The following is a 66,147-nucleotide window of genomic DNA, read 5'->3' on the forward strand; positions in this document are numbered from 1 at the left end:
GGTTTGATGGCAAACCCTGTTCGGAGTCTCCAAACAGTGCAGTGACCAAACGGGGGACAAAAGCCTGGGTCATGCATTGTATTCTTAGTTCAACCTCTATGTTGTCTAAATATAAGAGATGCTTTCTTGGTAGCATGAAACGGGGCCTGGTGTATATTGCTGTTGTCAACAGCGCACCCAAAAGTGTGCTGGGCTCTCTGTGATCCAATTGGAAAGGCAAGCTTTTTGCCTGGAAGCACCTACCGTTAGTTGCCCAAAAAAAAAAAAAAATCTCTTGAGCGTTGTTAGTTGTTGTATCTCTCTGATGCTCATAGGTCACATCCAGTCCCTGTCTGGTAGACCATGAAGGTCTTCCTTGTACACTGCCACTGTTTTCCACTCCCTCCCCCTTAAGTTCTTCATATCAGAGAAGAGTGAATCACTGACCCTCTGCATCTTTCTTTAACATAGTGCATCTGCTGGGCAGGCCCGGTTAAGCTCAATCATCTCTTTTTATGACTCTGCTAGTGACCTTTGTACTTGGTTGGGTAATGTAAGAGATTTGATTGATACCATTATCTCAAAGGAGCAGAAAGTAGGTAAGAACAGGAGGCTCAATTGAGAGCTGGTGTAACATATCTGCAAACTGGCCCCTTTAAGTTAGGTTCAGTAGAGAGACGTCCAAATACACTGGCCACACCAGCATTCGTTGCTGTCTCTGGAGTTGCCCCTGTTGACATCAGCGCTGAGTCTTGCCAAAACTTTCTCCAGTTCTCTGTAGCTTGCAGGCGGAGGGTTTGTGTCTTCCTGGGCCTTGCTCAGCCTGCTTTGAAGGATAATGTCTGTTTCAGAGGGAATAATGGGACTGTGGGGGTTTATTGGACCTGGAAAGAACTTTGAGATCCTCAGTTGAAAGAATCATAGAATATCAGGGTTGGAAGGGACCTCAGGAGGTCATCTAGTCCAACCCCCTGCTCAAAGCAGGACCAATTCCCAACTAAATCATCCCAGCCAGGGCTTTGTCAAGCGTGACCTTAAAAACCTCTAAGGAAGGAGAGTCCACCACCTCCCTAGGTAACTCATTCCAGTGCTTCACCACCCTCCTAGTGAAAGGGTCTCTGCACCTGTATATTATGTATTTGTGGGACTGCTGCCCCTGTCGGGAGGGTTTAATAGGACCCATGATTCCTGCTGTAGGTGTAGGAGAGAAAGCAGGAGGGAACGCTAGAGGAGATGGCATGAGAGAGATGGGTATTGGGTGGAACCACGGAGAGCTAGGGAAAAGAAGAGAAGTAGTAAAATGCAGTAAAAGAATGGAAGTCAGTGGAGAGGTTAAAGAATGGGGAAGACATGGCTAGAGCAGTAGTCTTAGCAGCTGTACTTTAGCTGGTGTGGCGGGGAAGAGACATGGCATAGGAAGTGCTTGCAACTGAAGTTCCCAGAGGATGGGCTGTCCTCTGGGTAGAGAGGAAGGGATGGATTTTTTGAGCTATTGCAAAGAAAGAGGCTGCAGGATTTGGTGAGGGTTTAGGTGCCAGGGGAGGAGGAAAAAGAGGAACCAGAGCCAGCCAGCACTGATGCAAGCTGGAGTGATGGGAAGAGTGCTGGCATGGCCGATGCTGATGGGACCAGGGTAGAGAAGGAAGGTGTAACAGGAAGTGTGGAGTCAGGCGTTGACTCAGCACCCTGTCACTCAAATCCTCACCAGTATACATTACTTGGGACCTGATTGAAAGACAGGCAGTTGGCAGGCCAATTAACTGTCTGAGGGGGCTAATTGGGTGGAAGTAACCCCAGCAGCTGGGACTATAGAAACAGACAGGAAGGATGTGCCAGGGAAGAGAGTAGGAAACCTGAAGGCAGGTGGGTGGGCTGGTCCTAACACTACTCTTCCTCAGAGGCAGGCAGGGGGAAGCTGGCTACTTATCGTAAATAGCATGTAAATAACACTCCAGGAGGTCGCTTGCTGACGGGCTATAATCAAGCCTGCTGGTGGTTCAGAACACCTGAAGTGGAGGTGGTGGTCTGTTACTGAGGCTGGAAAAGACTTTCAGGGGAGCACTATGTGACAGAAGAGTTGGAAGGAAAGATTGGCACAACCGTGGATGAGAACCAAGAGGTAGGCTGGGTTATGGGCTCTCTAGGAACCTGGCCACACTCTCGCAGACAATTGGATTGTGCCCTTTCTGGCTGGGTGCTGAAATGAAGTCCTGCAGGATACGAGATCCTGCTCAGATCTCCTTTGATGTTGGAGCATTGTTCCTGTGCTAGGCAAGACAGCCCATGAAAGGTATGGAAGCTGGAGTCACTCCAGAATAGTGAGGCTTCATTGACGCACACGTGCATCACTGGGGAAGGTAGGAGCTGTTTGCATCACCTCCTTACCCTGAAGGGCAGGTCCTCCAGGGAGGTCATATGTTAATCCACGTACCCCCACAGCCGCCCTACGTGTGTCCCACACAAAAGAGAGTGTGGCTCACTTTTGGGGCATTGGTGGCTGCCTGGTTGTCCTTCCAAAAGGAGGCGGTTGCAGGCACCTTGCATAGTGGTAACCATCTCCATCTTTGGGTGGCCCTCACCTGTCCACAGTCCCATTGTTTTTCCCTGTAGAAATATCACGACCACCAAGCCCGGCCTCTCCTGCTTTTGCTGGGGGAGCTCTGGGGATATTACTTGGGAGCTCTCACCCCCTAATGATCGGGGAATAGGTCTCTCATGGGGCGCTGCGGCTAAATAAGTATTCACAAAAGCAAGCTAGCAGGAAAGAGTTGGAATCTGCCTGGCTAACTACCTTCCTCTCCTGGGTGCTTGTCTCACTTGGCTCCTGGGCTGATATCTCACTGGCTCTCCAGTCTCCAGGTCTCATCTGCACTAGGAAAACTAGGAGCAGTAAATTGCCATCACAGAACTGCCCCCTGCAGTGAGTGAGTTACGGGCCCTAATTTCCCTTGTGCCGGTGCAGCCAGACAAGCCCTGAATTCCTAATGTAAAAATCCAGCAGGAGATAAAGACCTGGTTTGAGCAAAGCCTCCCAGGCCCCCGCTTTATGCCAGGAAGGAGCAGAAATGGGCACAGGCCCAACAGCACGGCCTGTCTTGGGAGCCGCTCCTGCACCTTGATGCTTTGTGAGATTGCTGGGATGCCCTGAGGAGGTTCTAGGGGGTGGGACTCAGGTTTTTTTGCTCCTGGCTGAGTGCTGCCTGCAATCCCAGCACTTCTGTATCTAATGATCTGACTCCCTTCTGCAGGCATCTGGAGTGACCAGCTCCGTCTCCCCTGGGAAATTGGGAGTGCTTGGCACACAGCCAGCTTGGCGGTGGAACGCCAAATGCCTCAGAAAACATGTGGAACTGGCTGGAGAGGGACAGACAGACGCAGTGCTTTGAGCAGGGTGCCCATATCAGCATTGTGATCTGCATTAAATGCTGGTGTTTGTAGGAGATTTGTGAGTCTGATACCCATGGAAAGAGGCTAACTGTGGCTCAGGGAAAGTTTCCCCCAGTCCTGCAGTGAAATCTACATGGTCAGACCCCTGCATGGAGTTCCTCTATAGCAGGGGTCGGCAACCTTTCAGAAGTGGTGCGCCGAGTCTTCATTTATTCACTCTAATTTAAGGTTTCGCGTGCCAGTAATACATTTTAACCTTTTTAGAAGGTCTCTTTCTATAAGTCTATAATATATAACTAAACTATTGTTGTATGTAAAGTAAATAAGGTTTCAAAATGTTTAAGAAGCTTAATTTAAAATGCAGAGCCCCCCCGGACTGGTGGCCAGGACCCAGGCAGTGTGAGTGCCACTAAAAATCAGCTTGCGTGCCGCCTTCGGCACGTGTGCCATAGGTTGCCTACCCCTGCTCTATAGTCAGTAGGGCCCCTTGTGAGTACAGGGCTTTGCCCACAGATGGAGCAGCTTGCAGGAGTGGGGCTTAGATGAGCTGCAATGAGTAATGCTTTCCCCCCTATGTAAGCACAGATATGTTTGTACAGCACCAAGCGCGATAGGTCCCTGACCCTGACTGGGGCCTCTCAGAACTTCTGTAATACAAATACCCACCTACCTTATTATCGTAGCTATCTGTGATGCTCCCCGTTATACCCATTTTACAGATCAGGGAACCAAAGCACGGAGGTTCAGTGGAAGAACCAGGAACAGAGCCCCGCTCTGCTTCCCCAGCCCTTCCCCCGACAGAACCACTGTATCACAACACAATGTGCCAAACAAAGAGCAGGTCCCTGCCCAGGTGAAAGGCAGGTGTCTCAGGGAATGGGTGTGTTCTTGGGAGCTTTCAGGAGGAGGGGGGTAAGGAGAGAGCTTATGGATGTTAATATGGAGCAGGCAGGGCTGGAAGTTTGGGAGAGTCTGAGATCCTTGAACTGGGGGAGGGATGCACACAACATTCCCAGGAAATCTGAGTCCATGATCATGTACGGGTGTTATAGGAGTTCCTAGGGGATCCAGTCAGCAACCAGGGCCCCCCTGTGCATCCTCATTTTATTGGCTCCTCAGATGTGCATCAGGGCTCACATCCCTGGGTTAGATTCCTGCATTAACAGCCTGTCTGCAATAAGCAGGATATTCTCTGTGGCCCTCAGCACTGCTGTAGCTAACCTCGGAGGAGAGGGAGAAGTGTGTGATGCCAAAGAGATGGGTCCTTCAGTGAGCTCAACAGGAGCCGCGCTCCCACGTTTGTCTGGGGAGAGTGGATCCCAGGGGATGACTGCACAGAGCACCCCATCTCCCCCAGACTTCACCCGGGGACCAGAGAACTGAAAGAATCCTGGCCAGAGCTTGTAATTGTGAGGGGATCCCCTGCTGTCCTGATCGCTGTGGGGCGTTAAATCCGCAAGAATGAATAGGAAATGATGTGTTAATTTCCTTCCCTTACACCCTGTGTCAGGAAGGACCAGCCTTATCTGTGGGGCCTTGAGCTCCCGGCCTGGGAGATTAGCCTGTAGTTGCCTTCCCCGCTTGATGCGCAGCTGCTACGTGGAAGGATCCCTTTATAGGTTGCTGCCCTTCTGCGCCACTGCCAGCGAAAGTGTCAGCCCACAGGGGTGGCCTCCCCATCTGGTCTGGCTGCCGCCATGGGGGCAGGAAGGTAGAAATGCAGGAGGAGAGTCACAGCTGACCTGTGAGTCTGTAGGGGAGAGTGTCTAGCAGCGTGTGCTTGAGGCTGATCACTGGCATTGCCCTGTGCCCCTTGGGAGGAAGGCATGAAGGCTATGCCTACGCAGCCCCCTAGCCCTGGTCATTGCTCTGCTGCCCCCTGGCGGTGCACATCTGGGACACACATCTGATCTGTTCCAGGAGCCCATCTGTGACCACGTTACCTGGGCTCCGCTTTCTAGGTCAGATCTGGCTGCACCTCAGCTAGGCTCAGCTAGGAAGTGGCATGATCATATGAGAACCAGCAAACCCTTACAGAGCTCAAAGGACTTAAATCCTGTTTTCTGTCCTAGTTCCTGTTATGTGCATGTGTGGGTTGAGGTTTTTTTAAGTCCTGTCAAAGGAGCATGCAAAGCCGAAATGCTTAGTAGGCCATGTGGTCTAGCACTTAGAGCCAGAGCGTGGGGTGCAGGAGGAGCTAGCCCCATTGAGTCACCAACTTGCCAGGGCACGGCCGGAGAGTCGAATCCGCTTTGGTCATGGCAGAATTGGAGTAAAGTGAAAGGAGGAGCCTCGGTATAAATTGGAGGCTGATGCTGAGTTTTCCTGGGTTTGTAGGTTTGAAACATACTTGTCACTGATGCATTGCTTTCCAGCCACTGTCTGACAACTGCACAATGGTCCCATGTGTATTATCCCCAATTTACACATGGGGAAACTGAGGCAAGGAGGTGGCGTTACTTGTCCAAGGCCACAGAGAGTCTGTGTCAGAACTGGGATTAGGCCTCTGTTTCCCAGTCTTGTGCTCCAGCTACTGGCACATGCCTCTCCACTATCTCAGTATCTGTCAGATTATGTCCCCATGTGCAGCTCCCCAAATGTGAAGGGCCATATCTCTGGCAGGTGTAAACCAGCAGAGCGCCACTGGCTTGACTGCAGGGTGTCTCTGTGACGTGAACGGCGCTACATTGATTTACACCAACGGGGGTTTGGCCCACTGGGTTTCCCATACGGTGCTGTGGAACAGAAATCTGCCTGGCTCGTTCCCTGCTTCTTATCCTGCCATTTTACCTTCTCCCAGTTCCACCCTGTGTCCCATGCTTCCCCCGGAATTTCATGACGATTCTAGTTCATGCGTGTGGTAGTTTGCTGAGGTTATGGTCTCAGTCCCGGGAGACACCTGCTTTGCGCAGGGCTAGACACTATTGGCTCTTCTCAAACCAGCAGATGGAGCCACGTCTACACCACCCTGGTGAGCTGTGCTCAGGGGTACGTGGCTAAGTGCAGGCCCAGCCAGAGGCCACGAGACACACTGGCAGTTGTCGTTTCAGACGGTGCCTATTGGTAGCATCTGCTGCTACCAGTCAGTTTACAGGGAAGCCCAACAGGGTGCCATGCAGGGGTTCAGTCCTGCTTGCCTTACTGCCATGCATGGCCTGCGTAAGGGGAGCAGAATTTAGCCCATGTTGCCCTCCCCATTCCCACCTTGACACCTCCCAAAGCAGGGAAATTGCAGTTTCTTTGTCACTCCTACTTCAGGTTGGCGTCTGCCTTGGGGATCCCCTGGGAAGCATCAGAGTGAAAACCGGCGACTGATCTCCACCGTCTCTCCCCCACAGGCCAAGATGTTGCGGGTGGCTGCCCTCACCGCGCTCTTTGTGCTCTTCAGGCTGGTCCTGAAGCTCTCCTGGGTCCAGGTGATCCCTGCCCTCTTCATATTCTACTTGGGCTCCGGGGGATGGAAATTCCTGCGCATCGTCTTCAAGACAATAAGGAGGGACGTCACGTAAGTGTCCTTGCTGGAAACTGCCCTCTCTCTGTCCCATTTGCATTAAGGTGACCCCCGGCACGGAACCGGGTAGGGGAAGCATCCTGCTGTGGCTGGGGCAATGCAGGGATGAGAGGGGAGAGCTCTGAATACCAGCATCTTGCCTACACCTCAGCCTCCTGCTGAGGTTACTCAGGCAGCTCAGTGAGGAATACAGCCCCTGCCAGGCGAGGGAGGGAGTTGCTTTTGGGACCTGAGATCTCTCTGAAATCTCTGGCCGAGTCTCTCCGAGATATGATTGCAGCTGAGATCCCGAGGCTGGCGACTGTCTCTGACCTCGGTCCCTAAAAATGCTGACTTGGCAGTCGGCTGTCTGCACTCTGGACCTGGCTCTCTGAGCCGGGGCCAAGGAGAATGTCCCGGGATCAAGGACGAGCTGGCTTCTAGCGAGGAGTCCTGGGGGCGTGGCTCGGAGGGAACAGGTGCCCTGTGGCCTGTTGCACAATATCTGCTGCCCCGAGGTGGCAGGGCTGTTCCTTTAGCTCATCTGGGGGTTGGGGAGGAGCATTTGTAATCCACTGTGAGGGGAAGGGGCTGGGTTCTACCCCCTTCCCTGCTGCTTGGGTGTAATCCATTTCTGGTTATAAAGGGTCTCTCTGGAAAGCTCCACACGCAGATCCCCTGCTCCCCCTGAGTGATGGGAGGGAGACCCACAGTCTAGGCTGGGTCTGGTTGCATGGCCTCCATGTGGATCAGTGCAGAGAATCTTCTGTCCGGTTTGGTTGGCAGCACGGGGCTAGTCCTGCTGAGGGTGAAGTGGCAGGTGTGGCGGCACTTGAGGGGGAAGAACACCATCCCCAAGATCTTCCAGGAGACGGTCCGCAAGCACCCGGAGAAGACGGCGCTGATCTTCCAGGGAACGGGTGAGAGCTGGACCTTCCGCCAGCTGGATGAGTACTCCAACCAGGTGGCCAACTACCTGTATGAGCAGGGCTTCCGCTCTGGCGACGTTGTGGCCTTGTTCATGGAGTCCCGCAACCAGTACGTGGGCCTCTGGCTGGGGATGGCCAAGATTGGGGTGGAGGCGGCGCTCGTGAACTCCCACCTGCGCATGGAGGCCCTGCTGCACTGCATCAACATCTCCAGCTCCAAGGCCGTGGTGTTCGGGGCCGAGATGATGGAAGGTGAGAGGAGTCAGTCGGTCGTGTCCCCAGGTGCGTGCTTGGAGGTGGCAAAGTAGTTGGGCCTCCCAACGCTGTGCTCCTTCCCCTTCTCCCCCCATCTTTGCTGGCTAGTCTGGCTCGGTGGTAAGAGTAGCCGCGGTTGTCTCTCCTAGGGTGGGTCTCTGAGCTGCTGTAGGGGGGTGAGTGGGGTGATTCCAGGAGGGCTGCTGGCATGAGACCCCCCTGGCTCTGTTGCTGGAGGGTGAGACAGAGCTGGCCTTGAGGTGGGGGTGCATTTTGGCTTAGGGGAGTGTGGGTGTCACCAGGGGCCACCCAGTGGGGTAGGTAGGGAGTCAAGAATTGTAATGTGACACTGCTGTAAAATCTGCTGAGCCAGGGTCTCTAATGCCAGGGTATCAATTGGGGGCGGTTTGCCGCCATGAAAACAGGCACCTTTCTGGCAGCCCCCCAACCTGCTGGGGCTTTGCACCGGACGCTAACGCCTTTGTGATGACTCCATGGGATCGGGGAAACACCTGCCGAGATCTGAGCCATGTAAATGCCCAGGAAGGAGAGTCATTGTCTAGAATGAACCAAGGGGCTAGAATATAATAACTAAGGCAGTTGGGAAAACTTAGGCTGAATATCAGTAGCTGGGGGACCACTGTTAGGTTGTGGAGCAGTCTCCAGAAGGAAGCTCCAGCCCTGGGGATATTTAAAACAAATCTCAGAAAATATAGTAGTTGGTTCAGGAGATGAGTCACTGTCACTTCAGGCTGCTGGCTCAAATCCAGCCCTGGCTCATAGTGACTGAGGGCCTCATTCACCTCTGTAATGAAGTTATGCCAGTGTAAAGCAGGCCCTGAGAGCTGTTTGGCCACCTTGTGAAATGAGTTTGCTGGGTCTCAGCCCTGTCCCCAATGGACAAGTGTCACCTAAACCATCACCCCACTGATCCTTATTGGTTTCCCCTTAGCAGAGGGACCCAGTACCAAATAGGCAATAGAGACTGACTTCTCTTGTCCTGACGGTTGGTCCCTCTGGTGTAGGGATGAGGCCCTGCCTATACTGTGGATAAACAGAGGTCCGCTACTTCCACTTGTGAACATTTCCCTGTCACGTGATGGCTTCACCATCACAGCTCTGGTGTCTGTCACATGAGTGAGTCAAATCAGGGCACCAGATGAAAGCAAGCTCCCGTTATGGGGTTAGCTGTGGCTGCTGGGTGACCTCCCCCATCGCATGTCGGTGCGGTCTGTCTCTTCTCCCAGGGGCAGGACTTTATATTTGTTAGGCGTGATTCTCCCCTAGTCGCCTGCAGCCCCCATACCCAGATCTCTCCAGGTCACACTGCAGTTCGGCCCCATCTTCTTGTGCCTTTGTCAGGGCGCTGGAACAATTTGAAGGTGGGGGTGCTGAAAGCCATTGCCCAGAACTGTATGAGGGAAGCCAGCATTCCTCTATTATTGCTCCAAGCCAGGGGGTGTTGCCACACCCCCAGCGTCACTAGGTCCAGCACTCCTGGCCTTTGTCCGCTAACGCCTGCAAACCTCATCGGTGCTGAATTCACACCTGAGAGGCACCTGGCTGGGGGCAGAGAAGGGAATGGGAGTTTCTGATTTTCTTTTTTTAATGGAACCTACAATGGTCCTGGGCTGTGGCCAGCAAGGACTGTCCAGGCTTGGAGACGGACAGGTGCCTTCCTATTGTGCTGGCAGCCGTTTCACGGACTGCCTGCAAGTGCTCGGAAGAGTCCAAGTGTCACTGCTCTAGACCGTAGCCTGAAGCAGCCTGGGTGAAGCAAGTTCCTGAGCCAGTTGCCCTCTTAGGCTGGGGCAGGCTATGGGCGTACCGTCGGCTTGGACAAGCGTGTGGGGGAGTTAGCTTTGTAAACCTTCCCACCCCTCTCTCGGTGCTCCTGGATCTCAATGTCTCGTAGATGTCCTTTCTCTCAGAGCTCCTGTTTCGTTGTCTCCTTCCCTCCCAGCCATGCAGGAGGTACAGCCCTCCCTGGGGAAATCTGTTCGTCTCTTCTGCTCCGGAGATTGGAATCCAGAATCCGCACCCCCAAGCACAGAACACCTGGACCCCTTCCTGGAGATGGCTCCTCGGCACCTGCCAAGCCCCCCAAAGAAGGGTTTCCTAGGTATGTCCCATGTTATGAAGTGTGCAGAGGGAGAGTGGGTTATTGTGCCTCTGAGTCTTTGTGCTGTTCCCATGTGTCATCCAGCAATGGCCATGGATAATCCCGGGGGTGGAAACAGCTGGGGTGAAACAAATCCAGCCACGCCCATGTAAGCGGCAGAGAGATGGAGCGCGTGTAACTCCCCAGTCTGCTGACGTGTGACTCTTCTGCACCAAGCTCTGGGAAGCTGTTGCTCAACCCTGGCTTGCTGTTGTGCAAGCCGGGCTGAGCTGAGCACCCGTGCACTGACCTCTTTGGAGGTCTCCCATCAAAGTATTTCCCAGCCTGAACCTGCTTAGCTTAGCGAAGAGCCCGGCACGCTCTTGGTGCTGTACAAATAACGAGGCCGGCTTGGGCGAGCGGACTCGATGGCAGCCCGAGGTGGGGTGGCCGTAGCCAACGGGCAGGGAGCGAGTGCGTGTTCAGTTGCCTGGCTTGATCCAGCACGCTGGCCCTTCTGGCTCCTCGGGAAAGAGCGGGTTGTGAGATGCTGCTGTGATGCTGAATCCTCTCTCTGCCTCCCCCGCTTGCCCTCCAGATAAACTCTTCTACATCTACACCTCTGGCACGACGGGGATGCCCAAGGCAGCCATCGTGGTCAATTGCAGGTAAGGGGGGGCTGAGCAGGGGCAGGCCGTTGCTGGGTGCAAGGGGAATGGGGGTGGGATCTGGACCCTGCTAGCAGTGGAAGGCTCTGCTGGGCTGTTGCTCTGGCATGGCTACTGATGCACCCACTTCTCCTGCCCCAGGTACTACCGCATGGCATCCCTGGTGTATTACGGATTCCGCATGAGGCCAGATGACGTGATGTACGACTGCCTCCCTCTCTACCATGCGGCAGGTATCTGAGCCCCTGCTCACGCGTCTCCCTGCCCAAGCCTCTGTAGCCCGTCTCCTTGCCCGTGATGTCGGCAGACTCACAGTCCAGGGGCTGCTGCAGTGACTGTCGTTACATAACCGCCAGCTGCTCTGTGCTGAGGAGGGGCTCGCCCGTCTGTCCCCACTGGATCAGTGTGAAGGACTGGGGTCTTCACAAGGTCCATGGTAGCCACTTTGCAGTACTGGGAGCCCAGGACAAGGCAGCTAGTGGTTAGATCAGGAAACTGGTAGTACAGACCCCTGGGATCTGTTTCTGGCTCGTTACTGGCTCCCTGGGTGACCATGGGCAAGTCACTTTTCCTCAGTTTCCCCATATATAAAATGGGGTGACGATGCACACCTTCCTCTGTAAGGTGCTTAGAGACCTAAGTGAGGGTATTGAGGGGGCCCATTAGCACCACTAGTGATGGTGACTTTGGGAAATGGGCACCTCCCACTAAGAACCTACCTGAGTCCCTCCAGCTCCATCAAACAGCCCTGGGATAGAGACACCTTCTGGTGCCTACTGGATCCTGGGCTGGATTCAAACCAGATGCCTCAAGGTGAAAGGCTCCATGTCCCCAAGCCAGCCTGTCCTGTTTTTGGGATCAGCCACCCTCTCCCGAGAGGCGGCAGGTTAATGGTTTCCCCTTCGCTCCCCTCTCACCCAGGTAACATTGTTGGGATTGGCCAGTGCCTCCTCCAGGGGATGACTGTGGTGATCCGCAAGAAGTTCTCAGCCTCTCACTTCTGGGATGACTGTGTGAAGTACAACTGTACGGTGAGGCAGTGGGGGTGCAGGGGCCTCGCGGTGGGACGGGGGGGTGCAGGGGGAAGAGCTGGCCGAGGAACCCCGAGAATCAGCAACTTGCTGAGAATCCTGGGAGTTGGCAGCGGGGCCCTTGGGTGTCTTGAAACCGAGGCTTTGGCTGGCTGTTTCCTGTGGAGATCACTGTCAGTGCCGCTGGGTCTGATGAGGGACAATAGCTTTCGCCCCAGACACCTGCTGTGCTAGGCGCTGTACAAACACAGAACAAAAGCTGGTCCCTGCTGCAAGGAGCTTACAAACCAAGTAGTTCCATGTCCTTTCCTTGCTCCTGTTCTTTGTTGTATCATGCTCCGGAGGGCAGCCAGGGTGTTGCCTCCTGCAAGCAAAACAGGGAATGCCAGACCGGTTATTCCAACTTACGAGGCGGCAGCCCGCTAGGTGGGAGGCACAGAATTAGCAAGCAGGACTCCTGGGTTCCATTCTTGGCTCTGCTACTGACTCACCGGGTGACCTTGGGCAAGTCTCTTCCCCAACTGTCCCTCCCCATCTGTATAACGGGGCTATTAACACCCGGCTGGCTCCTGGGGGCTCGTCAGGGTTGACGCTGCTCAAGTACTCTGCGGTCCCTGGGTGGAGGGTGCTGTGGAAGGGCGCAGTGTGCCATGTCTCCCTTCCCCTCTGCAGATTGTCCAGTACATCGGGGAGATCTGCCGCTACCTCCTGAACCAGCCGTCCCAGGAGGTGGAGCGGCGGCACCACGTGCGCATGGCGCTTGGGAACGGGCTGCGGATGTCTATCTGGAAGGAATTCATCTCCCGCTTCGGGATCCCCCAAATCGCCGAGTTCTACGGTGCCACCGAGTGCAACTGCAGCCTGGGCAACTTCGACAACAACGTACGGCCCCGTCTGCTGTCTGTGTCCTTCCGCCAGCCGCTGCGGCGTCTCCCCACCCCCTGCAGCCCGGTCCTCCCTCCCCCCCCGGCTGCCGAGGGCGACCGTGATGTCTCATGCAGACACATGGCCTCAGTGCTCCTGGTGGGATGGTTCATGCGCTCCATGCCCGGAGAGCTGGCAGAGCAGGCCATGGTGAGGGGCTAGGGATGGAGCAGACTTGGGAGGGGATGTCGGGAGACACCGCTTCTGATCCCGGGAGAGGACTGAGCTGGGTAAGCATCCCTCTGCGGGGCAGGTGTGAGGCCCCTCCGCTGACGTTGGCAGGGAGCCCTGAGTGACCTTGGGAAGGCAGCAGATTGTGTCTGGTCTCTGGGGTGGGGATGGGGTAGCTCCCGCATGCCCTGGGCAATCCCTTTGGCTGGCAGCTGGGGCGATAGGAGGGAAGCGAGGGTGAGGGCAGAGGACTTCCAGCTGCCATTGGGCTATGTCTCTGCGTTCTCTCGATTCCAGGTTGGTTCCTGTGGCTTTAACAGCAGGATCCTGCCTGGGATTTACCCTGTCACCTTGGTGAGGGTGGACGAAGACACCATGGAGCTGATCCGTGGGCCGGATGGACTCTGCATCCCCTGTAAACCAGGTGAAGGGGGATGGGGTGATGCGGGGAACAGCCTCTGTCTATTGGTACTTCCCTCTGTCCCGCGTTGCATGAGCTCTGAACTAGAGATCTGATTTGTGATTAGCTGCGCAGGAGTCTCCGTTCTGACAAGCATCCAGAAGCATCCTCTGCTGTCATTGGAAACTGTTCCCCCTTTTGGTGGCTCTCTGCACCTCCAGGGCTCCAGTTCAGTAGCGACTGGACATAGTTACCAACCCACGGAGGTTGGGTGTCGGGTGTGAAGTGAGTGTGATGGTTCTCAGCCCAGTTCCCATGTTGCTGCTATCACTATCACAGCTGGCACTCCCTGGCCATCCTGGGGGCAGTTTCAGCGGAGAGCCAGGGACTGAATGGGCCATGGAGACAGGGCAGAGAGAGGAGCTCAGTCGGAGGTCCCTTTGGGTCAGGGTTGAGCTCCGTTGAGAGGGCAGCGTGAGGGAAGCTTGCTGAGGTAAACTGGACACTGGTGTGCTAAGAGATGTTTGTACAATAGAGCCCCTGTGTCCTCCCTAAAGCATCTCCTCTTCCCGCAGAGACAGGACGCGTGCACGCCATGCGGGGCTGGCAATCGCTGTGTACTCTTGTCTCTGATACAGCAGAATGGCAGGGACTGAGCATATCCCTCACTCTCTCTGCCCGCAGGGGAGCCGGGACAGCTGGTCGGACGCATCATCCAGAGTGACCCTCTGCTGCACTTCGACGGGTACCTGAACCAGTCAGCCACCAGCAAGAAGATCGCCCATGACGTGTTCGCCAAGGGGGACTTGACGTATCTTACCGGTGAGGGCCCTTATCCCCTAGCTGCAGAGGGTGCACCCCGAGAGGAGGGGGTTGACGCTGACAGGTTCACTTGGTCTCCAGGGTCGCCTTGCTAGTCCCAGAAAGGCCTTTGGTCAATCCTCTGCTTGCTGTCCCTATCCATACCTGGCGGTCTCGCTCAATCACACTTCCAGAGCCTCCCATCTGCCCTCTCTAACCACTTTGCAAACAGGAATTAAGAATCCCAACCGCACTCCCTGACCCAAGAACTGGGGCGGGATACTTTATCCTTTTGAGACCCTGAGGGGAAGTGATTTTGTCCAAGGTCACCTAACGAATCCAGTGGCAGGGTCTTGGTATATTGTTACGCCCAGGTTGTTGCTTTAACTACTTGATCATGCTTCCTTCCACTGCTCCGCACAGCCCAAGAGCCAGGACTCCTGGGTTCTAATCCCAGCTCTGCCCACGACTCCTGGCGGGCAGGTCACTTCCCCTCTCTGTGGCCCCAGTCCCCAGCTGTTGAATGGCGCTAACAATCTGACCTGCCTCAGGCTGGGGGATAGTGAGGCCTGGCTGGAGGGCACTCTAGAAGAGCAGAGTGTTACGGTGACTCCGACCCTGGGAGCCTGTAGGCTCCTCTGACTTCCTCCGGCTCCCGCAGGAGACGTGCTGATGATGGATGAATATGGCTACATGTACTTCCGGGACCGCACCGGGGACACCTTCCGTTGGAAGGGCGAGAATGTCTCCACGACAGAGGTGGAGGGGACTCTGAGCCGCATCCTCCACATGACAGACGTTGTCGTCTACGGGGTGGAGGTGCCAGGTAACCAGGGCTGAGGGGAGCGGCCCTCTGCTCTTACCAGCCTTCCTTTGTCCTAAGTTCGGGGGTGATGGCCCTTCATCCCTTTGGCACTTGGTGCCTGGGCCCTGGTCTCCATCCTGAGAGTCTCATTGTTTATCCTGCTGCATGGGAGAGGGAGGAGGAAAGGTCAGGATTGGGATGCAGAACCTCCCATCTTTAGGCCGTGGTGCATGAAACACTTTAGGTGAGAGTTTCCAGTCGATCTGGTTTGCCTGGGTGTAAATGACAACACAAGGTGCAGGGCAGAGCCAACCCCATTCTCGCTAACCTCTGGAGTTAACTCAGCCAAAGGCAGCTCTAATGGGATGAGGTGGCCACTGGGTATTGCTGGTATCTTGGCTTGTAGGGCAACGGCGTCCAGCCAAAGCCAGTGCAGCAGTCCTGAGAGATTGGGGCTTTCCTGGATGTGTGTTCAACCAGGGGCTGATGCCGGAGACGCTGGCAAGGGGGTCGCTGTTGGGGGCTGAGGTGTATGTATGTGGTGCTGAAGGATGGAGAGTGTGTGTCGCTGATGCATTATTTAAGGTGAGCCTTGGGGCTGTGTGTGTGGTGCCTCTGCCTCTTAAACACATTGCTAACGGCCTGGCATTCCAGAGCCCTCTGGATTATCTGTCTTGTTGTGGGTTTCTGCGGCTATGTTGTGTCTTGTCTTAGGCATATTGCTGCAGGCCTGGCAAGCTGTGTCCAGGGCCAGCTGGCGCACCGAGCTTGCTGAAGCTGCTCCCGCGCTAGGGTGTGTGTGTGTGTGTGTGTGTGTGTGTGTGTGTGTGTGTGTGTGTGTGTGAGTGATTGCACCAGCCCCCTCCTACTGTGTGCATCACTTTCTGTCCTGTGTTCCAGGCACTGAGGGGAAGGCAGGGATGGCAGCCATTGCTGACCCCAAGAATTCCTGCAACCTGGAGAGCTTTGCCAATGAGCTGAAGAAGGCCCTGCCCTTGTACGCACGGCCCGTCTTCTTGCGAGTGCTTCCAGAAGTCCACAAGACAAGTGAGCCCACCCCAGCTGGGGGCACTTTCCTTTTGAATTGACAAAAAGCCGGGAGTGTTCTCCTGGCTTCCGGGAAGGACCTGTCTGGAATAGGGGAGACTTGAAGTCGGGGTCTATTCCTGACTGTCACTGATTCAGTGTGTGACCTTAGGTGGGTCACTTCCCCGTCCATGCCGCAGGTTCCCCCTCTAAAATGGGGGTGTCCTGACCTACGGCACGTGGGCTGGGGCGGCTTAATTCTCGGCGTGCAAAGGGACTGGAAAGTCTCGCTTGTTAGCAAGTCCGTTTTTCTTTTTCGCTCCCTCCACTGGGATGGCGTCTGGGCGTTAGACACCCGTGTACGCTGGTGACCACACGCCTTGCAAAGCTGTGGGGCGCCAGGCCCTGGCTCTTGGATGTCTTAGCCCCTCTGGTTGACTGATTGTGTCTTTAAACCCGGCTGTCGGTAGTGGCATTCTAGCACGAGCAGGGAAGATGGGCGGGGGGGGTTTGATGGCTGAGGCCTGCACTGTGAGCTTTCCAAGGGGCCATGGTCTGCAGCGCATGGTGAGAGAACGGTGCTGGTGGAACGCACGCTCGCTCAATGTGGTGCTCTGTCCTCCTCTAGGGGTGGCTGGGCCTCATAGCAGAGGGTTCTCAGTCAATAGAGACTCACACTTTGAGATGGCGAGGCCCTAAATTCAGTCCCTGATGCAAACGGCTCACCCGAAGGTGCGGCATAGCCCTAGAATCCAGTTAGCAAGGGTTATGTCTGCTAGTCCCATCTCAGCCATGCTGTGGGCAGGATCTGACAAGGGGTGGATGGGCTGATTCTCTCCTTGTGGGTGTTCCTAGTGGCAGTGGAGGGTGGCAGGCTTGATTTCCAAAGAGGAGGCACATATTGAGAAGGTGGAATGGAGGAATAGGGATCTACCATGATATCCACAGGCCACCTTCCTTCCCCACCGCTGCCCCTAACCCCTTGCTGCTTCCACCCCAGGCACCTACAAGTTCCAGAAGATGGAGCTGCGCCGGGATGGATTTGACCCCGCCGTGGTGAAGGACAAGCTGTACTTCCTGGACTCCAGGCAAGGCTGCTACCTCCCGCTGGACATGGAGGCCTTCAGGAGGATCCAGTCAGGACAACAGAAGCTGTAATGGGCGAGGCTCTGCAAGTTGCCTCTCGGATCCCTCTGCTGTGTCAGAACGGGGAAGGAAAGGGTTAAAGGATGACACGAAGGGCAGGCGTGGGCTTTATTTAACAAGTTTTACACACGCAGATGGGTGTGTTTGATGGGGTGGGGCAGGAGGTTACGTACCAAAGTATAGAATCATTACAGCTTTATTTTCTACTTCATAGCAGAGTGGCCCCCTGGGCTGTGAGCATGGGGTCTTCTATTCATCTATGGCCAGGGATGTGGGACTTTTGCCAGGCCAAGATGGCAAAGATCAGGGGCATGGGACCTTCACCAGGCCAAAATGGCAGAGATGCGGGGCGCCCACCTTCCACGGGCCTCCATTTCCCTGCCGTTGTTTATTTTTCTCCTTTGCTGTCCTGCTCACACTGCAGAGTCCAAAAAGGGCTGGTGGCAGTAGTGCCTCTCTCAGGCCCCGAAGGACAATGGGGGCCTGGCCCTCCCTCAAAGCAGCTAAGCTGAGGTGAGCTTTGCACTCCACACTGAACCAACCAGCTGGCTGGGGGCTATCATGCAAGGCCAAAAACATTGCCTTCTTTGCGGTTCACTGTTGAAGCATTGCAACTTTGGGGAGGTGGGGGAGAGCGTACCGGGTGTGGGAGAGTATATTGTGGGGCTCAGAGGAGGGAAGGCAAGTGTCTCTGCCATGCCTCATTCTTTTCAGGGGATGATTTTTCTATTTTTATTATCATACCTTTTTTTTTTTTTTTTTTTTGGCCTTAATTTATTGTATTTTTTTTTTTTTTTTTTTTTAATCTGCCCCAGGTTTGTGTGCTGGGTGACGGGGACATCCTGGTGCTAAACTATCCTTCTTTCTCTTTTTTTCTCACACGAGGACATCCCCCTTCATCTGGGCCTGATTCTTCTCTTCCAGAGGTTAGGGCACAAAGGCCACAGGCAGGCAGTTCCCAGACCTACCTGTCCAGGAGCAGGAGGGGACTGGAGCTGTGACTTTGTGGAATTGAGCCTCCTTGGGGCTGCTCTCAGCTGGAGTTTATGCCCCGGGTGAGGGGTGCAATGCTGCTGATCTGGTGTCGTGGCACCTGCCGACCTGGCTATGTGTCACGCGCCTCACCGTTGTAAAGACCAGGCCATTAATCACATGGCTTTTATTTTCTTGCTCAGATTTTGAGTACCTGCAAACCTTGTTGGTGGGCCAGTGCTCGGCATCTCAGAAATTCCATCTGTTCACGTTCGAAGTGCATCACCGTTAGCCGTATCTGATTCTGTGTGATCCCATAGGGGGGCTGGATGAGAGAGCAGGAAAGATCTATTCAAGGAAAAGCACATGTTGTGTTTACACTGTAGCAAGATGAGTCCTGAGAACAGTGTCTCTGTATGTCCATCTGTCTATCAGCACGGTAGGCATCTGCTTTCTTTGGTATGCTTAGAATCATAGAATATCAGGGTTGGAAGGGACCTCAGGAGGTCATCTAGTCCAACCCCCTGCTCAAAGCAGGACCAATCCCCAACTAAATCATCCCAGCCAGTGCTTTGTCAAGCCTGACCTTAAAAACCTCTTAAGGAAGGAGATTCCACCACCTCCCTAGGTAACCCATTCCAGTGCTTCACCACCCTCCTAGTGAAAAAGTTTTTCCTAATATCCAACCTAAACCTCCCCCACTGCAACTTGAGACCATTGCTCCTTGTTCTGTCATCTGCTACCACTGAGAACAGTCTAGATCCATCCTCTTTGGAACCTCCTTTCAGTTGGTTGAAAGCAGCTATCAAATCCCCCCTCATTCTTCTCTTCTGCAGACTAAACAATCCCAATTCCCTCAGCCTCTCCTCATAAGTCATGTGCTCCAGCCCCCTAATCATTTTTGTTGCCCTCCGCTGGGCTCTCCAATTTTTCCACATCCTTCTTGTAGTGTGGGGCCCAAAACTGGACACAGTACTCCAGATGAGGCCTCACCAATGTCGAATAGAGGGGAATGATCCCGTCCCTCGATCTGCTGGCAATACCCCTACTTATACAGCCCAAAATGCCGTTAGCCTTCTTGGCAACAAGGGCACACTGTTGACTCATATCCAGCTTCTCATCCACTGTAACCCCTAGGTCCTTCTCTGCAGAACTGCTGCCTAGCTTGATACCGGCTGCCAACTAGACATGGAGCCATTGATCACTACCCGTTGAGCCCGACGATCTAGCCAGCTTTCTGTCCACCTTATATGCTTGTGGAGGTCCAACACCCTGCTCCCCCACCCCCCAACCTGTTCTGCCCTCACAGCTAAATCTGAGCACGAGTGATTTGGATTTTCCCAGGTGCTGCTCCCTCTTGTTTGGTCGTCCGTTCTGTAGCGGGGGGTCTGGGTTGGAAACTGGCACAAGGAAGCTATTTCATGTGACCGGAGGAGAATTTTCACATCCCTCCCCTTGTCAGAAATGTCCTTGGGAAGGGGGAGATGATTCTTACCTGGGGCTGGATGTGAAGAGACCAGCTGCCAAGTGGGCATGTTTGCACTCGTGACACCCAGGCTTGAATGAAGGAACCTGAGTCTCACTCACATACTCCTGTGGCTGGCTCCCCAGTCATTCAGTGCGTCCCCTGGCCAAGCTAGAATGTGGGATCCACTACTCCAAAACCACAGGTCTCTGTGATGTGAGCTAAAGGAGCTTCTCCATCAGTGGTAGTTGTATTATTAGGGTGTAAAGTTATGGCCTCTAGCCAGCAGATGGGGGGGCAGTGGCAGTACCCTGCTGTAGCGTGAGGAGAGATGGGTTTGCAGACAGTGCAGGTACCACAAGGAGACCTAGTGGAGGGTGGGTGACCACGCTGCAGAAGAAGACAGGTGTTTGGCAACATTCTGTGGTAAAATCATAGGGTCTGTCTTCACTGTACAGCTAACCTGGGTGATTGGCACCTAGGTCTGGGCACTCAGGTTAGCATAGCTTGGGTGTGACATTCCCCACAACAAAGCCCTGGCCCCATTAGTGTGTATGTTTCTGTGTTCCCCTGTGTGTGTCTGGGGGCCTAGCCCATGGTTTTTGTGCTGAGATGCTCTAGGGTTTTGTTTTTTCCCCCCCCCTCAGTCAGTTGTGGGAGAATGTCTGGCCTGCAGGGGGCACTGTGGGAAGGCAGTGGAAGGCTACCAGCACTGGAGTGATTTTTGTGTGTCTCCTTACTGCAAAGTAGGTGGGTTCCAGCTTGAGTTAAAGCCAGGGCCGGCTCCAGGCACCAGGCAACCAAGCTGGTGCTTGGGGCGGCACCTGGAGGGGGGCGGCGCGGCGCTCGGGCCGCCGGGGAGAGCGGGGCTACAGCCGGGCTCGCCGCCCTCCCCCCGGCGCTCTGGCCGCCCTCCCCCCGGCGCCCTCCCCCCGGCCGCTGGGGGGAGAGTGGAGCCCCCGCCGGGGCTCGCCGCCCTCCCCCCCCCCCCCCCCCCCCCCGCGGGGGGCGGCCAGAGGCTTTTTTGCCTGGGGCGGCAAAAAAGCTAGAGCCGGCCCTGGTTAAAGCAGAGCCTTGGTTCTCAACTCCCCCCTCCTCCCCCACCCAGTCAGCTAGCCTGGGCTTAAAGCACCTGCAAAAACAGGTTAGAGGTCTTTGTGTGTGTGGTAAGGGGGCTTGTGCTAGAGCCTAAATTAACGGTGTGGACACAGTAGTTTGTAACTTTACCATTAGTAAGTCCAGGAAAACACCTGGGGGCACCTAAGGCTAGTTAAGGTGGGGGGGGGGGGCGGGGAGGAACCTTCTTCCTAGTGCAGCCAGGGCCTCTGAGTCAGCCCTCAGCATTTGCAGTGCATTATTTTAAGGAAAACAGTGGTTCACTCACCAGGTCTGTCCCTGCATAGCGCGCTCCAGGCTGGTGTAGCAGTAGTCCCAGCCAATGCAGCGTGAGGGCTCTCCAGAGCAAATGACTCTGATCTACAAACGGGCCCAGCGGCAGAGCGTGGGTGGGTGAGCGATCCCAGTCTGGTGGCTTCATTCAGTTTGATTCCAATCCAAAGCCCCCGCTCCGTGTCCTCTCCTAGTGAGAGAGCTTGTTCCTTTAAAATTATTTGTAATTCAGCCCATCACCATGAGACTAAATGGTGCCTGAGATCAGTGGGGAAAAGGAGGGGTGGGAGACAGGCACACAATCTTCACCCCCTCCTTATTGCCTGGGCTATCCCCGTGTTTATCCCTCTGACCTGGTGGAGAAGAGCAAAGGACAGTAGATATTTTTCTCCCCAAGCCCCATCCCTAGCACCGCAGTGTAACCCAAGGGAGCCCCGCTGGCTCAAAATATCATGAGGGGCTGGGCTCCCTTGGATGTTACGGTGAGGAGGGCCATGTAAATGGAGGGATAGAAGCTGTTGCTTCGCAGAGCTTTAAAAATGGGCCATATCCCCTGGCACCAGGCCCCGTCTGGCTGGGGAGGAGCTGACTGTGAAGATGAATGAAACAGCTGGTGGCAAGGGGCTTGGCAGCCGCCTGCCCATGCTCCCTCCGCATGCGATGCCCACGCACGTCAATGGGACTCTGACTTCAGCATAGCTCAGGGCAGGGCTGCAGCGAGGAGAAGACCAGCCTTCAGAGCAGAGTGTTGCCTAATAAACCAGTTCCACATGTGACCCGTTGTTCTATGGGGGCAAGCCGTGGGGTTGAACACGCCCTGCCAGGAAGGGAACGCGTGGTAGGCCGCCCTTCAGAGCAGAAGCCTTGCTGAGCCCCTCACCATTGCTTTCAGGGGAGCAGTTCCTCGCATGCGCTGCCAGGTGTGTTTCTGTCCTCAGCAGTGGGCTCCCTTTCTCCTCCGCTCTGCAATCCACCCCTTCCCCTGTCTCACCGCACTGGAATGTTTCTCTGTAAGCGCATCCGGTCTCTCCCTCTCGCATGTCCCAACGAGTCCGTCCAGCAGCCAAACGTTTGTTTTCCCGGCACGGACTAGATGTTGATATAATGACACTCAGGAAGGGGCTGGGGCAGGGCAGTGTGGGATGGTGCTGGGAGGTGGCAGCCCACAGGGCTATCTCTACCATCAGCCTGGAGGAGGAGGAGGAGTGGGACGGGACCGCTTTCATGTTCTCCTCTGACCATTGTCACATGACCTCATCTGTTTCCACATGTCAAGCCTAAGCCGGGCTTGTAAGTCCTGACGTGAAATAAAATCGTGGGATCATTATGGCCACTAGTGGATTTCAAATTCGCTTGCACTGGGATTTTTGGCTGGCGTGTTTCACGCTGTGACTGCAGTCCTGGAAACTTGAAATTGAAGCTCAAGTCTATGTTCACAATTGCTAAGATTTACTCTATCCACCTGCAAAAGGAGGAAGAAACTCCCAACTATCCTCTGATTATATTAGAGCTGTTGCAGACGACAGAAGGAAGGGTCTGACGGTTAGACTAGGGTCCTGGTAATCAAGGGTCCTAGCTTCTCTTCGTAGCTCTGCTGATAATTCAGTGAGAGACCTTGGGCAAGTCACTGCCACTTGCTCTGCCTCAGTTTCTCCATCTGGAAAATGAGCTTAGCAGTACCATGCTTCATGGAAGTATGAATCTTTGGGGAATTTAGCTGCTAAAATCGAAGACATCTCTACTAAGCATATGCAAACTACTAAATTTCAAAGGCGTAGGACTTGGCCATATTTGGGTAGACTTTTCACAAGGACGGCAAATGGCAGCTCCCTGATACCTCTCCCCCCCCCCCCAAATTTCTAGTGCCACCACGCTTAGCAGGGACTACAGCTTCTCAAAGAAAAAGTCACCAGCATCTTTTAACATGGGCAAAACCACATCTTTTCCCCCTAGCCTTGTTCTTGGAAATGTCTGAACTGTTTTGGCTGAAATTTTCCAAAATAATAATCATAATTAATAATTAAGCCTGAAGTAAATGTCTGGAATGGAAAATTTCAGACCCACTGGTTAAACAACTGAAAATGGATTTGCCACGGGAAGTGTTGGGCAGTTACTCAGCACGGGGCAGTTCTACGAACCCCACCTATGATGATGGCCCTAAATCTGGTTTCTGTCAAGAATCAAACCCTCCCAACCCCCATTTGTTTTTTCCCCATCACTTTCCAATCTCCCATGTGCTGTTTTGCTATTTAGGGTTTTCATCAGGCCACACAAAACTGAAATCTGGTCTCCTGTCAAGACGTTTTCCTTCCAGCACTTGCTTTGTTACTGTAGGGTTGCCTGTTACTGTTGACGCCTTCCTGTTCCAAATCCCATTTACAGGGGCAAATCCTGCCCCACAGGTGATCAGAGCCCTGTGGAACAGCATGTGGGGCTGGATTTGGGAAGCCTGCGTGGGGTGAATGGATGGGGTTTTAGGGAGGGGAAGGAATGAAGGAGCTGGATCTGCCACTGTCCAGCTCCACCAACTCTTCCTCTCTGGGGCGAGAGTAGTGCAGGTGCTGTGACAGCTGCTTTAGCCCAGAGACCACCAAGAGGGGCTCAGTGGAGAACGGCCTCATTCTAGAGTTGCCACCTCCACAATGCAAAAAAACAACTACTAGCCAGTGGGCCTCCCCCCCCCCTAAAAACAATGAGGGGAAACAGCCCTCAAGAGATGGAAGCTCCCCTACCGTCCCCTCTCCGGAGGCCCTTCCTCTCCCACCTTGCTCCTTACCCCTCCCTGCTTGCACACTGTGGGTTTGTCCCAATGGCTGGTCCCTGGCACTGCCCGGTTTTGATAGGCTGATTGAAGTCCCAGTACATTGAGTAGGACCCAGGGCGGGCGCTGGCCACGTTCCCACCTCCCAGCCATGTGCTGTGTATGTGTGTGGTAGTTACACGAATGTCGTGTGCTGCTTACACAGGGCATGTTGCTCCCAAGTGAACCCCCCTGCCCCCCCCCCCCCCCAAGCGCGTGGCACAATTTCTTTTGGCAAATGAAAGGCAGTACCAGCCAGGCTGGTGAAAAACCGGCCAGGCTGGTAATTCTGCCCCATCCTATGTTTGTCAATGAACTCCCCAGGGCCCAGCCTGGCTCCTCCATTCTATGGTGGCAGCAGGAGGTGAGGCTGGAAGAATTACCTGGATTTTACACACCAAAGGGGAGGGAGCAAACTGGGGGCCTGTTGTTTCCCCTTAAGCTTCCGCTTCCCTTGTAGCTGCTGCTGTGTGCGTACCAGGGAGGCCATTGGCCAGCAGGATGCGTGGGGAGACTAGGCCACCTGGGGGGGTCCTTTCAACCTCTGCGTCTCCTTGGGCTGTTGCCATTGAGAAGCATGAGCAAAGTGCAGCTCCTGCAGCTGCCAGTGGAGGGGGTGCTGGGCACGGCTAACACCGCAGCAGCCCCTACAAGGGCCTGCGGTACTGGTTTGTGTGTGCTCTGCTGGGATTTCACACTCAGCCCCTGGGAGCAGAACAGAGGGGCGCGGGCGTGGGGCATGGCTCAGAGCTTCAAGCTGACGTGTACCAAAGGAAGGTGCATAAACGGAGGCGAGGGAGATGTAGCCGGTGTGTAAAGCGGCTGCAATAAACTGCCCAGGGGTCAGACCCTGATAGCGTCAGGAGAAACGAGATCTCCAAGACAGCGGCCCTGTCCCATGCCCCCCTTCCTCCTTTACCGTGCATGGCCCTCGCAGATCATGTTCTCGACAGCAGCTCCTCCCACCGACTCCCCTTTCCCAAGACAGATGGGGCCCCCAGCACAAGGAGGAGGCCCGCACCTCTTGTAAGGACGTTGCCACAGCAGCTGGCGTCCTGACGCAGGCGAACAGAGGCCTCTGGCCGCGGTGGTATTGGAATGCCAACCTCTGGGCTGTCTGTAAAAGGCTGCCTTGCAGTTAGATGGTGAGAAGGGCTTTTGGGCCAGCAGGGCCAGCAAGTGGCATTCCTAAAAGCACGGGAGTGAGGCGAGCGTGTGCCACTCTGAGTGAACGTACGTAAGCTTCCCGTGCTCCTGCTTCACGCACAGCTCTCCTGATGCATCAGCCTGAAGGAGGTGCGGTGGGGCTCCGTCCTCGCCTCTGTTACCTCAGGGCCTGAGGTGGTGGTGCAGCTTCTCTAGAGCACCCATCACAGAAATAGCTGGGGGCTGTACGGTACAATTAAAAATCTCTGAGAGACTCCGGCTCCTCTAGAGCCAGATGTGAAGGGAGATTGATTGATGGGGACACACCGTTTTAAGTTATTTTAGAGCTGGTGAAAGTTGCCAGGTTAACAGCCCTGAAGCCCGATGCCTTCTGTTGAACTACAGAACAGGTACAACCTGGGCAGCCAAAGGACAACCTCAGATGCCACCCAAGAGGGTAGACATCTTGCAAGTTCTGATGCTCTTGCCAGATTCAAAATGGCAGAAATCCCCTGTGATCTCTGTCTCGTAACATTTCCACCACAGGGGGCTGAAATCTGGTGCTATTGGCCTGCAAGATTTCAGCGCCATTCAGCCATAGTCCTGGTTTGATTCGGAACCCCAGATCGAACTGGATTCATTCCAAAGAGGGTCTCCTGAGGCCAGCTCTAAAAATAACAGGTGAAATCATGGCTTGCTTGAAGTCAATGGCAAAAACTAAGAGCTGAGGGGCAAAATTATCCCTGCTGTGGGCACTATGGAATATAGCACCTAGAGATGCACGTTTTTAATCTGTGCAGGAGGGGATGGGAGCATTTTACCTTTTCCTTGGGGGAAGTGATGTGCTTTTCTTGTATGTAACAGAGCCCAGATGCCTTGGGGACTGTTGCCTCATAGATACTGCTAGTGATCAGGTTTTGTTTTTTTAATTAATCTAATCAAAATGAAAACAAGCTTGTGCTGTTGGTGCCAGTGCGTGGCTGGAGACATGAGATCCATCCAGAGCATGAGGAGCTCGGCTCCTGTGGAGAGCTTGGCTGGGCTTTACCTGTGGCTACATATGTCTGATGGAAGCTATGACGTTGAGAATGATTGTAACAGCTGGGAGTGTGTGGCTGTTTGGATGGGAGCTTTGGGACCTCAAGCAGCGAGCTCTTGTAGTGGGGAGACTAAGAGTGTTTAAGAAATGGGAAGCACCATGGCCAATTGCTTGCCAAGAGAAAAGCAATCAGCAGACCTTGGTTCAGAAAGATGTCAGTCTAATCTAGCTATGTATGCCACCTGTATGGCTGGAATTTTCCAAGGAGCTCCACCGCCCCCCCATAACCAGGGTCTGAGTCTCAAAGCAGCTCAGCTCCCATCTAGGGGCTTAAATAAGTGATGAGATTTTCAAAAGAGCTTAGAGTGTTGGGTTGACGTTATTTAGGTGCCAACATGGGAACGGAGCTGTTTTCAATCCCGGGCTCCCACTGGCGATGCTGAGCATTTGAAAATCTGGCCTCACCTGTCTATGTCGACAGCTGTCACTGTAGTACACTCCTGTCATGGTCACACCGCTATAGTTTACGCTAGTGTTACTGAGCTGTTTGGAGCCATTACTATAGACGATTGTAGCACTTTTTCCCCCTATGGTAAATCTGGTGGCACAAGCCAGATCACATGCAACTTGGACTAGTTTTGCACTTAATAAAGGTTGATACGTTGCTACAGATGGTGTATTGGGGCTTGATGCAAAATCCATTGACTTCAATGGGTTTTGGATCAGGCCCATGGTATCTTTTTTAAGGTCTTGATTCTGCAAAGCACTTAAGCACATTGAAGTCATTGGTCCTTGATTAGGTGCCTACGTGCTTTGCGGAATCAGGGCTTAAGTGCATAGATGAAACAGTTCCAATGAAGGCAGTGGTTGGCAAGAAGCAGCCAGTGGCTAGTCGTAATGAAACCTGATGCATGTGCTTTTTTTAAAAAAAGGAAATAAACTAATTTCATCCCATCTCTATTCTGAAGGACACTGCGTGGGACTTGCTTCTCTTTTCTGATCAATTAGTTAATGTCTGTACAGCCCTGAGTAGATGAAAAGTGCTCTATGAGTGTGAAATATTATTCTGTTTTTGAATGAAACATTAGTAAAGGTGATTGCATAAGGTTAAAAATCTTAACTTTAAAAATGAATCCCTTTCTTGATTACTATTAACCCGTTAGAGAGACAAGGTGGGTGAGGTAATATCTTTTATTGGACCAACTTCTGTGGGTGAGAGACAAGCTTTCAAGCTTTTCTCATCCACTAAAGTTGGTCCAATAAAAGATATTACCTCACCCACTGTGACGGGTTGGATCACAGAAACCCCCTTGGGAGCTGCCACCCGATGTGCAAAGACTACCCCTGCTTCTGTTTTCCCTGCCAGCTCAGGTCTCCAGCACCCTGTCTTGCTGAATTAGACACTCCAGTCCTCTTCAACACAGACCCAGGGTCTGAATCACTTGTCCCAAAGCTGCAAGTTTACCTGAAAACAGCTCATAGAAGTGTGCTTGTCTTTAGCACTCAGATGCCCAACTCCCAATGGGGACTAAACCCAGATAAATCCGTTTTACCCTGCATAAAGCTTATGCAGGGCAAACTCATAAATTGTTCGCCCTCTATAACACTGATAGAGAGATATGCACAGTTGTTTGCTCCCCCAGGTAATAATACATACTCTGAGTAAATTACTAAATAAAAAGTGATTTTATTAAATACAGACAGTAAGATTTAAGTGGTTCAAAGTAGTAACCGACAGAACAAAGTAAGTCACCCAGTAAAATAAAATAAAATGCGCAAATCTATGTCTAATCAAACTAAATACAGATAAATTCCTCACCAGTTCCAGAATGCTCCCTTTTACAGGCTAATCTCCTTTTAGCCTGGGTCCAGCAATCTCTCACAACCCCTGTAGTTACTGTCCTTTGTTTCAGTTTCCTCCAAGTATCCTGGGGGGGTGGAGAGGCTCCTTCTTTAGCCAGCTGAAGACAAGATGGAGGGGTTTCCCCCAGGTTTAAATAGACTTTCTCTTGTGGGAGGAGACCCCCCTCCTCCCTCCTATGCAAAGTCCAGCTCCAAGATGGAGTTCTGGAGTCACCTGGACAAGTCACATGTCCCTGCATGACTCAGTCTTTACAGGCTGAAGCCATTGTCCACATGGTATCTTGCATGTTTCCAGGAAGACTTCTTATGTGGATTGGAGCATTCCAAGATGCATTGTTCCCCAAGTGTTTCCTGATCAGGTACTTAACCTGGCGAATTCCTTCCTAAAGAAGCTGACCAAATGCCTCCCAAAGCTTACTTAGAAACCGAGCAAGCATACAGCCCATATTCTTAACCTCAAGTAGAAAATGATATATATATGTACAAATAGGATGAATAGATATAGTAGACCATAACCTTTACGGAGATATGTTACCTGGCACAGGCAGCACAAAACATATTCCAGTTATGTCATACATACATTTATAAGCACCCCCTCCCCATAAAGCCTTATGGGGTACACTGTCACACCCACCTTGTCTTTCTAATCTTCTGGGACCAAGTGAAGGTCTATTTGCCAGAGGCTGGGAATGGGCGACAGGGAATGGATCACTTGATTACCTATTCTGTTCATTCCCCCTGGGGCACCTGGCATTGGCCATTGTCAGAAGACAGGAGACTGGGCTAGATGGACCTTTGGTCTGACCCAGTATGGCCGTTCTTATGTTCTTAACATGGCTACAATAACACTGCATATTAACCCCTTAGTTTGTGAAAAGTGGAAGAGTTTTACCAAGCTAATTTACATTTCACCATTTATGCTGATCGCTTTTTGCGCCCTCTCAACTTGGACAGTGAAAATACTATTAAAGTAGTAGTAATAATACTTTTAACTTCTGTTTCTTGTTAATTTTGCTGTCTGGCTGTCATGCACTAGTCTGGTGCAGCCATGTTTGGTTTGCAAAGAGTGCAGGGGAATATTACAATATAGATGAAGGACCCAGTCCTGCGAGATGCTCAGCAATTGCAGGATCAAGTCTTTGAAATGTTAAAGGAAAATTATGAAACATTTTTACTGCTTTGAAAGGCTGTAAAACTTTTTTAAAACCCTTATAATTGGTCATATTCCTGACGTCTCTTTCCATGTTAAGTCTTTACACACAATGAAATGCATGTACTTGTATAATGCACTGTGCAGACTATCATTGCCTCTAGGTTTTTGAAAGTACAGAAGGAAGCGTGCAGGGCTACAAGAATGGACTGTATTTTGATGAATTCCTTAGAAATGTAAATACATGATTCCACTGAGTAGTTCCAGTAAAATTAAGAGTAAAACTTAGGCCAGAGAGATTCTCAGCCACGTGTTTCTGATCAGTGCTGTGCTATATTAATAAGGTGGAGAGGAGTCCCACAAAAATGCCAAACACTCCTTACTCTGTGATAAAGCCCAGGTCTCTGGGGGTGCTGCAGAGAGGTGCAGGGAGGGAGGGGTGCGTTCTGATTTAAATCAAAATGATTGCTCATAACCAAAGAGGGAGGCAGCCCCACTGGTCAGCAAACACATGAATGGCTCTACTCAGGAAGCCTAGGGGGAGATCTATTTTTTTAAATACCATACACTTGGCACAATCTGGCCCATTCCAGAGGCAGATGATTTGTCTTTCCAGAATAATTTGGGGCTTGATCCTGATCCTATTGACTAACGGTGTGGGATCAAGCCCGCAAAGAGTACAGGGATAATTCAACTCGGTCAGGCCTCGTTTGGCAGCATTCAGAGAGGGGGGTGACTCTGTCCGAAGCAGAGAGATTACCCCAACCCTCGCTGTGGCCTGCAGATGGGATTTCAGCATGTTTCTCCCAGGACCCCCTTCCAGCTCATCCCTGTTTCTGAAGGCCTGTGAAGCGGAACCTGTGCTACGGCCATGGCCTTCTCCTTGCAGCATGATTCACTCTTTCCCTGGCCTGGGTTCTGGGATGTGCTGAAGCCCTGAGAAGACCAAGCCCAGGGAGGTACACCCCTGCCCCTCACAGGCCTTTAGTGTGTGCAGGCTAGAGGTCCTGTCCTTTGCATGGCACATGCAGGTTATAGTAAAGGGCCGTGCACGCTTGTCATCCTGCTAGAGAAATGATTGTTAGGAATAACCAAAAGGGACCAGGAAGTCAAGGCTCGAGGAGCGGCCTTCCCCTGCGCAGTAGCCCCTAGCCATCCAAGTGGCCTCCGGCTCACCAATAATAAGGGGCTAAGCAGCAGAGGGTTAGCTGTGTTTTCAGCTTTGAGTATCACTTTCAGCTATTCTGAAGGTTAAATGCCTGTTTAGAGCCCCCTATTGAAGGTAGAGACGGGGGTGCGGTATTGTTTAATGCCCTCCGGCTTTGTTTAGCTGCTTTCAGCGATCCCGTGAATTAAAAAGCCTTGCACTCCCCACAGCACAACACCCCAGCCGGAACAGAAGTGCCTCCTGGGGGAGGCAGGCAGCTTCCTGTGAGCTGTAATGACATTCAGTGCTCCATCGGTTCAGCTCCCGCTTTCTTTTTGCTGCAGTTTAACCCGGGCACAGAGGCCGGGCTCCATCTTACTGATCTCTGCTTGACACCCAATTACCACATGAATGGGAGAGAAAGGCTGCAAAAGGCTTTAACTCCCACTGACCCTCCCTCCCCTCTCACTGTTCACCCCCCCCCTCCGACCCAAGCCCCCTCTCCTTTCTCTGATGCAGAGGGAGTTCAAAACTGAGACTGGGAAATCAAACAAAGGCCCGAGTAAGGAAACCCATTGTCACTGCTGCAGAGATGGCTCCAGTTTTCTCATCTATTGTTCGCCTTGAAGTTTGACTTGCTGTGTGGAGGGATGCAAACAGCTGTTTATGGATTCCCCTTATGCTTTGTGGAAAAATAATTGAATCCTCACTACAAGGCTCCCTGTTAAAATGCTTCCTCGTAGCACTGGGCCTCATTGTAAATCCCTTATTTATAAACTTCATTTCCCTGTAAAATGCCACAACAAACCCAAACCATTTCTTCTTGAATACACTGTCTTCAGGGGGAGGAGGCCTTTCCCTTCCATGCTCCAGAGGAGAGAGAGAAACAAACAAGAAAAGAGGTCAGAGGAAAGAATCGAAACCCTTTTTATTATGTGGTTAAATTTTCCAACGGAGAACAAATTTGTGATCTTATCTTTTGTTTGGTGCTGTTGAATCTGTGGGTGGGGAACTGAGATGAGCATCAGTGAGATTGTAGCAAGGCAAGTCTGGACTGTTTCCTGTTACAAGCAGAAGCACATCAGTTTGGGGTATCCACTCCTACAATACCACTTACATGGCTATGAATGCTAATAGGACTCTTGTGGGCCAGATGCGGCTGTCGGTTACCCCTGTGCAATCCCAGTTAAATCAATGGAAGATGAACCTTCGTAATAGAACAGAAGATTTTGCCGGTAGATTTTTGAGCAAACCTGAGCTTTGATTAAACAATTCATGGTATGGCAAATACACATTCCTCAGCTTGAATCATAACCCAGTGGATTGAGTTCTTCTGAGTTTGTATGTAAATTTCTCAAGCCAGGGGACCTCATCCTATTCACAAGTTCATGAGGATCATGTATGTTTACAGCACTCTATAAATAATCAGATCAATATCAATTTTATTAAGAGAGGTAATTTTCTCCTAAGAGAATTTTGAGACACAGACAGCTCTGATTTCAGCAGTGTGGTCTAAGATGAGGATTTGCTATGTCCCAAAACACACAATGACCATGAAAATGAATCTATAGTGTCTGAAGTATTCAGTGACTGTTGTACCAGGGCAGATTCTAGGACTGTGCAGCTGGATACTTGAACAAGTCTAAATAATGCTGTAGTTATGTTTTTACTGATTTTTTTATTTTTGGCTGTGAAGAGATATTAACACATGATTCTGTCCTTCTTGTGAGATTCCTACAATCCAGGAACTGAAATGCCATTAGAAAACCAGATCTCCTATTAGTTTGGCCTCGTATATGACTTCTGGAAACAAAAAAGAATAGCCAACGAAAGACAAACACAACTACAAATAAACAAATACTTGGAATAGAAACTCCAGACCCTGCACATATCCCTGATACTTTCTATAGTACAGTGCGGTATGACATAGTTTAAGGCTGCAGCACATCTACTCAGCAACACTGGCTACTGCAAACACACCTGACCTGTCCTCTGCTCCCTATGCTGGCTTTGCATAGCATATTGACTCAAGTTTAACATCTCGATCCTTCTCTTCAAGGCACTCAAAGCCTGGGCCCAGGGTATCTAAAAGTTCAACTAACACTCTGGGATAAATACCCTGGTCGACAGTTACACTCCTCTGGCACAATGGAACTCTCTACCATAAGGTGACGCTTGTCTGTGCAGGAGACAGAACTTTTGGGGCGGGGGGCTGGTCCAGACTGTGGAATGGACTCTCCCAGGAACTAAGGACCATCATCATAAACCTCACCACCTTCTGCCCCAAGTGCAAGGCACATTTCTTTGACCTTGCCTTCTGTAACATAAACACAGAGCTGTGTGTGGGTGAGAGAGAACAAACACAACAGATGTTAGTCAAGTTCCTTAAGGCATCACTAGAAGGCGCTCAGATATTATGGTGATGAGTGAGCTATTAAAAACCTATACAGAATAGAAGGCTGATTCGTGAAGACCTAGGCAAAATCATACCTTCTTTTGGAGCATCTGGCCACTGTTGGTGACAGGAGACTGGACTAGTCTGATCCGCTCTGGTCTTTCCTATTTTCCTGTTAAAAATTAGCATATAACTAGATAGATGGATGGTAGGTGATGGTCAATCTGAGTTCACCACTGGAAAATATCTGACACGGTTCTTTTCCATTGTGTTACTAAGAAGCAGAGAGTTGTTGAAGAGATATTACAAGGGGTTGTTTGGATCTCAGGTTTTGTCCTGGCCCATCTCCATTCAGAAAAATTCCTAAGCACTCTGCAAACTATCCAGGTTTTGTACTGAACATTGGTTTAGCTAGGAGCTTTGCTGCAGAAGGATTATGTGTGCTCAAGGCTGACAGTAGTGGCATTTGTTGGCTGACTTCTAAAATGAAACGAGAGCAGAGGATATAGCCAAGAGCATAAGCCCTGAAAGGCAAACAAGGCCCACTTACTGTAGAAGGAGACAGGAAGCCAGTGAAAAGATCTGGGGAAAGGGGCGGGATGACCTGGTTGCAGCAGCAGGAGGGAGGATTTTAGCAGAGGCATTTTGGATCATGGCATCTTGGAAGTTTTAAACTTTCATCTGCCAATCAAATGCCTTTTCCCACTTAAGTATCTTGGGGTTTGGTTGTGAACTGTGCTTATTCTCTGATCCTGGATGCTCTTTGTTTACTGTTCTCCATGCCAACACGTTCTCTGTCACTTCCATCCAAGGAGCAGTGCTTGTGCCAGCCAAAATATTGCTATGGTGTTTCTCCTTTCGTGGCTGCATCTACACTAGGTATGTGAATGTTAATGGAAGTGTAATTAAAATAGGTTCCCCACTGCTGTCTCCTTCCTGATTACCCTACCGGTCAGGAACCATGCTCTACTCGTCACAATCCCAGCACTGTGCCCTGAGCCTTTTCCATCTCAAGCCGGGGGGAGGGATAGCTCAGTGGTTTGAACATTGGCCTGCTAAACCTAGGGTTGTGAGTTCAATCCTTGAGGGGGACCACTTAGGGATCTGGGGCAAAATCAGTACTTGGTCCTGCTAGTGAAAGCAGGGGGCTGGACTTGATGACCTTTCAAGGTCCCTTCCAGTTCTAGGAGATGGGATATCTCCATTAATTAATTAATTTATTTTATTAAGCCAAGTCCTGGCGCCAATCTACACCTCTTTTCCTTTTGGAATCTCCCCTCACATGACAAAGCTTTAGTCTGGTTCCTGCATCTACATAGTTATAACAACCAGGGTGTATTTGAGCCAACTGCACGTAGCTTAACCCTAGATTTTCAGTTCAGCCCTCAACACGACAAATCTTTAGGATACTGAGTCATAACTTGACTCCTGCAGCACAAGACTCCAGGAGTGGCCTTTCATGGTCTAATTCACAATATGGGGGGCCGCTTCTTGGGTGGACCCCTCAGACCATATAGATGTTGCATTTTCACAGATTGAATAATGGTGATCACATTCCTTGTATGTGCCTGCTTGACATCAGGTGAATGTTTTGGTTTATACAACTTTTAAAGCAATGAGGACATAAAAAGTGCTCAACCAGAGGCTTCTTCAGTTTGGAAGGCAGGTGGGACATTGAGCTAGTGAATGGGGACAATGCCATTTTTGCAATAAAATATTTTAAAAACCTCCCGAGAGACTGTCAGAACAGGTCAGAGCCAGGTTATTATTATGATTATTTGCATTAGAGTAGCACCTAGAGGCCCCCATCAGGGAGAAGGGCCCAGTTGAACTAGGCTCTGTACCCTACACTGGCAGACAGCTTTTGGATGCCATGGGACCGCATATTGTCACCCCCTGGTGCTCTGCCTTCAGGTGCTGGGGGCCCACACCGTCATCACAGGGGCTCTGCCTTTGGGAGCCCTGTGCCCTCAGCTCCCCGAGGGGCTCTGCCGCTAGGTACCAGGGGGCCAGGTGCCCTCACCTCCCCGAGGGGCTCTGCCGCTAGGTACCAGGGGGCCAGGTGCCCTCACCTCCCCCAGGGGCTCTGCCGCTAGGTGCCAGGGGGCCAGGTGCTCTCACCTCCCCCAGGTGCTCTGCCGCTAGGTACCAGGGGGCCAGGGGCCCTCACCTCCCCCAGTGGCTCTGCCGCTAGGTACCAGGGGGCCAGGTGCCCTCACCTCCCCCAGGGGCTCTGCCGCTAGGTGCCAGGGGCCAGGGGCCCTCACCTCCCCCAGGGGCTCTGCCGGTAGGTACCAGGGGGCCAGGGGCCCTCACCTCCCCCAGGGGCTCTGCCGCTAGGTACCAGGGGGCCAGGTGCCTTCACCCCGCCCCCCAGGGGCTCTGCCGCTAGGTACCAGGGGGCCAGGTGCCCTCACCTCCTGCAGGGGCTCTGCCGCTAGGTACCAGGGGGCCAGGTGCCCTCACCCCCCCCCCCAGGGGCTCTGCCGCTAGGTACAAGGGGGCCAGGTGCCCTCACCTCCCCCCCCAGGGGCTCTGCCACTAGGTACCAGGGCCATGTGCCCCGGCTCTGCCTTTGGTGCTGGACAGCCCCGTATCACCGGGCCATGGGCCTGCGCAGTGATGGTACCACTGGGTTTCTGTGGCTTCCCAAAGCCCCAGCTCCTGGAGCCTCGGGATCCCAACGACCCCCCACCACATGACAGGCCCCACGCTCCAGCCCCGGGGGCGGAGCTCAGCACCGGCGCCCGCCCTTTGATTGGTTTAAACTCGCGATCCCCGCCCTCTCAAGGTTGGCGCTGGCTCCGCCCCCACCCGGATCCCCGCCTTCAAAGGCAGCGCCGCCGGGGCTGCTGCGCAACCTCATGTATCCGGAAGTGAGGATGTACTTCCGGGTTGAGCAGCGTGTTTCCCCTCCCCTAAGATGGCGGCGCCCATGTCCCTGCTGGTGGAGTTTGGGTGAGTGCGGCCGGGCTGCAGCGAGGGGCCTGGGGCAGGGTCCTTGGAGCGGCTGTGCCGTGTGGGGGCCCGTGGGAGCCGCTCCTGTGAGTGCTCGCCCGTGGGGTGGGCCAGGAGATCCGGGGACACGCTGACTGGCCACGGACCTAGAGCCTGGTGGGCCTGGAGCTGTGGGGGCACCAGTGCAGGCAGGAGCTGGGGTGCCTGGTGGCGAGACCAATGTATTAGGGGCCGCGGCAAGGCGGTCTGGGGTTAGGGGGCTGGCGTAGGGTCGTGGGGGAAGGGTGGAGGAAGTGTGAGGGTTTGGGGCAGAAAAGACGCACCTCGTGGGGTGGTTGTGGGACTCTGGAGGTGGTGCAGGGGGGCCAAGATCCTGGGTGATTATAACGTAGGGCTGGAGAACAGGGGCTGGAGAACGAGGCTGGCACTAGAGGTGGTGATGCTGTTTGGGTAGGAGTTTAGGGGTTTTGGAGGGATAAGGACTATGGTTGGGTGTGTGGTCACTGCCTTGGAGCACAGACTAGAACACTCTTCACAATGGGAATGAGAAGAAAAATAGGAATCTTCTATCCTGCTGTTTGGGAGCAAAGCGTCATTTTAAACCTGACATTTTTGTCTTGCAGAAACTTAGTTTCAGGGAATGCTTTCTAGGTGGTACAATTTTCATAAGGAGGATTTTAAATATCCTATTGAAACACATACGGGGCCATCACAAGAAGGAGAGGCTTTAAAAGGTGCCTTAAAGGGATCCACAATGAGGGAGTGGATAGGATGGGAGCTGGTCTGCACTAATCAATGAGGAAACCAGATGTGAGAGGGGCAGTGGGGTTTCAGGAATGGGTTGAATGGATCGTGATTAACGTGTGACTACCCAGGTTTTCAGAAAATGCAGGACTTCTGTCATCATTCATTGTTGGCAAAAGGACAAATTATGTTAAACAATCAACACATTTACGGAGATGAGGCAATATGTTTTAGAAAAACAGTTCTGAAGCTTTGTGTAGCTTCATTTTGTAATGTAGCACTCAAGGTACCCTTTGATCTAGGTGCTGTAAAAACACAGAAAAACACACAACTTGTTCAGAGGCCCTTACAATTTAATTGAAAACAAGACTCAGTAAGGACCAGTACTGATATTTCAGGGTTTTATAACATTTATTCTGTTCCTCCTTCCTATGTTAATGACAAGCCTCTCTGTTGGTCACTACTTTCTACCTCCCGTTTAGTTTTGTAGGCTCTTGTGTACCAATTACTGTCTGTCGCTGTTAAAGTCCTCAGTCTTGTAATTGCCCAAGGATTTGCCATTGTCAAATTAGAGCACGCACAATTGAACGGGAAGTGTTGGGCAGTGGTGGTACAAGTGAGGTCTTAGTTCAGAAGACTGGTACAGTTTCCCCAAAGTGTTTTTGTTTGTTAATGCCATAGTTTTATTTGATACCACAGTTAACAGGCAGGATTACTGAGATGGTTTTATCCTAGAGAAAACCCCTGTTCTTCACTCACTGAACAATGGGAGGGAGGTTGTTTTTACTGATGGATTATCCCATTGTGAATGTCAAAAATAGATTATAAATCATTTCCTTTTCCGTTGGTATAGTAAATTGTTTAAAATTGAAATATTTTTTTATAACTTTATTTTTCAATATATATGCTGTTTGCTTTTTGAAGTTCTTTCAGCTCAGACAAAGTAAACTAGTAATGTCAGCTTCATGTTATTTATCACATTTTATTTTCAGGTTCTCGTTGCTGTAATATCTGGATTGCTGGAAACTTAAAAACTTTAAAACATTTTGTTTACATTGGAAATTTATAAACATTTGTCTTGGGCTTACATTTTGTTAAGTCTTTTTCTTACAAAAGCTAAAAGGCTTGCTTGGTTTCCCCATCCCTATACACGTACACAATCTTCATAACCCTTTAAATGCCCTTCTCTGTAAGAGGCCCTTCCTCAATCTTTCCCCACTTCCAGCTGCAGAAACTCTCCTAGTTTTCTCAGAAGAGTGAGAAGCATTTTTGCTTCCCTTGGAAATGCATAAATGAGCTCTCTATGTGTAAATCACAGCTGAGTTCTCCACAGTTAGTGCATTACAGAAGGACCTTATCTTGCCATCTACGTTTCTACAATAACAGTGTGACCTTGTTTTCGTTACATAAAAAAATGTTTTTCATATAATTACTGTGACTTGTTCTCTCACAAGAATCTCGGCTAAAGTTAATAATTGCTGCTTCCATTTTTTTGTGAGCTGGTGGAAGAACACCAACAGAGCAGTCTTTAGGAGTGTCACTGCATATAAGTAGCACTGCTGAGAGCATAACAAAGGTTCTGTTGTGCTCTTCCATAGCAGAGCCAAGAAAAACTCCTAGTGTGACATTTTTAGATATTGGATTTAAAGGGACTCAGTCACATGTAGACTCATTATTTTCCATGTTATTCACATGTTTGCTTTTAAAATACATCTCTTTTTTTTAGGCAATTTTTAATCTACATGGTTGTGAGAAATGCAAGGTAGCAATGACTCCTACTTGTACGTCTGAATAGTAAAAAAGTTTATGCGTTTTAAGACCAAGAACCTTTCCAAGGATTAAATGGTATCTGCATAGAGTTTTTATGAACCTATTTGATGAATCCATCATCAAATATCTTCCAAATTCAATACTGATGGGGCATGAGCCTCCAGCAGCACCTATACTTCAGGCAGAATCACTCATGCCAAGATTTTAAAAATTGTCTCAAAGTTAGTTGTCTGTCTAAGGATTTAGGGGTTGAAATGACTTGATTTTTCAAGAGTGATGAACTGGCTAGTTTCCCTTGAGTTCAGTGGGAGCTGCTGGTTGCTCACCATTTCTGAAAATCAAGCCTTATACTTAGCTGGCTGAATCTTCATTTAGGCACCTAATTCTTAAATTCTTGGCCTCAGGAAGCAGAACTGAGTCAGTAGCATATATTGTCCAATGTTGCACTTGTATAATGTTGTGACACTTCCCAGGCGTATCCATGGTTGTGAGGCACCTCACTACCATCTGCCCATAGCATGAGAGAGCCTTTTCTGTGTCTGCCTAGAGTCAGCTCCTGGACTCCACTGGCAACAAAAGCACTCCCTTCTTAGCCTGCACAGGCTCTGCTGTCCTTTTGCAGGTTAGCACTAGGTACTCTCCAACCTCCAAGTGTCCCCCTGGAGTGTCCAGCCCCTGTTTTCAATGGACATTCCCAGATTCACTGCTCACAAAGGAACAAAGTCCCTCAGCTTACTAGTTACACCTTAGATCACAGCTACGCTATTAAAGTGGCATAGCACTTAGATATGTTTATAATGGAAGATAAGCAAAAGTTTATTTAACAAAAATAGAGGTTAGAGAAGTAGCAAGTAAAAGTATTGGAAACAAAGTTACATGTAAAATAAAATCGTAACACACATTCTAGAGCCTAGACTTCATTAACAAGATAATTTCCTTTTTAGTGAAGTTTAGCTCACCCAGAGTCTTTGCAGTGTTTTCCAGCTGGGTTGGTTGTGACCTCCTTTCATAAGACAGAACACACTGACAGTTCATCTCCTCAGTGAAGGATCTAGGATGTAACTCAGTACCCCAGTTATACCCCCAAATCCATTGTCTTTACTCATAAACAGGATACCCCACTGCTTTTAGTTTTTTTTTCCCTACAGCTCTCCGCTCTTGTATTTTGCTATCTCTTGACTAATATTGGGCTCAGTAATGCAAATAGGCCTCCATTGCAATAAATACAGTGTACAATACACTTGACCAGACAGAGAGAAAGAAGTATATCCTGCCTGCTACCTGTCTGAACAAAATCTGTTCAAGGCCTGTCACCAACTGGTGGCTTACTTTTAACTTCAAGGCTTTAAGAACATAATTTCCAATATAGATGTATAACGTCTTAAATGTTACCTGTCCATACATGCAATGACTATGATGACCAGTAAGCTACTGGTTCTTGGTAGACACCTTACATGTCACCCTTTGGTAAATTATTATGCTCAGGCTCAGTAGATCCCTGTAAAACCCCATGCATCCCCTCTGTCAGTTGACATCGAGGTCCCTGGGTCAAACCTCCCTTCTTACACTAATGCAGTAGGATCAGCCCCTGGCTAATCCATATGCATCAGCTTGGAGCCCTCTTGCCTGGACAGTGCAACTGCCACCACATTTTCTTGGCCTTTAATATGTACAATTTTCATCTCGTATTCCTGCACTGCTAGACTCCAGTGTCTCCGTCTGGAGCGGGTACTTTTTGTTCTGTGTAGCCATACCAACGGAGAGTGGGCTGTTAGGACCCTAAACTTCCTGTTAAATAAGTAAGGCCTTAACTGCTTGACTGCCCACACAATTGCATAACATTCGGTTTCTATGACAGAGGAATTCTGTTCACCAGGGGTCAGGTTTTTACTTAGGAAAGCAATAGGATGCTTTTTATTGTCTTCACCTGCTTGCGTCAGTACGACTCCCAGGCCTGTGTCAGAAGCGGTGGTGCACAGTTCAAAATCTGGTCTGGCCAGAATAGGCTTTAGGATTTTCTTTGCTTTATCACACCCTTTCTGACAGGCTGCTGTGCACAGCACCGTGTTAGGTTTTCTCTTTTTGCACAGGTCTGTGATAGCAGACACCATGTTGCTGAATCCTTCCACAAACTGGTGGTAATAGTTCTCCAAGCCTGTAAAAGACTGAACTTGTGTTTTGATTTCTGGTATAGGCCAGTTAACAGTGAATTCTACTTTCAATAGATCTGGGCAAATTTGTCCCCCCCCCCTCCCCCCTCTTCCAAATGACCTTCTAGATAAGGGATGTTGGCTGCATCCATTTTACACTTGGACATTTTTACCCTGACGCTAGCATCTTTGAATTTCTTTAGCACAATTCCCAACTGGGTTTTTATGATCTGACCAGGAGTAGCTGAAGATGGTAATGTCATCTATGTAGGCCCAAGCAAAATCCTGTAACCCAGCTGACAAGTGGTTCACAAGCCTTTGAAATGTGGCTCCTGCATTGATTAACCCAAAAGGTAACATCTGAGCTCAAAAAGTCCTGAATTAGTAACACAGGCAGATTTTTTTCCCCCTCTTCACTTCAGTGTTTAAGGAATTTGACAATACTTCTTTGTTAAATTTAGGGTGCTCAGGAACTTTGCCCTGTCTATGGTGTCTAGCATGTTGTTGATCCTGGGTATATGGTATGCATCAGGAACCAAGACAGCCTTAAGCTTTCTGTAATCAACACAAAACCCTTTGTTCCCCTCCTTTTCAGGGACCATAACTAGAGAAGCCCAGGGACTGTTAAACTCTTATTAGTCCCATTTTCAGCATGCTTGCTATTTCCTTGCAAACTTTCTCCTGCATTTTACCAGTTGTCTGGTGTGCTCTGCTGGGTGTGGGCTGAGGTCCTTCAATGTTCATAGAATCATAGAATATCGGGATTGGAAGGGACCTCAGGCGGTCTAGTCCAACCCCCTGCTCAGAGCAGGACCAATTCCCAACTAAATCATCCCAGCCAGGGCTTTGTCAAGCCTGACCTTAAAAACCTCTAAGGAAGGAGATTCCACCACCTCCCGAAGTAACCCATTCCAGTGCTTCACCACCCTCCTAGTGAAAAAGTTTTTCCTAATATCCAACCTAAGCCTCCCCCACTGCAACTTGAGACCATTACTCCTTGTTCTGTCATCTGGTACCACTAATCTCATGGACCGTTTCGTGAGTCAGTCCTGGCCTGCTGGAAAATACCTTTTGATGCCTTTGCAGCACAGCCAAAATCTCTGCCTTTTCAGATGGGGTTATCCCTTCAGATATATCCGTGCTTTCGAGTGAGGTACCACTATGACAGTGAGTTATCAAATCAGTAAGACAGGGCTGTCTTGGAGTCCTCCTCAGCACAGAGCACTTCATAAACAATAAAGCCTCAAACACTTTATTGAGATGGTTAATTGTCTGCTATTTCATAAATGGGGAAATTGGCGACACACGAGAAGTTAGTGGCAGATTCAGGAATAAAGCCCAGATTCCTAGTCCAGTTTGGTAACCCTGTTCGTACAGAGGGTTCTTACAGTCCTGTATTCTCAAGAAATGAATTGATTGGGGCTGTAAAGTGGAATCGTACTTTCTTCACAGGAGAGTTTGAGGGAAGTCTAAGCCACTGAAATGAGTTTTGCATTTAGCCTGGGATTTTCAAAGAGGCCTAAGGGAGTTAGGTACCCAATCCCATTGAAATCCCAAAATTGTTATAGTCTGGGATCAGCTCCTGAGAAAGTACTGCCTCCTATGCTCCCAAAGCTCTGCTTAGTGGTCAACATTTTAACTGTGCTGATGGATTGTAATATAATGGTCGCAGAGGGAGAGCGATCTCTCTGGGAGTGTTTAAATATCAGGACACAGACTTTGAACTGGCTCCTTCAACAGGGAGCAAGTGCAGAGGGTGAAGCATGTGATGAGTGATATTTTGTACAACTTGCATGCAGAGTCCCTTGTTTTGTGTGCTACTCACAGTGCGCATATGTTTCTGCTATAATGCTTCGGCGGGTGAGTTGTGTAGTGGCTAGACCAAGAGGGAACTGCCAGGACTCCAGGATTATCCTCTTGGCTCTGCCTCTGACTTGCTGTGTGACCTTGCACAAGTTGTTTTTTCCCATCTGTAAACTGGGGATAATACCGATTCCACAGGGTGTATTGAGGTTAGTAAAGTACTTTGGGATCCTTGGATAAAAGTGTTACAGAAGGGCACGGTATTAGAGCATGGGAGTTTATAATATGATATTTGTATTACAGTACTGTCTAGAGGCCCAACTGAGTTTGAGGCCCCGTTATGCTAGGCACTGTACAAGCAGACTGTCAGCTCTTTGAGGTAGGGACCATCTTTCTGTCCTCTGTTTGTACAGTGCCTAGCACAGTGGGTCCTGGTCCATAGCTAGCCATACAAGTAACTAATAGTAAGAGACAGTTACTGCGCCAAAGTGCTTACAGGCCAAATAGACAAAGACAGACAATTGTCCTACTTGAAATACAATCCAGTCCATTTTGTTTTCTCTCTGTTTTTTTGCATTGTAAACTACCCCATTTATAACTTCTGTCACTTGAAAATAAAACAAAGCATAAGTTGTGCATTCTCTTTTTATTTCAGAGGTGGAGCAGAGCTTTTGTTTGATGGCGTTAAAAAACATCAGGTGACCTTGCCCTGTCAACCAGAGCCTTGTGAGTATTAGCGCTTTTCAAATAAGTCGAAAGAATGACAGCAAATGAAATGCCTGTGAAAAAGAGAGTCAGTTTGTACAGCAGTTATTCAGTTTACAACTGGAATCAATGTGGTTTAGGGCAGTTTCAGCCATGCTATTATTGATTGGCTAGCTTGGCAGACAATGGTTAACCCACAAAGTAAATACAAAACCTAAATTGGCTGAGCACCTTTTCCATTCTCCAGGCAACCACAAAGTGAGTTCCTTTCTTCAAAGATTTTTGCCCTCCCCTCTGAATATTGTTAATACACAGCAGCCTCTAAATATTTTCATGAAGTGTATTCTCCTTGGTCAGTCCATGAAGCTGCCTGTTAGCCAGTTTTATCTGTGCTTATATAGGAATATCACTCTCTTGATTTTAATTTAAAACAACTGAATATACTTAAACCACACAGACAAGCATGACAAAGCTAGGGCTTGAAAATTACGCTGGCCTTGCGTGCAGGACATCCTCTTTTCAGTCCTGCATATAATAAAAAACAAAACACTGCTAGACTGAGTGACCAGTGACTGTTCCAGTGATTATACAACATTCATTTATTTCCTTAGTGATTCGGGATATCAACATCATTCTGATTACTAGTTTCCTCCCCTCGACACTTGCCCACACTTCATTTGCATTGTGATTTTTTTTTTTTTTTTAGCAGCCGATGTATCCAAAACTCTTCGATAGTAAAGCTTTATGCCATTTGAAACCTGGAATTATAAACTTAGAAATGATGTCAAGGATCAATCAACTTTAGCAGTTCATGAGAGATTGGTTGTAAATATAATCTGCATGCTGTGTATTTTAAGGCCTGAGATCTTCCTGCCATGCCTAGAAATATTTAGAGGCCAGTGCAAATGCTTTCAGGACAAGTAAACTTTTGATCCTGAATATAAGCTATATATAATTCAAAAGGAATAGAAGCATTGAGATGGAGGAGGAGGATGTGGTCAAAGACTAGGCCTGGGATTGTGAAGATCTAGGTTCTGTCCTTGAGTCTGACACTGACTTGCTACGTGACATTGAGCAAGTCACTCAACTTCTCTGTCCTGTGTTAAAACGGGGGTACTATTGCCAGACATCGCAAGGGTGTCCTGAGGTTAAATTCTAATGTCTGAAAAGCACTTGATGTCCCTGGATGGAAAGCACTAAAGAAGTGGCAGACTATTAATTTATTTGGATTGTAAACATCTTGGGCTAGGATATTGGGTGTGTTGTTTTTTTTTTTTTAAGATGGTGTTTGGCTTAGAATATTTGTTCATAGTCTAACACACTGTCAGTTTTCAGACAAGGAACAGGCATTCAGTTAGAAAGGAATTATAAGGTATTCTAATTCTATCTAAGGGTAGTGCAGGGTGCCCATAAGTAGCAGGGATAAGAGCATGAGTCCCTAGTTTCTGCAGCCTGATAGATGTCCATTGTGCAGCATACAACACACAAAAGGCCTAATCCAGCTCCTGTTGAAGCCATTGGGAAGATTTCCATTGACTTCAATGGGAGTTGAATTTAACCTTTTTAAAACAAAACTAAAAAAAAGTTCCCTCCCTGAAGATCTTGCTTACTCAGGCTCTCTTGGTACATGGGACAATGGTTCAGGTGTGGGAAGCTGTGGGCACATCAAAGGTGAGAGCATCATCAGCAGGATTGGATCAGAAAAACTGTGTGAAGAAGAAATTCTATAAATTCCCTAATTGATCATGTTAATAAGGAAAACATTTGGGATTATTAACAATAAACAAGTTAATGCAGCTCTCTCTGGGGAAATGAAAATGTGTTTCTCAGTGGAAAATAAAGAGCACGATCTATCAATCCTAACTCGGGCAAAACTCACCTTGACTTCTCTGGGAGTTTTGACTGAGTAAGGACTGCATCATTGGGTCTTGTGTATTTAAAGAATTTAACTCACCATGTTCAGTGTTTCCTGTCTAGTCACTTACTTTATACCATATGTTCATCTCCTAGTGTACTGAAGAAACCATGAATGAACAGATCTCATGAGTACTAGGATCATAATCCCATTTTAACTGATTTTTATTAGTTGTCAAGTGTATTTTGGCCATTTTGCCATTCCTTTCCTCTTGGGTTATTATTTTTTTGTCCCTTTTTTTGCAGAGCAACTGCTTCTCTCTGGGACATTGGACCCAACTATATTTTAATTGTTTATACATTTTGTACAACACCCAGATGCAGGGGGATGGGGAGCTAGGTGGACAAATAGGGAAGAATGTATAAATGAATAAAATAGTCTGTGCTCCCAATTTGACCTGGCTAGTGCTCTCTGAATTATAAAAATTGGTTTTATATTTAATTAGTGAGATTACCACATGCAAATCTCCTGAGTCTAGGCACTAGGTGAAAATGTGGTTGGATTCTAAATCCTTTCTCCTCTTGTGTTAACTGGCCAGAGGGGAAGAGGGTCTGGAGGAGGTTAAGGTGGGCAGATGGGAGGGAGCTGCAAATGGGACCACAGAAGGCCATGTAGGGAGCCATGTGGCAGCAGCTGTCTTTGCTATCTGGGGTTTGAAGAGATTTTATCATGTTGCCCCTGAGGAACATATGAAAAAAGGGTTTGGGTGTGGGTGTGGGTGGGTGTGGGTGTGGGTGTACATGTACACACGTCACCATACTTTATGGGAGACCATATCATATTTTTCTCAGGTGCTGCAGATCTGTGCAGAAAGAAGAGCACAAGTTAAATAAGAACCTTTGTCCCAAAGCTGTGCTGACAATTTTGATAAACTCATTGATGATGCTGATAAAGAGAAACTAAAGGAGCTAGCTCTGTTGACTTATTCTGCGTAAAAAAACATTGCTAGGTGGGAGAGGACAGCGAAGGAGATATTTGTCACATGGAGAGAGGATTAAATTGACTCGGAAAGTAAACCTTAATTTCAAGCATCGAAAGTGCTATTAGAAACAATGGAGCATAAAGAAAAGAAACCCTAAATTAAAAACTCTGAAAATGTATTTGGCAGCATCCCCCTGAAACAAACCACAGTAACTTATTTAACCTCGTGCTTCGGCAATCAAATAGAGCATTGTATGAATGCTGCTGCTAGTGATGTCTGAGGTCCTTCCTCTATCCCACTTGGGTTTACAGTGCTGGATTTGTCTATGGTCATGAGAATTTAACTGTGTTTAGAAGGATGGGAAAATAACGAGCATCGTTTAACCCCTGCAGCAGAGTCACAGGTTCAAATCCGTGATGTTATGTTGGCTAAGAGTAACTAGAAAGACTCACTGCTGTGCTTTTACCACTGGATCTTGTATGATCAGGTGAGAGCACTGATTAAAGAGGCTCTGGCTGTTGTGCAAGGAGCTGCTCAACTCTGTATCATAGGCCCTGCACTGCTAACGATCATGAAGATTTTTCCTTTAAGTGGCAGGAGTCTGCTTTTGGAGCAAAAGTTCCAAGTGTCGATCGTGTGCTGTAATGACCAATCTGAAGCTTCTAGATTTGTTAGAGTACTTGGCATTCAAAGGTTTGGAAGGATAAAATTGTAATCCATAAATTTCAGTAATCATATATATTCCCCATTTACTCAAAATCTCATAGGGGAAAAATCCATTGTTAATCACTATTTTGAGAGAGGGAAAATTTAAAATAATTTGTTGAATTTGACTGTGCATGGCGCTATCTGAGACATAGGAAATGCTCCGAGGGATTTACAGTCCAAGCACCTGATCCTGCAAGGTACTGAGTGCTCTTCACTTCTGTTGAAATCAGTTGGAATTAGTCACTCAGCACCTCAAAAGAGGGACTCTATCTCTCAGGATAAGGCCCCAAAATATGAACAGAATAGTTCAGATACAGTACACTAGGGGATAGTCTGACCTGAATGTGGTACCTGAGTGCCAGGAAGATAGCTAGAATTGAGTGTACAAGATGGCACCAGTTGTCTAGAAGTGCAAAATAATGGTGGTGATAACATTTGGCTGTCAATAAGAAATCAGTGTTTGGAATGATTTTTATTGCTGAGTTGATTACTCCTAACTTCTCTCTAAATGTTTTGAAATGAAAGTTTAAAATATTTCTGGAGGGCAAAGTTTTGTCAAATTAAAAACTAAATAATTGTTGACTTAATCCACGGACATTAAAATAAATCGAATCCTTCCAAACCACCTGATATGGTGCTTTCCATCTTCAAAGGAATATGTGAATATTCTCTTCCTTGCAACACCACAATGGGCTAGTGAAGTATATATTTATTGATGGGGAAAACTGAAGCGCAGAGGTAATGTGACTTACCAGAGAGAGCATCTCATGTTAGTATAAAGATAGAATTAGAATTTGGGAGTCCTGACTCCAAGACCCCTCTTTCACAAGGCCAGTCTGCACAGCCAAATCTACTATGTCAGGGGGATCCATATTATAACCCTATCAGGGCACTGTCACGTTAATATTCAGTTTGGGCATTTGACCGGTCCAGATATAAATGGTTGATTGACCAGTCAAATATTTTAAAGCAATGACTTATTAGAATAGTACCAATAGTAACAAAAAAGAGTAAGACTTTGTGGTCTCCAATAGGTTTAGGCTTAGCCTTAGATACTTGTGCCTAATTACAAAAAACGAGTTACTTAATTGAGCTTTTAACTCCAAAAAATGAAATGAAGTTCTAAAAAACAAAAGAATGACACCATGATGCAATAAAAAGGTAGGCCGCTGTCTCTATCAGGGCTTTCTTGTTGGAATGTTTGACAATATTTGACCATGGTCAGTTGACTGGCTTACCAAGCCTCATTAATATGTCCCAGCCAGGGTAGATTGGGTTGTGTGGCTGGGCCCTTTAATCTGTTCTGCCTAGTTGTGCCATCTCCCCATTGAATCACTGGTATGCAGTATTTCCTGGCAGTTGTCCCAGTGAAGTGGGTGTGTCATTTATAAGGGGGCCAATTGAGCGGATTCATTTGTAGTTCTTTGGTATTAGAAGGAAAGATTGGAAAAACTAAAATTCTCTTGCAGGAGTCATCTCAGTGCTTTCCTACTAGGCTTCATGTAATGGGAGCTGCGTTAACCCTCTGCCATGAATCTGATTAATCTGAACTCATTGTAGAAGGAACTTCCCAGGCACTGAGAAGCCCATCTCTCTTCTGTGTGACCAAATCCCTCTGATAACAAAGCCTGGCTTTTCTGTCCTTCCCAGCCAGTGTGTTCCTGCACAGGCACCTATTAGGATAACCTTTCTATCCCCTACCACCCAACCCCCACCCTCACTCCTTTTCTCTTGGTGGTATTTGCTGTCATGACACCACTGTTTAAAGGACGGCAGCAGAGCATAGGCTGATGAGGAGGTTCCTGGCCCTTTAAACTGCTTAGCATGCGTTTCACACGGTTCATGATGCCAGCTGTTCCTTTCTCCTCCTGCCCTCACTCACAGGAGCTGTTTGCTGAGCTCAGAGCTCCTGTGCAAAATTGCTTTTCAAAAGAGCCACTTTCTGCTTAATTAAACAATGAGACGCCGTCCCTCTGCACATCTGTAAAGCTCCTTCTGCAGCCCCTTTATCCCACAAACTGCTCCATTCTTACCTCCATTCAATTGTAAATCTTCCTCCCCTTCCCCCATCCGCGCTCTTTCTTTTCCCCTTTCAAGTAAGGCTGAGGAGGTTGGTGTTTCTGTGGGAGGGGGAATTGGTTTAATGGTCCTTGCTGTATATGAAAATATAACGTTAGCAAAGTAACTGCTGAAAATGAGAGGCAAGGACTGGCACAGATAATTGTGTGGCTTTTGTATTGCAGAGGAATAAAGTCATAATAGCGATTTGAATGGGACATCAGTTATTCTCCCCCACTAATCCTATCCAAGCCATAAAAAAAAATCACTAGCTCTTAAAGCTGATGGGAAGAGGGTGAGGAGTCAGGGCAAGAAACTCTTGCCCAACTCGCGGTGCCAGAGTGAGCCTGTACCAAGGAAGTCCCTCTACAGGCTTCTGTATGAATAGATGCTGCCAGGGCGAGTGTGACCAGAGGGATCCCTCTGCAGTCTTTCTGTATGAATAGTTACATTCCTGCATGGGCAGTGAGTCTTGGGTGTATAATTCCACATAGTCTTTGGTGTTAGTGGTTAGATTTCCTCTCTGTCCACTGTTTCTTTCCCAACACAGTCAGGGAAATGAGGAAAGTTCATTTCCACAGCGGGTTTAAAATGGACTTTGTCTGCATTTAGTAATGCTTTCTTTGAATTGTCAGGGAATTTGCCTGGGTGGCTTACACAAATTAATCCGCAACAATTCCAGGTTGTGCAGAAGAGATGAATGGAGAAATAGATGAGGTATCTGTGGCAAGGTGGGAACACCCACTTCTTTATGTCAGGAAGAGGTTATAGTTAGGGTGATGCAGTATTGTATAACTAGGGTTGATAGGATGCAGTTAAGAAAATGAGAATTTAGGCTATTGGTAAAAAAAATTCCTAACTTTGCAAGCTATGGCACAATCTCCTACGGGATGTGTGGGAAGCACCACATTCCCTGAGCCCTTTAAAACTAGACTGGAGAAAGCCCTAAACAGTCTTCCATTGGGAATAATCCTGCACTAGTAGAGAAAGAAACTAGAAGAGCCCTGTTACCTGGTCATCATTTCTAACTTCTCTGATTCCTAATCCAGCCTTCAGTGCCTGTTGAATATAATCGCCACCTATTGTCCCTTTTTGTAAGATTCTCCTTAGCTCCTTCCTTAGATAATTTTGAACAAGAGATTGGACCATGTACCACTTCTAGTGATCCATGATCCTAATAAAAAGAGATGGTTTAGTGCACTGGCATTTATTCATAAGCCTTAAGTGACCATAGCATTGGGTGTTGTAAGATTAGAAACTCTGATTTTTGGCAGTGTGGCGGGATTAGCTTTATGCAGAGGATCAAATCCCTTTAGAAATGCCAGGAACTGATGGAAGCACTTTGGAACTGGCGATTTGCTGCTGGCTGGCAAATGGGATCGAAGATCCCTGGAACTTATGATCTCCCTACCAGCTAACTGGAGGGAATGTGAGATCCTGGGATCTGAGTGCTCCCTTGTCGTTTACAAGAGCTGACAGAAAATCCCATGATCCACGTGTTCCTTGATGACTGACAGGGCCGAGAACTCCTCTGAATGCAGGGCCCAGGACTGAGGTCCTCCATCCAAGCTAACAGAAGGGTTATGGAAGAACGCAGCATCTGGTCTCTTCCTGTGCTGTGGATAAGAGGGAATGGAGGAAGCACTAATGTGGGCCCTCCCTTCCAATTAAAAGTGGTAGCGGGGAGGGAGAGAGTTAGCTCTCTGCCAGGTGATCATAAGCAGGACCCAGGCATTATCTTCTAATGCACAGAAGCTGATGGTTCCAAAGTCACTAAAAGCTCCCTGTTAATAGAATCCAGATTGGAGTCTTTTTTCCCCCTATACATGTCAGAAATGGCTCAGAAGATGTCAGTGAAAACAGATTCGAAACTTTTCTGGGCCTTGCTGTGGTCACCATGCCTTGAGTCTGAGACCTTGTCTACACTAGAGCTTACTCCGGTACACCCCAGAGTGATGCAAGTTATACCGACCTAAGTGCCGGTATAGACCGCACTCTGTCAGCAGGAGAGCCTTTCCTGCCGACATAGCTACCGCCTCTCGTGGGACGTGGAGTAATTAAGCTGACTGGAGAGCTCTCTCCTGCCGGCTTAGAGTATCTTCACCAGAAGCGCTACAATGTAGATGTAGCCAGAGTTTAACCCTTTCCCTCTGATTCTGCTTATATAAGCCATTCCAGGCCTTCTGCTGCAGCTTATGGTACCCCACCATCTGCTTCGGGGGTTCACTTTGCACATTAACTAGCCTGAGGAACCCCTTGTATCCATTTTACAGTGGGCCCTTTCATAACCTTGTGGCCCTTGTGCTAATTAGAATTCAGTAAAATGGACAAGGCACTCACCTTGCCTGAGTGGTGTATTTTGGGGATGTTTTATATTTTGAAAAATAAGCCACCTAACCTGGCAAAGGGGTTACAAATTCTCTTCCCATCCAGGCAGCGGGAATGATAGAAGAGGCATGCAAAGAGGGGACTTTGTCATGGTTACAGGCCAGTGGCTGAGAATGTGGGTGGGATGGAGCTTGGCCAGAGTTAGTGACCTCAACAAATTGGAGCTGAGCCGTGGTCAGTATGATGAACGATCGTATTCTGGGTCAGAGAAATGGTGCCCCATAGGGAGGTGTCTGAAAGGCGGCCCAAGAAAACCGGTTGTGCTGTTGCAACGCTGACCCCTCGGTGAGCAGGGCTGCATACATCTTATTTATTACAAACCAGAAAAGAACTTTCCAGTGTCTAGGCCTTAAGAGTCCCCTGTTTTCCTGAAATAGGCTTCCTATTCTGCACCCAAGACAAGGATATTACTGAAAATACACCCTCTGGAAGCCCTAGTGGGAGGGTTGGATTGTGCATCTGCTCGTTAATGTGAGGGGCATGCGGGGGGAGGTGCGGAGATGCGTATGTATGTTGTGTTTGTGTGTGTAAATCTGCCAGTGACACACACAGCCCTCTGTGTGTTCGTACAGCTTCTTTGTTAGTGGAGGGCTGTGTTTTCACGTTCACTGATATTATGTTAGTGCAAGATCAGCGAGTATGTGTTTCAGGGCAGTGTTTGGGTTTCTGGGTGTTTACCTGATTGGTGAGATTTCGCAGTGAAAAGCTGGCCCTGTGTTTCTTATTCCAGGCACCTGTCTGCCATGACTGTTTTCTCTCTGCTGAGTTATCACGGATGAATCTGGCAGGACCAGGAGGTTTTATTGAGCTGTGAAAGATCTATGGGTTTCAGCTATGGTTTTGAGGGTGCAAATGAGCCCAGGAGTTTGTAGGAGGCAGAACTAAGATGGAGTCCCAGATCACTTTCTCTAAGAGGATACTCACTGATTCTTCCGGACAGAAAAGTTAGATGTGACAGATCAGACTTTGGAGGAGACCAAGCTGGAGACTATGCAGATCTTTCAACCACATTCAGGGATATTTATACTGCAGCTTGTGTGGGTTAAAAACAAGCCTGGGATTTGGGTACCCGCTCACTGCAGCTCTCACATCCTGTCCACTTGCATGACAAGCCAGTGGCTTTGTGTCACTGAAAACATGCTCATTTTCGTGGATCTGTTCATTCCCATTGGGCGGTTTGTTTTGTGCGTATACAGTGGCCCTGTGGCTTTCAGCTCCCATGATGCACTTGGATGGTCACTTCACTCACATTTGCTTTTTTCTTTTTTTTTTCTTGGCTTTTCTATTAACTTCAGAATGTTCCTGTGACTATGGGGCTGGTGAAAGGCACTGGGTCGACAGCCCTGAAGACTGAGTTCTCTCTGTCCACGGAACAGAGACAGGGTTCCCCACCATTGTGCTTCAACCCCAAATTGCAGAGACCTCCTCTGAGGTCAGAGGGTAGTTCCGTTTCCGTGGCCCATTCTGCCCTTGGCACCTCTGCTGAGATGAGCACTAATTGGCCCCATTGTTGGCAATTATGGTGGGTTTTATGGTCTGAATATTTGTCTACCAGGAACTGGACTGAAGCTACCAAAGTAATTTCACTGGGGCCATGTGATGGTAACAAATCTTGGTCATTATTAACTGGGCTGGGTTTAAAGTGGTGACCTAAAGGAAAACCGCTCAAGACCCTCTTATCAATGCTCTGAGCCATCCAATTCCCTACTTCTTAACATTATTTTTATTGTATAATGTTCAATAAGCAGCACAGAACTGCCATTGCACAAAATACATGATCTGTCACCACCAAAGGGCAGCATACATTGTGAAATTGCACTTCTGTAAATATTAAATACTCCTGTTCCGATGATGAGTCCGCTTTCATAAGCAGTTTAGATAAAGTATAAAATTGGTGTCCCAGTGGTGAGGATTCAGCTTGGCAGTGGACAGGGGGGGGTGGTCCGTTTAAATGGCTTTCCTTCCAATTGATTATTTCTACAGATCCATACGTTTGAATGGTGCTTTACAGGCAAACAGGTCCTTGGCCCGAGGAGCTTACAAACCAAGTTATACATACCACAGCGTGGTGTAACAAAAAGTGTGGGGGATGGTGCTGTAGGAAAGATAAGGGTCGTGGTAATAAAAGAGCAGGAATTGTACTTTAGTTGCACACGTTATTATTTTGGGAGAGTCCAGGAGCTCCAATCACAGACCAGGACCCCATTGTGCCAGGCCCTGTACAAACGCAGATCGACCGATGGTCCCTGCCCAAAAGACCTTGCAATCTAAGTATTCTTATTCAGTTTTTGTATTTTGTCTGTGCATACTTTTTGGATCTGTCATTTTTCATTGTTATATTATTGGTAGTTTTGAGGAGCAAAGATAAATACGAGGGCAGGAGCAGAATTCAGTGCTGGAAGAACAGCTGAAAAGTGAGTCTTGAGATGGGATTTGGAGAAGGCGTGAGAGTTACATTGCACTTTGGATCAGAGGGGATATTCAAAGAATAAATGGGGGGGGGGGGGGCTTGCATAAGAACAGCCATAGTGGGTCAGACCAATGGTCCATCTAGCCCAGTATCCTGTCTTCCAACAGTAGCCAAGCCAGGTGCTTCAGACGGAATGAACAGAACAGATAATCATCAAGTGATCCATCCCCTGTCCACTCCCAGTTTCTGGCAAACAGAGGCTATGGACACTCAGAGCATGGGGTTGCATTAATTTCTCCAGATTGTATAATTCTCCTATGCACATGTGTGAGACTTCTGGGGGAGGTGTTGGTGTGTGTTAGGGGTGTTGGTGTGAGTGTTGTCTGGGCTCTGTAACTGCAAGCACAGATGGGGCTGAAAATAATGTATTTATTATGGAAGGGGTGGGGGGAATCTTCCGAGACAGTCTCGAAATAAGCCAGCTACACCACATTGCAAGCTTCTTCTGGGTGGCTATCCTCTGTCCAGCTGGTGCAGTGTAGGGATGGTGTGGCTTTTACCAGGTAAAATCTTGGTTTTTACTGCCCTGGGAAAAACTAATTAGTCCCAGTTTAAGGAATTTTCTATTTTAAAAACGAATTAATGTACACTACATTACACTTAGGTTTAGTTGCATATTCAAATTGTGGTTCCAAAAGGCAGTAGATTCGTAGATTAATTTAGGGTTGTACAAATAAAAAGTAAAATTGCAGTGGACATAATATGCAAGTCCAATACTGAACATCAGAATGTCTCTACATTTTGGTTTGGTATTTTCTCAAGGAAGTTATTCATGTCATGCTTCTTAGTTCAGATTTCAATATTTTAGAAATACAAGTCAAAAAATGTAGTCTATGAAAACAACAATAATGCAGAGTTGTAGGCTTGAAGCATTAGGCAGTCGAAGACATGCAGAGTTGCAGATTACCAGTCCCTTTGGCCATGCAGCATTCTGTAGCAGAAGACCAGCTGTGATGTAGTGGATAGACCAATCTTATTCCTCAGTTTTGAATGCCTGTAGCCAAAGTACGAAAAGATTCATTCTGTGCTTGCTGAACTTGCTGGATGCTGATGCAATTATTTTTCTCGGTTTCCCGTTTTAAACCGGGTTTAAGCCAGTATTTACCAGTGCCCTGTCTTAAATTAGTGTTTCCTGGGAAATTGCCCACCCTGGTACAGTGTGCTTGTGTTTTAAATGATCTATCTTGAAGGGCCCCAGAGGAGCAGGCTGTTTACTCTATTAAAGCAGAATCCTATAGCATCCACCTCATTGTTTTGTGCCCTCATGCAAGTGCGTTGCTCACAAGCATAAGGCCCTTCATAGTGTTGCTGTGGTGGGGATGGTTTTCCCTTTTGCACTCTTCCTCCTCCTGTAGGGCTGTTAGTCATTCTCATTCCCTAGCAGTCATTTCATAGCGATGGAGAGCAAAAGCAGTTTGGGGGTGAGCTCCTGGGGGCTGTGCACTGCAGCAGCATTCTTCGGTGAAGGTTGATATAGTTAACTCTTGTTCTGGTGGCTGACTGACCAGCTCCTTATGCCTTCTGTCTATTGCTCACTGTCTCCAGGGAAGTGATCACCTTGGAGGACAGTATATTCCATGTTGCTAAACTAAACTTCTCTAACCGATATTTAGTTAAAAGAAATCCCTGTTCTGACCATAGGTGAGGATCCAATGTACAGTGCAATCTGCCGCCATGAGCAGATCTTCCCTTCATGACCGAAACTGTCCAGTTTTGGGAGGCAGCATCGCTTGGCATCGTTCTCTAGGCAATCCCCTCTGGCCGCCTAGAATACGTCGGTCCCACTGCTTTAGAGGAAGCCAGCAACACAGGGCCACAGAGGATGTGTGAAAGAGAAAAAATGGAAGGAGTCCTAGTGGAGAGACACTCGCTTACAACAGATGGGGATTTTTTCCTGGGAAGGTGCATCTCCAGTCACTGTAACTGACTTACACCTGTTTACAGCTGAGCAGAGTTGACTCTTCATGTGGGGAGAGTCACAAATGTGACAAGTGAAAGAAAGCACCTACCTTTGTAGGTTTATTCTAAAGAAACACCGCTCCATTCCAGGGAGCTTCCCTGCCAGCACAACACAATGTGCTGACACAGTGCAAGGACTGAGTCACCCCATTACAAGGGTATTTATTTCATGGATCAGTCATGCGATAACTGCACCAAAAATAGTTGTTTAGCTCAGCCTGTAAAAGAGGGTTGTGAAAATATTTACGGTGACTAGGAGCCGTTTACAACACAGAGAGATGTGCATATACATCCCGTTATTCCCTCTGATACAACTAGAGGGGGTTCAAGCCCTAATAGCTGATAGGTGGATTTGTGCACTGGGAACACTTCCTTGTGCCTTTGAAACAAATAAAGCTCTTTTGGGGCTTTCAGAAGGTTCTTTAAAGGAGCCCTGGAGAATAACTGATCGTAGATTCAGAATGATGAAGTGGATTGTGGAACAGTGAAATATAGAGGCAAATGCAGGAGAACGCCACATTGTAATTTGTCAGCTTCTCCAAACCCTGTAATGGATTATTCTCTCCCTCTGACACGTCTCACCTCGCCAATAGGAAATTAACTGATGCTATCGCTAAAGAAATTGTTTTTGCCTCACAAAGTAAAATTGTTACTATAAAAACCTGCTAGCAGTGTCTCCTCCTCCTTTTACATGAAGACAAATCCGTCCTGTCACTACCGAAATAGAAAGATAAAGGCTGAGCTTTAATAAAGCAACTATCAAACAAAGCGTGTGTGTGGGGAGGTGGTGGGGGAGCAGAGGGTCCGAGTTGAAGGTGTGATGCCAAAGGAGATTACAAAGGGCTTGAGTGGAACTACGCCACCTCTAACATGTCTGTATATTCATGAATGTTTGCCTATGTCTTTTGGGGCTTACGTTTTCAAAAGTATAAACCTTCAGAAGTGCCGGCCTGGCTTTCAGAGGTGGCAAATGCTCACATCTGCCACTGAGCTCCCTTGCCATAGTGGGTGTTCTGCACTTCAAAAACTAACACACACAAAACCAGCCCCAGGATGTAGATGTCTCATGTTGGGATGCCCAAAAATTTAGACGCCCAAAATGAGCGGACACTTACAAATCTAGTCGTCTGTTTGTATCCTGCATATGTCTATCAAAGTGACTGTTCCAGGGAGGGTCACGTTCTAACCCACTTGTTAGTTTCCTCTTGAGTTTCTCAAACAAATTCTTATAGGCCATGCAAGTATCCATCCATGCCTGTTGCAGCCCAAAGGTGAATGTTTTTAGGAGACTTGAGTGAAATCGGTTCAGCCACTTTTGAGTTTATGCTGCCATTTTGTGGGGGGAGGGGAAAGAGAGAGAAAGGGAGACACTTTCACCATGTGTTTCAATCCATTTTAGTACGTGTTTCAGACCCAACACTAGAAGCTTCAAACTTAGCTTCTTGTGTAATCCTCCTTGAGACTACTGAATTCCTTATCTTCACGCTTGTATGGTTTTAATTCTAAACATTTAAAGTTTGCAATTTAAATGTTTGATTCCTGTTCCATTAACTGTGGAGGCTTTTTTGGCATTTTCTGTGGTCAGGTATGCACATCCAACCAACTCTGTCTATGGGAGTGCGAGCGTGCATGGTGTGTGCCTCCTAACAAAGGAGATGCCCCTTCCTGGTGAATGCTGACCTGGGTGGGTTCTTGAGGATCCCTTCTCTTATTCCCTTGGTTACATCTTGTGACCAGACAGAGTGAATGGAGCACTGTTCCCATCATTGCTCTTTGTCCAGGAGGAGCATAACATCTCTGCTAACTGGGGAGTGAGGGCTGGGGCCCTAGTCTTTGAACTCCTGTGAAACAGAAGTGGATATTTCAGGGGTGGGCAAACTTTTTGGTCCGAGGGCCATATTGGGGTTGCAAAACTGTATGGAGGGCCGGGTAGGGAGGACTGTGCCTCCCCAAACAGCCTGGCCCTCGCTCCCTATCTGACCCCTCCCACTTCTCACCCCCTGACTGCCCCCCTCAGAACCTCTGACCCATCCAAACCCCCCCTCCCCTGCTCCTTGTCCCCTAACCGCCCCCTCCCAGGACCCTATGCCCCTAACCACTCCCTCCCAGGACCCCATGCCCTATCCAACTGCCCCTGTCCCCTGACTGCCCCCCTGGGATCCCCTGCCCCTTATCCAACCCCCAGCCCCCTTACCATGCCGCTCAGAGCAGCATGTCTGGCAGCTGCGCCGCCCAGCCGGAGCCAGACGTGCTGCTCGGCAGGACCATGCAACCCCACCACCCAGAGCGCTGCCCACGCGGCGGCATAACTGTGGGGGAGGGGCCGGGGGCTAGCCTCCCTGGCCAGGAGCTCAAGGGCTGGGCAGGACAGTCCTGCAGGCCACATGTGGCCCGCAGGCTGTAGTTGGCCCACCTCTGGGATATTTGATGCTGGTGAGGAAGCTAGTCTATAAACTGTGATTCTCTCTCCTTTCAGGGGACATCAGAAACCTGCTAAAGTGGATCAAACAGAATCTATTAAAAGAGAGACCAGAATTATTTATTCAAGGGGACACCGTGTAAGTACAGATGCAGACAGGGAAACATGAACAAAGTCTTTTACAAGTCCCAGTGCAGAGGGCATATGTGTTACTGCTGGTGGCGGGAAGAAAGTTATATCAGTTGAAATATGGCGCATGCTAGAAGGAATGACACGGAAGAGAATACCCCATAGACTTGAATAGGGGAAACGGTCAGCTCTATTGTCTTGCTGTATGACCAAAGGCAGATCACTTAGCTTCTCTGTGCCTCATTATTCCCATCTGTAAAATGGGGATAAATACTACCCCATGGGAGGGATGTGAGGCTCTCTTTGTAAAGGGCATTGATTTCCTTGGATGCAAGGGACTATGCAAGTGCAAAGTACTACTGTGGTGGCGGGAGGTGGGTTGATATTCTAGAGAATTATCCAGATTGGGGAGCAATGTGTCTGCTCTTTGCCAGGTCTGACTGTGAGAACTCCAGCTCCTTCTGAACCTAAACCCAACCCAGTTCCACAAAATGTCTGTCTCCTCACGACCCACAGCACGAGGTCCCCCAGCACTCATGGCCTCTTTCCATTCCCCGTCACCTCGAGTACTAGCATTGTGTGTAGATTGCAGGGTTGAGGTTTTAGCCAGTAGAATATCCCCCTGTTCCAGCTGTGTGTCTGTGTTGCACAGCGCAGTCTCTGTTCACATCACTGGGCCTGGATCAGTCACTCTGAGAAGCACCAACAAATAGATCTGCTGGGAAATGATTTTATTTTTAAAATGGGGCCAATCTCATTGAAAAAGGCCAGAAGAAATGGAGCACAATGTGCTGTGCAGGCAACTCCCAGCTGCAGAGTGGAGGTTGGGTGTTTAACATTCCTCACAGGTCTCTGTGAGCTGAAGCGTGTGCCAGGTCCCCTGGTAGCAGGAGAGACAATTGCAGGACACTGAAGATCAAAGAAGGGGAATCCCTTTGCCTCTAATCAGGAGCTCTGAGTTGATCCTGGGTGTTTACAACCTTTAGCAGGGGCACTACAATTGCTTTCCTTAGCTCTGAATTGACCTCTCTGCACTCGATTGCAGTGCACGGGTTTTAATTACCTGACTTTTCTATATTGTATTGAAATGGAGTCATCCCAGAGCCTTCTTGTGAATGGTGTCGTTTGATTTCAAACGAGCTCTGGGATCAATCTCGTTTTCCCCTTTATTTGATCTAGAAAGGGCACTGCCTGTTCCTATTTCCACCTCTGTGCTAGGATTCCCTTTTCGCATCAGCTTTACAGACCAGCCTGCCTGTGATCTGCTTTTTAACAGCCAGTGGTGCTAACTCTTTGCAGCTTTTAGCAATCCTATTTCCTGACAACTTCTGTGTTCTGCAGGCGGCCAGGAATTTTGGTGCTCATCAATGATGCAGACTGGGAACTAATGGTCAGTCCTACTTCAGTTTTATTTTCTTTGTTCTGGTGCTCTGCCTGATTTGTGGCTGTTCTTGGGAAGCTATTTTAGATTCTTGCCCCAAGCTAAGCATCTAGTAGTGGGCAAGGGGAGGGAGGAGTTCCTGCATGTGTTGTACGCTGGCTGTTCTAAAGCCTGGAGCCTTTATCTAACCTGTTGAGGCTCAACCACCATTCAGTCCCCCAGAAGATCACCCACACTCCCTGACCTTCAGCTGTGGCCTTCACTCCTCTGGGAACTGAGTTGGTGTCTCATCCATGCTTGAGATAACCACTTGCTTAGTGGGGCACCAATGTTGCTTCACAGCCTTGGGCAATTGTGAGAGACATTGATTATAATAAGGTGAGTGCTTGGGAGGTGAAGACATGTTTTGCCTAAGATCATTCTCAGGTGAACCAAAGGAGGATGCTGAGGTAGAACAAGTGGAGCTGGCCCTTGGGGTTTTTGCTACACTAGGATTATGTCTACACTTAAAGCGAGGAAGAATTCTTCTGTCCACCTGGTGCTGTCTAGACCATGGGTTAGGTTGGCTTCACTATGTCGCTCAGGAGTGTGGATTTTTCACTCCCCAGAGCATCGTAGCTGGGTCAGCTTAACTTTTTAGTGCAGATGTGGCCTAGGCAAACAGGCTAATGTCTTCTCCTCTCAGCCCACCATCACAGGCCCACTATAAATAGTCACAAACTAGTCTGCAGATATAATAGTCACTTCTGAGAGTGGCACTTCCCCATGACAGTGAATGTCTGAGAGCTCCCTCTCCTGTCTCTCCACCTTGCCTTTCTTAGGAGTAAACCTTGGTCTTCCCCCTCTGCAGTCCCTAGTGCTCTGGCATCTGTTATGAGATGTTCTTCTTTTGCAGCCTCTGTTTGGAAATGCCTATTCAACCATTTCTCATTCTTTCTTGACCTGCAGGGCGAGCTGGATTATAAACTCCAGGACCAGGATAACGTGGTTTTCATCTCAACGTTGCATGGTGGTTGAGCTCTTGGAATTCATAAGGACATAAAACAAGAACACTGGGGGAGAACCCTCATGTCTTTTTGAACTGTCTGTGCCTCACTTACAAGCCATGGCAAATCATTTACACCGTCATTAGGCGTACAAATAAAACCCATGCCAGTGACTGGCCTAGCATGCACTTCAGGCGCTTCCATCCTTTGGTTCTACTTTAAACCTCTCCTGCCTGCAATCCCAGGTGCATAGGTGATGGGAGAGCACCTGCTGCATTTGGTCACTTGATTCCTGGGTCCATGAGGGAAGGGCTCCTGCACTAGGTGCTGAAAATTAGTTTCTTTAAGTATGGGGGAGGGGAAGGTGCCTTTTTCCTGGAGAAAGATGATCTGGGGGGAATTGTGGCTACGCTTCAGGGCAAGGATGGACAGACTTTGCCTTGGCTGCAATAGCTGTGTTTCTTTCAATGGGACATTTATTTGGTGGAGTGTCTTTCATATGAACTGCATCCCAAAGTGCCTTGCAACATTAGCAGATAAGAGGAAATGTGACAGAAGGAAAAGAGGTTTTTAGCTGTGTCCTCACATGAGGTGGAGAGTGGATGGCAACATACACTTAAGGTGTGTCTACACTGCAATTAAAAACCCGCAGCTGGCCTATGCCGGCTGGCTTGGGTTAAGGGGATGTTTAATTGTAGTATCGATGTTCAGTGAGGTGGGAGGGTCCCAGAGCTCGAGCTGCAGCCTCAGCCTGGACATCTACACTGCAATTAAACAGCCCTGTAGTCTGAGCCTCACCAACCCAACTCAGCTGGTCTGGTGCAGCTGTGGGCTTTTAATTGCAGTGCAGACACCTTTTAGGGCCTAGCTCTCCCCTCACCTGCATCTTGTCACTGTTGACATCTGTGCAAAGTGGGTGTGAAACACAATTCTGATTTCCTAATGTTTTACACTTACTTTACACCTAGGGTGACCAGATGTCCTGATTTTTAGGTCTTTTTCTTATAGGCTCCTATTACCCCTCCACCCCATCCTGCTTTTTCACATTTGCTGTCAGGTCACCCTATTTACACCTGAGCAAAGGAGTGTAATACACTGGCAGATGAGACTGGAGCACCTACCTAAATGCAAATAATTACACTACATGCAAGGCAGTAGAGAAGCAGGCCCTCTGCCTATAAAATCTGGTGCAGTGAATCACGTTATTTCTGAGATAGGAAGCAGAAGTGGAAGAACTGCATTGAATGTGGTTTTCAGCATCAGAGATGTGGAGCCCAGAACTGCTGCAGAGCAGGTATGCACCAGCCATCCTGGCTTTTCTGCAGCAGTTTTTGATGAGCAATCTAAGGGTAGAGGGGCTGGAACATACTGAAAACAATAATGAAAATGCTGCAAAATCAAATAGTATGCATCTTTTAAACCCTTCCCCCAGATTCCCCAAAGGAAGGTGAGACTTCCCAGTGTTGTTTACCTACTGCGAAAACCCTGTTATTGCTGTGGCTGAAGTGGAGGTTTGTATTTAACAAACTAAGGATGTTGTTTGACTTCCACCAATTTCCCTGAAAATACAGATCGGCCCAAACTCCTCCTCTGTGCTGCTAACCAGGCCACAGTCAAAGTACAGGAGGGGCAAAGGGTGAGATTCCTGTAAATAAAACTGAGGAGCTGATACCAGTGGCGTGAACCAAGGTTTGGAATATGTTGGGCAAGCTTCCTCCATCTATATCACTCTAGCGATCTTCCTGGGTCCTTTGCCTACCAGTATACCCCCCCCCACCCCTCCTCTTCCAGTCCTGCTCCCACATGTTTCTCTGCCAATGCACCTCCATCAGGACTGTAGCACTGATTACAGCCACATGTAATAAAATCAGGTATTGCACAAGCTCTTAATACTTGTCACCTGCACCGTTACCTGCTCTTCCTAGCTTGGGTCTCTCCTGAGCTGCTATTTAGTAGCTGAGATGTTGCACCAGACCATTGGTCTAACAGATGCGGTACCCTGACACTGGCAATTTATGGGGCCAATACATTAATCCTTCTGTATGCTGCACCTAACAAATTTGCATTCTGTATGGTGGGAAGGGATGGGGTAGACACTCTCCTGTTTGACCTCTCTAGTAATGGGTTTATGCCAAGAGATGTTTACCAGGTCCTAGGATGCATAACTAAAACCAACTATGAATTATGATGATTAACTTGTTAATGTTTCTGAAGTGCTTTCAAGGTGAAGAGTGCTGAGCATTATGGGTAATAAAATTAGTCATCAGCCTCTGTCAAATCCAGCTGCAGCCGTTGACTCGGCCATGCTGCAGCTGTGAATTACACAGGCCAAAGGCTTTTATTTGTTCTGAATTTACCTGTCATTAATTTCACTGACTGAAACTGCTGGGAGGAAGGGGACAAACAAAACATAAGGATTCTAGATCAAGCTAGGCACTGGCTGAGAATAGTCAAGTGTGGGTAAGACTTGAAAACAGGTGGAGGTGGAAGGAGATAGGTGTAGTCCTGCCTCAGAGCCCTTTCCTGCCTTAAGCTGTATTTGGGGTTTTCTCTGGATCTTCCTTTTGGTTACTTACCATAGGAGGGGTTTCTGCATTGGGAAATCTTACTTGCCTTAATAGTAAAAGTGCAGACAGACCCAGAAGGATTAGGCCCGAGGCAGTAAAAACTGCTGCTGAGTGCAAGAAAAGCTAGAAATGCCAGGGCAAGGAGTGGGAGATGCTGCAGCTAGTTCCTGTCACTGCAGAAGTTTCTGAGCCACAGGCCTGTTTAATTCTTTGTCCTGCCTGGATTCTTGGTGAAATGGGGCTTGTCTTTCCATATGTTGTTCCTCTTGTGTTTCCTGGGTTGCCCCAGCAGCGTCAGAAGCTTTAGGAGGCTGCTGCCTTGCTCTTAAATCATAGGGGGCGGTTTGCTGTCGGCTGCTTCCTGGGTGTAATTGGATGGATGAGTTCAGACACTGCAGCCGCCCTGCTGTTCTTCTCCCCACCTGGCTTGGCAACCGGAGAGAGCCCGGGCCAGGGGCCCAGGAAGCCTCTGCTGTTCCCCAGGCTGCAGGCTCTATTCCCATCCTCCCCTCTCCCTGCTGTTAGCAGCAGCCAAGGGCCGGTTCCCGCTATACCCCTTTTCCCGGGGCCCCGCAGCGCCGGCTTCCCCCTCCAGCCCAGCCCGAGCCGGTGGCTGCTGCTAGGGGCTGGTCTCTCCCTGGCGCAGGTAGCAAAGGGCGCTGCAGGGCCGAGCCCCGGGAGTGGATCGGGGCGGCTGCAAGGCCGGGCCGATGTCGGCTTTGCCAGTGCCCCTGCGGGAGGGAGGGGACAGAGCTCGGGCTGCTTGGCTCGGAGCCCAGCCCCGGGCCTTCCTGGCCTCGGGTCTCCCACCCCCACCGCTCCAGGGGCTGCGGGGCAGAGCTGGGCCGACCCCCGCCTCAACCTGCCGCAGAGCCGGGGGCCGGCTGGCTGCAGCCGCAGGGGAGGGGGCCGGGGTCGCGCAGGCTGCGGGCGGATCTGAGCAGCATAAGACGCAGGCAGCAGCCGGGCAGACTGCAGGGGGGGGGGGTCTGGGAACCCCTCGGCTGGGGGGGGGGGGCGTGGGGCAGGGTTCCTCTGCGCGGGTGGGGGGAGGCTGTGGGGTGACTGCGCTGCGGGCAGGGGGGCGCGTGGGTTCAAAGGAGCCGGCCCGGAGCTGGCATCTCTCGGGGGCTCTCCCCTGCTGCAGCTTCCCACACCCGGCCGAGGTGCCCCATAGGCGGTGCCAGCCGCGCCTGGCCTGGCCTCTCTCCACCTCTCCCTCCCTCCCACGCAGCTAAGCCGGGGGGGGGGCACACACGCACCCCCTAAAATGGAGATCGCGCTTTGGGGGCGGGGTTGGCTGGTTTTTCCACACGTGCTTCTGCACTGGTGGGGGAGATCCCTGGCTCCGATCCCGCGATGGTGGCGGAGAAACTTCCCAACGGGACTGATCCTCTCCCTCTCCTTTCGAAAAAGAGGGTGGGGGTGGCAGCGATTCTGCAAGGGGGGATCGGGTCCGAGGGAAGCTGGACCCAGCGCCCGAAAGCGCAGCGCACAGCGGCAGAGGAAACCATTCCCCTTTCCTGCATGCGATGCTGCGTGCTGTGCTGTCCCTGCCCCGGGGAATGGAAGACCAGCCAGAAACCCCCCAGCTTTGCCAGCGCTAGGCTCCCCCCTTCTAGCAGCAGGGTGCTTTTGCAGGAGCTGGGGAATGGACAGAGAGAGGGAGAGGGCTTTCCCCCCGTGGCTGGAAGCACACAGCAAAACTCCTCTACTCCCAGCACATCGGCACAAAACCGGAGCGAGGGCAGCCCGGACGCTGGTGTTATTTGATCACCTCCACTTTAGAGGCTTCCCCAATAGTGCTGACTTTCCCTCGGTCCGATCAAAACCCTATTGCAAACAAATTAGTGGTTATCTGGGGGTTTCCCCAGCAATCTACTCGCAGCGAAGAGGAAATTAAAGATTATAGTGGCTAGTGGGTTTTTTTTTTAAGCAATTCTCTAGAAGAATGCTAAGAGGGTTCGTTTTTTAGACACCCTTTGAATCAGATCTATTTAATCTGGTTTACTGGGAAAGTCAACTTTCCCCATAATTCTGATTATTATCAAAACGTTTTATTCCTTCATCTTTTTACCGCTGTTATTTTTATTGATGTAGATTTTTCCCCAGACAATTTCAGATGAGTAAAATAACTACACCGGGCTTGTTTAAAAAACAAACAAACACAACAGCCGCCAGAAGAGATTTGAAAAACGTTTTAAAATGACTTTTCCCCCCGTCAACAGTTTTGATTTTAAAGCAGATAAAAAGAAAACCGGTGGAAAGTTTAAACCGAATTTTTTATTAAAACCTTCGATGATTTAAACCCAGCGAGCTAGGTTAGAATTAAATATATACACAAAATATTTTCAGCTGTTAAACGTGTTATTCGTTTCAAAGAACAAAATCTCTCTGAGCAACATGGGCAGTCTTTTACTAGCAACTATCTGACGCATCAGAACTGAAATATCTGTTGGAGCTAAACAGAGGGAATTATTTAAAAAAAAAACATATTTAGACCTACAAACGCTGAGAGTAGAGACTTGTGGAGATCCCTCTGAGATGAGGGGGTTTAGCGGTTGTCAGTGACGAATATTTATTACCTTGCTGCACACAGGGTCCAGGGAATGAAGGGATTTTTTTGGCCTCAAATCAACTCCCTAAACCAAAACGATGAAGGTGAAATCTCTGCCACAGATGTCCAGACACAATTCTTGGTTTGTATGATTCCATTGCACAAGAATTGCGTTTGGACAATCAGGAGCAGAGATTCCTGCATTCCAGGCTTGGCAAGGCATCTTCCAGGAAAATCCGGGCTGGTTCCTAGAAAACACAAACACACACACATGCAGCCCCCGTCGTCCTTCCCCACTCCGGGCACCTCCACGCACCGAGCCTTCTCCAAAACCCTCGTGTCAGCGGCTCTTCACAGCCCCGTATTTCAATTCCTTTAGAGGAAGGTGTAACATGGAGATAACACTCTCCCTTCATCCTGAACAAGTTTCTGATCATAGCTGTAAAGCTTCTAGTCCCTAATTTGATTTGAGAGATTTCTTGTCACTCTCAAACCCCCAATGATTTAATTCCCTAGAATATATACGGTACTACATTCCTGGTCGAGCATCTGAATCAAGAAAGGGGTATTTTTTTCTTGTTTTTATTTTGTTTAGAAATAATTCGTGGAAAAAATGTAGACGGAAATTTGAACGGTTACTGTCTGTGATTTTCTCTCTTTTTGGGTGTCTGTGTGTGTGGAAGTGCAGAGGGGAATTACTTGTAATAATAAGAAGAAAGGAACTCCAATCTCAGCCTTTGATGGCAAGTTTGTATATGGATGTCCCCTTCCCTCTACACAAACCCGACACTGAGAACAAGCTTGCGGTTTTCTCCTAATTCCGTCTATAAAATCGAATCGAATTCCCCCTCTTTTTACAAAAATAAATAATTTCCAACAGCATGTTTTTGAAATCCGTGTATTTTAAAATCTCTTCATAAAGATCTGCAGATGTATAAAGGGGGGGATCCAAATCGGATTCTCACCAGTAACAATCCTTCCCTCCAAATGCAGCTTCTTCACTAAGTTAAGAACATTTCCCCTCTTTAGTTAGAAAATAACGCATCAGACTTAACCCCCAACATTTTAAACAAACACGA

General features: G+C 49.2%; 2 protein-coding genes across 2 annotated transcripts; both read left to right on the plus strand.

Moving 5' to 3' along the window:
- Nucleotides 1-6,710: 6,710 nt before the first annotated feature.
- Nucleotides 6,711-17,316, plus strand: SLC27A4 (solute carrier family 27 member 4). The gene is made up of 12 exons (XM_065418822.1): nt 6,711-6,871; nt 7,643-8,037; nt 10,004-10,162; nt 10,740-10,809; nt 10,951-11,042; nt 11,731-11,840; nt 12,513-12,722; nt 13,233-13,359; nt 14,020-14,157; nt 14,798-14,962; nt 15,842-15,988; nt 16,968-17,316. Exons 1-12 carry the CDS (start codon nt 6,711-6,713, stop codon nt 17,123-17,125), a joined length of 1,932 nt encoding a protein of 643 aa, XP_065274894.1. The 3' UTR covers nt 17,126-17,316.
- An 18,028-nt stretch (nt 17,317-35,344) lies between these two features.
- URM1 (ubiquitin related modifier 1) lies at nt 35,345-60,132 on the plus strand. The gene is made up of 5 exons (XM_065418870.1): nt 35,345-35,437; nt 42,560-42,630; nt 57,506-57,587; nt 58,919-58,967; nt 59,907-60,132. Exons 1-5 carry the CDS (start codon nt 35,403-35,405, stop codon nt 59,973-59,975), a joined length of 306 nt encoding a protein of 101 aa, XP_065274942.1. The 5' UTR covers nt 35,345-35,402; the 3' UTR covers nt 59,976-60,132.
- Nucleotides 60,133-66,147: the final 6,015 nt, after the last annotated feature.

This window comes from Emys orbicularis, chromosome 18 (genome assembly GCF_028017835.1).
Source record: "Emys orbicularis isolate rEmyOrb1 chromosome 18, rEmyOrb1.hap1, whole genome shotgun sequence".
Taxonomy (NCBI): Eukaryota; Metazoa; Chordata; order Testudines; family Emydidae; genus Emys; species Emys orbicularis.

Bases quoted from the DNA above. Each gene is read 5' to 3' on its own strand.
- SLC27A4 (XM_065418822.1), top strand. From the start codon at position 6,711: ATGTTGCGGGTGGCTGCCCTCACCGCGCTCTTTGTGCTCTTCAGGCTG. The intron at 13,360-14,019 runs GTGAAGGGGGAT...CTCTGCCCGCAG, and splicing joins CTGCATCCCCTGTAAACCAG to GGGAGCCGGGACAGCTGGTC. The intron at 14,963-15,841 runs GTAACCAGGGCT...CCTGTGTTCCAG, and splicing joins CTACGGGGTGGAGGTGCCAG to GCACTGAGGGGAAGGCAGGG.
- URM1 (XM_065418870.1), top strand. From the start codon at position 35,403: ATGGCGGCGCCCATGTCCCTGCTGGTGGAGTTTGG. The intron at 42,631-57,505 runs GTGAGTATTAGC...CTCTCCTTTCAG, and splicing joins GCCCTGTCAACCAGAGCCTT to GGGACATCAGAAACCTGCTA. The intron at 58,968-59,906 runs GTCAGTCCTACT...CTTGACCTGCAG, and splicing joins ATGCAGACTGGGAACTAATG to GGCGAGCTGGATTATAAACT.